The sequence below is a fragment of the Mytilus galloprovincialis genome, chromosome 11 (genome assembly GCF_965363235.1).
Source record: "Mytilus galloprovincialis chromosome 11, xbMytGall1.hap1.1, whole genome shotgun sequence".
Classification (NCBI taxonomy): domain Eukaryota; kingdom Metazoa; phylum Mollusca; class Bivalvia; order Mytilida; family Mytilidae; genus Mytilus; species Mytilus galloprovincialis.
This window is the reverse complement of record NC_134848.1, coordinates 39,359,590-39,431,678: the sequence shown is the minus strand read 5'-3', so window position 1 is coordinate 39,431,678 and position 72,089 is coordinate 39,359,590. Positions and strand designations below refer to the sequence as shown.

General features: G+C 33.4%; 3 long non-coding RNA genes across 3 annotated transcripts; all 3 read left to right on the top strand.

The window, feature by feature from the left end:
- Positions 1–20,647: 20,647 nt before the first annotated feature.
- On the top strand, positions 20,648–32,166 carry LOC143052153 (uncharacterized). Its single transcript, XR_012971011.1, has 2 exons — positions 20,648–21,891; positions 31,850–32,166. It is a non-coding gene; the product is annotated as an uncharacterized LOC143052153 (long non-coding RNA).
- LOC143052154 (uncharacterized) lies at positions 26,897–28,705 on the top strand. Its single transcript, XR_012971012.1, has 2 exons — positions 26,897–27,062; positions 28,464–28,705. It is a non-coding gene; the product is annotated as an uncharacterized LOC143052154 (long non-coding RNA).
- Positions 32,167–36,839: 4,673 nt separating the features above from the next.
- LOC143052152 (uncharacterized) lies at positions 36,840–44,282 on the top strand. The gene is made up of 3 exons (XR_012971010.1): positions 36,840–36,901; positions 43,751–43,822; positions 43,870–44,282. It is a non-coding gene; the product is annotated as an uncharacterized LOC143052152 (long non-coding RNA).
- The last annotated feature ends 27,807 nt before the right edge of the window (positions 44,283–72,089 follow it).

Sequence of the window (72,089 nt, the reverse complement as noted above, 5' to 3'; positions counted from 1 at the left end):
TCACGAGGCATCGGATTTACCGTCTCAATTCTGACCGGAAATAACGTCAAACTTGATACATCCTGCACAGCCAAACGGATTGCCTCACTTCGGCAAGCGTTTTACTGCCGGTCGGGAGAAGACCAAGTGACCTTATTTCGTTTCCCTAATCATCCTTGGGGTGTATTGAGATAAGTAGATTTATACAAATATATTGGACAAAATTTAATTCATTCGTTATACCTAATTTTTTCATTAAAAATATGAATTGATTTTCTCTTCTCTGCATGAGCTCATAAATTCACCGGGCTTAAATTTTCCTGGGTGTTGTAATAATACGCCTTTGGATATCCATGTCCTACGCTGACAATTATTATATCCAACTGCTATCCATTACTTACTTAAGACTCAGCGCAAGCGTGTGCTTTACTCAATGGGCATGTGTCGACTGATTTTAAACATTCCTTTGAAATTTCAATAGGTGCTAATCACGTGATACACAAGAAAGGTCTGCTCGACTATATAGTCCGGTGTCCGCGAAAATAACCCCTAAAATAAAGTATTGTAGCAAGGTACCCCATTTCTTTATTTTTGTTAGCCCCCTCCCCTTTTTCTTATTTTGGTAAACAGTAAAGAGTATTTTATTTGTAGGTGTAATGCTGTTTTATGACGAGAGTAATATACTGTGGTCTAGACAGATGGCCAAAAAATTATTGGCTTTATAAATATCTTATAAATGTTTATATACGAGATTCTGTAATGTTTCTGAAGTTTTCATTGTTGAGATTTTTTATTATATTTTGGACATGTTCAACACTTTCTATTTATAACTTGGGGATCTCGAATATTGCTTCTAAAAATTTCTGAGTATAATAACTGTGTATAGCTATAGTAGTCGGGATATGCTTTTAGAATATGGATGTAGATTTTACCTGAAATGTTTTTCTGACCGTCTATATATTTTAGAGATTTTCCCTCATTGTAAAAGTCGCAGACGACATTCATTCACACGGACTTCTAGTAATAATTGAGCAATGTCAGTTCAAATTACTTACACACACTTTTTCTTGAAGTCGAATTAACTTTCAGAATTCTTATTAGATCCGTGAGAAGTTGTAAATTACGGCTTAATCTGTCGAACCTGGTGTTACTGCAACTTCTGCCATCCTCGCTATCCGCCATTGTTAAGTTAACAAGTACGGTCTGCGATCCGATTGGCTGTGAAAACTGAAATTCTTATTTTAATTCTTTTATTAAAATAAATGTGTACAATATACCATTTTCATGTACATACAAGAATATTTATGACACTTATGACATACGGAAGGACTATTATCATTTTTTTTCCAAAAAAGTAAGACCAGTTATTTTCTATAGAAAATATTTAACGTTAACGTTTATCTCTTGAAGGAAACGTAATTGTATTCCTTATATGAAAAATGCATAAATACAAATGCTTTACAAATTTCAGTAAAATTATTCGATTTGGAAATTATAAAAATGTTTTAATTCAAGTTCACGGCCGTGAAAAACTATTTAAAAAAGTATTTAAAAACTTTTAGAACATAAAACTATAAAAAAAACCTATCATCAGTTATGGAATAGGGAAAAGACATTACATGGATGCACTTGGTCCTTTTGTTTGAAGAACATTGTGAATAAGATATTTAGTTCATGTCTATAAAATAATCAAGACCTCATATTGATTTGACAGCTTTCAGTTAAATGAAAGTCTCTCTGGCCGCTCAGATATTACGTGGAACTGTGGCAAATGCGTTAGAACATTTTTACGATGAAAGTGTTTCTAAAACTATGTTTCATAAGACATTTTAATGGATTTTTTAATTGTCTTAATGTGAGGAGTCTGTTTGAAAGTCGCAACAAACGAAATCCAGATTTGGACCCTTATACAGATGTGAATAACAACCGTTTGGAGTGGCTGACAACAACTTTGCTGGGATACTTTGAGGAGTAGCGACAACATTTTGAAAAAAACCCATTGCTGCAACCGCCAAACAAAGGGGAGTCATGACCTTGAGTAGACAAACATTAGATGGACTAAAACTCAGTGCAAAATCCATTACTGAATGTGTCAAATTTATGATTGGGGCTGGTGCTGAACTTATACTTACTCATCATTTGACAAAGATCCTCTGGAACAGCACTTTGAACATTATAGACATAAATCAGGAGCTAACAATAATCCAACAGTTTATGACGTAAGAAATATGATGAAAACAGTCCGTGCCGTTGGTTCCCAGGCTCCCCAACCAAGAAGAGGTAACATCAGTGTGAACAGGGGAAAACATCCAAATAGACAATAATTAGCAACCAAGAAGAACTGGAGAAAGTATCTTTACTCCTGAACTATTAGTATAAGGGACATGATAGACAACTAGTATAACTTTCCTACTATTATTATAAATTCACATGTACTTTAATACTGAATTCATACATGCATACTATTACAGCTATAAGATACATGTATACTATATAGAAGGTTATGTAAATCTGTCAGTTTTAACTTAATTTTAAAAAGCATCAGAGTCCAAAATTTAATACCGTAATACATTGTAATATTATAATTAAGTATTATTTTTTTTTATATTTGCTACATGTTATATACACACGTAGTTTTAAAACAAACACATGTTTTTTTACTTTTAACAGTGATCTATTTTCCAAATTCTTACCTTTTATTGAAATTTATAAAAAAAAAAAACCATTATTGTTAACGACTTATCTAATCGACTAGGTATTTTCACTGTTATATTTGTTTTCTAATAATCAAGTAACTAAAACAAATAACATATTGTTGACATTCATGAATACAATGAAGTACATGTTCACTGTAGTTATAAATAGATATACATATATATATTGTATTATGTATATGTACATGTATTCATGGTCATCTACATGTACCGTAATGTACATGTCAATCTGTTCATATAAAACCTTGTAAATCCTGTAATTATTAAATGATATAATTAATTTGTGTATACATATATTATTCTATTGTCATTCATACTAACTACATGTTTGTATTTCATACTTGTTTATTAACATGTCTTTCTTTTAATGCCTGTCACAGACTGTTTGAGCGTCTGTTCACAACTTTTTTGTTCTGTATAATGTTATTTCGATGGACACGAGTGAAAGCATTTCCACGAATGGTTAGAAACAATTTGATTATATCCTCCAAAACAAGTATGCATTGAGAAAAGTCTAACTCTGTAAACACCTTTTCGGAATAGTATTTAACCATCTAGGATTCCATTATATTCTCCTGTAATTTTTGACACAAGAACGATGAAGCACATATGTTGGATGAAATATTTGTCTTCACAACCATCTCAAACCCACGGATATGAAGGTTAAAAATGGGATAACACTGCAATTTGACAAGGCAAGACAGCATAGAATTCATGGATGAAATAAGTAACTGGAAAAATAAAGAAATTAAAATCGTCGAAAAGAATGAACCAGATCAACCTTTACCGGCATTGAAGGAAAAAAATGGAGGAAATATTTCTTCCATGAAATCAGGGAATGTGTATTAGCATTCATATTGAAAAAGGTGCCAATGCAAAATATTTCGAATGTGATTGGCAGTATATGAAAAAAATTTAAGGTGATATGGGAGTCTAAAGTAAAAATGATAGAATTTGTTCATACTTTGCCAAAACGTAGTATCTATTGATATATATATAATAAAAATGATAAGTCATCGCGCATTATTTTCTCAAGCTACAGGACCCGACAAAATGACACATTTTGTAAGGATTATACAGGAAAAAACACCTTTTTGTGGTTAGAAACTAAACAAAATGATAGAATTGGAAAAATACTTAAGGAAAAGATAGCTTTCAGACAATGCTTTGAGAATTTCAAAAGAAAATATACGGTCACCGTGAGTTTTTTTCCGGCTAAAAATACAAAATAGGAAAATTCATTGTACAATCCTTCAGAAAATGCACTATTTTAGAGTTACCTCCCCTTAAAATGACAATTTAAAAAAATAAATAAAAAACAAACAAAAATAATCAACATTTGCAAAAATATTAATATTCATAAGTTATATTCTTATAAATCGGTTCTTTTAAATGAAAATTCATATTAAACATCTGTATTCCTGCATCAAATTTTGCTAACTTGATAGAAAATTTGGACCTTTGGCTTTTTACAATCCAAGAAGGAGGAAGACACCCATACCACCTTAATCGACAGGAAATAAACAATTTGTCCAAAGTTGCAATAATTCACAACATTACACGTGAGGCCAAAGCAATAAGCAACTTGAAGAGGTAATTTAAAATTAAAAGTATCTTGCACAGCAATTGAAAATCACACAGTCAAAACCAACCTGCATCTGCCGGTCACGCTTGCTTCTAAAGTTCTACCACGAAAGAAAAACAAACACCAAAAACATCAGTTTGACAATTAGCGGCGGGCCCAAAGATCCTAGCAAGAGACAGCAGACGGCAACTTCGAAACTAAGTAGAAATTTATGAGTTTCTGGTTAAGGTCAGCATATATGCAGCCACATAATTTCGTGATTATGGACCAACCCATAGCGGAAGAGCTGCAGCCAGAAAATCAACCACTTCCACCATCACCTGTTCAGAATCTACCACCATCACCTCCATCTGTTCAGAATCAGCCACCAGTTCAGCTACTACACTTAGTTCAGGCTACAGCTACAGGGCAGGGTAACAATAGATCCGCGCCCACAGGTTTTATTAACTCTAAAACTATGTTAAACCTTAAGCAATATAACACTGGTGCTGTTCAATGGTGGGCAAGTTTTCTTGCCTACACAACACTTCCGAGAAAGGCAGAATGGGAGGCAATTCTTGCTCTACCTTTTTATTTATGTGGCGTTGCAAAACAATGGTTCGATATGATAGATTTTACTACAAAATCCTCTTTAGCAAACATAAAATTGTCATTTCTAAACCGCTTTGAACAGCATAAGCAAGAAGACATTGGTTTAACGTATTTAAGACAACAGGAAAACGTACCGGTTGACCAGTATTTGCACCGGATTTGCATTATAACAAGACAAATAGTGTAACAGAACAATTTTGGTTAAACTACCATTCAGAGGTTTGAACCACAAATTCAGCAAATAGTTGTACTTCAAAACCCGGTGTCAATGTCCAATCACAGTCGAAATGACCGTTAATATGATACAACCGCAACAATCAAATGTCGACAGCTCAATTCTTAGACCTGTTTCTTCTATTGAGGACACAATAATGGACAAAATTTCAGAGATTAATAGACTCAATAGCAGCAATGTTAGCAGAACGACCTGAAACTCCGTACCAGCAACAACGCAGTCGGAGTAAGATGAAGGACAAACGACAAACAGACGGTATGTAAATAGGTTTTTTAAAGTCCGCAATATCCTGACAGGATAGCCGGACGTAAAACATCCACTAAGTACAATTGAAAAAATGGCTGCCAGAACTATCACCAAGGAATATAGCCATTACTTCAAATGGGGTAGCCAAGACCAGATTGAACTACTTGTAGTTCCAAGATCCAAGATCCTAGCCGAAGGCAGAATCAAAATTGGAGACGTCTACAAAACAATTTCTGGGTGACTCATCGGCAGAAGCAAAATTGATTGCCACTGGTGAGTGGTTGGAAATGAGGAAACAACTCAAACAAAGATGCCTTGCCAACAGACATATGCTTCCCCGGAGTCTTCACCATCTTAAATAGCTAAATCAACTGATGATTCATCACCAGATGTACCACCCCTCCTGAAGAAAAAATATAACTGCCAAAATTGAAGCTAGATGCCACAGTTATCCGTTGGTGTGAGGTATAATAGACCCTGCTGCCGTAAAAGACCCTTATCAGTTCAAACCAGCAACACCAGTTCTGCCCATTGAACTTCAACCACCTACGCCACCTTCACCAACACCATCAACCACCAATTGCAGCATCTCTAGACAAACAGCTACCTAGAAACAACGTACTGTTGGCCATAGCAGACATGACGTCCAAGGTGCAAGTCCTGAATGATCAAGATGTGGCCATGAGCAAACTGCAGCAACAAAATGAAAGACTAATTCACCTTGTACAGAGCTTAGTTTATAAGCCAAGTGGAACATCTCAGAGTTTCACTCCGCACAGACCATGAGGCAACCCCAACAAGAGAGCTAAGACAACTCATCCCAACTTCACTGTTTTCTCCTTTACCAAACAGCACACCTGCAGTACTCCTGTACCATCACCTGCTATTAGACTATCAACTTCCACTAGATTAGTTCCATCCAGCAATATGTAATTTCAAAAAGCCCAGTAATTTCAGTTGAAAATTTAGTAAAAATTTACAAATTTTATGAAAATTGTTTAAAATTGACTATAAAGGACAATAACTCCTTAGGGGGTCAATTGACCATTTTGATCATGTTGACTTATTTTTAGGTCTTACTTTCATGTACATTATTGCTGTTTATTGTTTATCTCTATCTATAATAATATTTAAGATAATAACCTAAAACAGCAAAATTTACCTAAAATTACCAATTCAGAGGCAGCAACCCAACAATGGGTTGTCCTATTCATCTGAAACTTTCAGTGCTGATAGATCTTGACCAGATAAACAATTTTACCCCATGTCAGATTTGCTATTAATGCTTTGGATTTTGAGTTATAAGCCAAAAACTGCATTTTACCCCTATGTTCTATTTTTAGCCATGGCGGCCATCTTGGTTGGTTGGCCGGGCCACGCCACACATTTTTTAAACTATAAACCCAAAGGATGATCGTGGCTAAGTTTGAATTAATTTGGTCCAGCAGTTTCAGAGGAGAAGATTTTTGTAAAAGATATATTTGATTTACGAAAAATGGTTAAAAACTGACTTTAAAGGGCAATAACTCCTAAAGGGGTCAACTGACCATTTTGGTTATGTTGACTTATTTGTAAATCTTACTTTGCTGAACATAATTGCTGTTTACGGTTTATCTCTATCAATAATAATATTCAAGATGAATAACCAAAAACAGCAAAATTTCCCTGAAATTACCAATTCAGGGGCAGCAACACAACAACGGGTTGTCCGATTCATCTTAAAATTTCAGGGCAGATAGATCTTGACCTGGTTAACAATTTTACTTCTTGTCAGGTTTGCCTTTTATGCTTTGGTTTTTGAGTTATAAGCCAAAAACTGCATTTTACCCCTATGTTATATTTTTAGCTGTGGCGGCCATCTTGGTTGGTTGGCGGGGTCACGCCACACATTTTTTAAACTAGATACCCCAATGATGATTATGGCCAAGTTTGGTTAAATTTGGCCCAGTAGGTTCAGAGGAGAAGATTTTTGTAAAAGTTAACGACGACGGACGCAAAGTGATGGGAAAAGCTCACCTGGCCCTCCTTCGGGCCAGGTGAGCTAAAAAGATACAAAAGTGATAAAAAAAGAAAAAATCAAAACAAGAAAAAAAATCAAAATCAAAACATACGAACCTGAATAAAATAAATAAAAACAAATACAAAAATAGAAAAAAACCAGTCAAAACATTGAAAAAACAAATGTAAATAAAACAAAGAAAAAAAATCAAACAAAAGAAAAAAAAGCAGAATCAAAACATAAAGAAACAAACAAGTAATATAAATCAACAATAATAGGTAAACATTTCTATTTCAAAAGAATCATTAGTTACCTGTACAGCTAAATTTCAATGACACGCACAAGCTGAAAACTTCAACCCTGATTGATTTCAACAGGTAACATAATTAGAAAAAACATCATCCTATGTTTTATGACCCCAATAAATGGCCAGCATCTCAAGATTGAATACCCCAATAATGATCACCATTTAAAGGTGACCATACAAGAGGGTGGATAAAACTAAGAGGAATTCACAGGCTGTACTGTACTACTAATATAGCACTCTCTTGTTTTAATACTGTACATAATAGCAAAACATGAACACTTGCAATTTATTACACACATATTTTACAACAATACTGTTAATTCTGAAATTATTGCGAGGTTTTTATTATTGCAAAAAATGCGTCAGAGTTGCAAACGCAATAATTTAAACTCGCATTTCAAAAATTTATATGAATCAAACAGGATTTTTCTCAAATTCGTAAAAATTAAAATCGCATTTAAGTCTAAAATGATAAAATCGCAATAATAAATGCACGCAATAATTTCTGAATTTACAGTACATTAATCCTAAAGTTCATAATTATACACACACAGTAATACTTTATATATATTTCTCTAGACCGTAAGTTTAAGAATCTTTTAAAGTGAAGGTGATATCTTTAGACAAATTCAATATACGGAGAATTACAATTTGCCAAGAACGTACGAGCCGCGGTATAAATGTATCAATGTACATGTTTATACCATGTACGGGAATATATCAGACCCCTTCTAGGATTTGCATGTATGGAAAAGTCTGATATATCTATCCAAAAGTATTTGATACTTACAGTTTTCACGTATAAACAGTCAAAACGCCTATTTACCAAATTAGTTAATATTTAAAATCAAAGCAGGCTAGGTTACAAATAACGGAATTGTAAGCTCGCATACATGTTTCTTAAATACAAGATAAATGAGATAATTAACATACACACAAAAGTTAAGGTATAAATATCAAGATAAAATTTAGAGAAAAAACCTAATAGTATACTATTATGTGATTATATATACAGGTTAATTCATATGTTTGGGCTGGTATACGTCGTCAATGGACCACGAGTATTCTGATATTTGAAAACATCATGACATCAGCATTCTACATTAACTCTATACTGGCGACACGCCTAATACCATTTATCAACCGAGTATACCCTGATACTAATCACAACAAGATAATGATCCTAAGCACACTGCAAATGCAATAAAAGACTTTACGAAGCAGCAGAATATAAACTAGCGGGATGTTTGACCCGCAGAAAGTCTCGATTTTAAGCCAATCGAGAAAGTGTGGAGCAGGATGAAGTCCACATTGTTTTAAAAAAAATACAGGACTAAAGAAGATCTATTCAATGATATCACGTCTGTTTGGAGAGAAGATGTAACCCTAAATATTTGTAACAATTTCATCGACCATATCTACAAAGTACTGCCGATACGAGTGATCGGGCTAACCGAAATGTATATCTTACGAGTAATGATTGACAGGTATGGACATTGCTGATTAGATGTAAGAGGATATCAAGGGGGGACGTAATGTCGAATGGAAAATGATAGTTTAATAATTTTGTTTAAAAACTTTAGACATACTACAATCAACAATTGAAACTTTTTTTCTTAATACTAAGATCCGAAATATGTTCTCTACTTTATAAATATTGTAATGACAAAATTATACATATAATCCTCACCAAGGGCATTCTTTGACTCAAGGTCTACAGCTGTGTTTCCAAGGATTCCAACATGACTCGGAACCCATAGAAATATTTATTCTTTCAGAAGAATGATAACACAGAAAACCACCTATTATTTCGTACACATACAATAATCAAAGAGCTGAATAGCTCTGAGGGGAAAGACGGCCCTTGTTTCTATTTCATTTTTTTTTTGGGGGGGGGGTATCTTTTGATAGTCTCCATATAAAGAATGAAAAAAAGAACAGCTAGAACATGTGGAAGGTTGACACTATTGGAATCAATTGTTGTTTAATGTAATTTCGTTTCTTTAGTTTAGGGTTCAATTTAGACCAATGGAAGAGATCTGCATCTTCTAAATCTAAACATTCAATTAAAGTTGATAGTTAATTATCTAAAATTCAACTAGTAGAATTCTGTCATTTAACAACAACTACAATTATTTTTGAAATCTTAATAGTGTACGACTGAATTGCAGGCTAGGGCCATTTTCCATTTTTTGTGACAGTACTCTTAAGATTTAAAATTTTTTTCAAAGAAAGTTAGGACTGAAAAATCTATTCAGTTTTAAATTTCCATTGATAAAGTTCCCAGTTACATCTCTCATCACAGGGATACAGGTACTAATGAAAATAACAATATGATTGATGTAAACTGTGTGAAGCTTGTTTCCAAATCCTACATTTTGAAATATTTGTAAAATTTCATGAATAAATAGGTTTAAACTACAAAATGCAACATTTGTAATTTTTATTGTAACTATTACAATGATTATGTTGGTACACAAAATTTAGTTTTAATGGAAGACTACTTATCATATACTAAATGTCACATTTTAAGTGTTTATTTTAGTGGATAATTAGCTCATAAATTGAGGTGCTCCTGAATTGGAGGAAGATTCTCAAAACAGAGTTTTACAGAAAAAAATGGAAAAGATCGTTTCTCTCCCCGATCTCATGTAGCCCCTCGGACTTCCTGTTTACTTTGAGTTGACCTACAAATTAAAGTATTGCATGTTGATGTTTAAATCATCTACAGCAAACATCATTATGTTTAAATTTAACAAATGTTATTTTTTAATAAGTGCACAATCTTTGAGAATGATTTAAATAACCAGTGATATCCCTGCTTATGCGTAGTGTGGCATTCCAACAATGACGTCACTATAATTTATAATGTAGGTTGGATATATTTAGAATATCTCGTCATACTGATTTTTCCGGATTGTAAAAGAAACGTAAATAGTGTAAAGGAGAGCTCAATATACGATAATTTCGAGAGAAACACAAGGGAAATGTGTAAAAAAGTGTTTAAAGTCAATTTATTCATTTGTGTCTCCCCATCTCTTCATTCTCAGTAAGATTTGTTGGGGGGTTTTCCACACTATAAAAACAAAATGAATGATGTGAGGGAATGTCACTCTGGTCAACCCCATTGGGGATTGACGGCTTGAAGCCGTCTTCCCCAAAAACCAGCAGAACTCTTATTTCTTAAATATTTCGGACATTGTGTAAAAGATTTTGTTTTTTTAAGTACTTTTATCTTTTGAAGCGAATTTCTTCCTACTCTTTTACGTTAAATGAATTTGAACCGCCTGAATTTTAATTCGACGACATGTAACATTTTACTTCTCATCTCATCTTTTTTTATTTTCTTAGACATTAGTCATCATAATTTTAGTATCTTTTGCCATTCCATTTACAGATTGATTGTTGGTTGCTTAACGTCCAGTGGCAAATAGATCATGCATATTCAGGACAAGTTCACAATAAATACAATAGGTAGGTCGATATAATAAAGGTCATCTGGGATGATGGTCGGGGAAATTTGGACTGCCACTGGAAAATGAGGGTATATTGGATAGGGACAGTAATTTTGTCTTGCAACAGGCCACCTACGGACCCCTCAAAGAGTTGTTGCAAGGGTTCTTAACGTGCAAAGAGCGTGGCACTCTCTTCACACGAGGCATCGGATTTAACGTCCCCCTTCTGATCGGACGTGACTGCGAACTTGATACATCCCGCACAGCCAAACGGACGCCCCACTTCGGCAAGCGTTTTACTGCCGGTCGGGAGAAGACCAAGTGACCATATTTCTATTCCCCAGTTACCCTTGGGGGATCCATTTACAGAGTTACTGGTTAAAGTCAGCAGATATGTAGCCCCAGAATGCCGTGATTATGGACAAACCCATAGTGGAAGAAATACATGTACAGCCAGAGAATCAACCACTTCCACCACCACCACCTGTTCAGAATCACTGATGCATAACACTTCAGAGAATGGCCGAATGGGAGGCAATTATTGTCCTACCTTTTTATTTGTGTGGCATTACAGAACAATGGTTCAAGATGATAGATTCTACTACAAAATCCTCTTAAGCAAACATTAGAGTGTCATTTCTAAACCGCTTTAAACAGCATTAGCAAGAAGACATTGGTCTAACGTATTAAAGACAACAGGAAAACGAACCGGTTAACCAATGTCTGCACCGAGCTTTGAATTATATAAAGACAAATAGTGTCAGAACAATATTTGGTTAAACTAGCAATCAGAGGGTTAAAACCACAAATTCAGCAAATAGTTGTACCTCAAAACCAAGTGTCAATGTCTGGTTTACTCAGCCGAAATGACCGTTAATATGATACAACCGCAACAATCAAATGTCGAAAGCTCAATTATTAAAGCTGTTTCTTCTATTGAGGACAAAATAATGGCCAAAAATTCACAATGATTAGACTCAAAGCAGCAGTACCAACAACATCCATATCTCTTAAAGTAATATAAGTGCAAAGATTTTGCAAATAGTTTATTTAAATGGAAATTCAGTACTAGCAAGTGTAAACAACAATTTGGTCAGCTGTTAAGTGGCCAGTGGTGCTTCAGTCAGCTGCTGTTCAGTAAGTTTGTTAGAAAATTTAGGCATAAAGAGTAAAGGTTTTCGAAAACCTTCTTGCAATGAAGCTTTGTGTGTTGGTGGTGAAGTACATAAAATGTTTGGAGTTGTTACCCGTCGTGTCACACTAGGTTATGTAACAAGTAAACAGAAATTTCAAATTTTGAATCACATGCAACAAAAAAAATATATTATGACATGACTTTCTAAATCATAATATAATCCATCCTGGTTTTGATGCAGAAACATAATTAATTACTGAAACAGGAATAAAAAATTACACAGCAGTTGAAATGAATTCAGATTTAGCAAAGAATACTTCTTCCATTACTATTCCATCTCTTTCTCAAGTGGACATTCCCATTAGAGTCTCAAGGGTTCAAGGTAAGGTTGTAATTCTGAAACCTTTGTCAAGTTTGCCTCAGCAGTCTTTAGATGGTGCAAAATGTTGTGATAAAAACACGGACAAGTACACATTGAACTTTCATTTAGACAATTCTGATCTAACAGATCAACAAAAAGCACACGAGGTCTGTTCGATTTTATTGGTTCCATTTCCAAGAGTTTGTTTGAAACGGCTACAATAAAAAATGTCAACCGCTTTGCACGTCACATGAACATTCTTTCCAGAAACAGTCATACATTAGCCAAATCTATGGCTCATGTTGATGAGTTACTATCATTGTATATGTCAAAGCCAAACGCTATGACAATATAGTGTCAGAAATACAAAATAATCATGACTTCATTTAAAATGTTACACAAGAAACTGCCAAATTCATTACTGAATTCGAAAAAGTCGGTGGAAAACTATCATCTCTTTCACTCAAAACGAATGAATGATAGTTCAGAAATTAATAAATATCTAGAAGAAATCATTATTGGAGTTCATGAGCTTATGAAAGGCAAAGTATCACCTTTCCTCGTTCCTCCACATGTTCTGAAACATACCATTTGTCAAATTCAAATTATACTAATTAGAAATTCAAAGGTTTTTTTTTTTTTATCTTACTCATACTAACCCAACTCATTATTATTCTAATGCAAACATATTATATACACGACAACATTCATTGTATTTAAGTCTCAAATTTTCTATAACAATGTGAATGTATGAAACATATTCATATCCAGTTCCAATTAAGAGCACTTAAATTGAGAATGGAAATGGGGAATGTGTCAAAGAGACAACATCCCGACCATAGAACAGACACCAGCAGAAAGTCGCCAACAGGTCTTTAATGCAGCGAGTTATTTCCCGTCAGATATTAAATATAATGAATGGGAAGCAATAATGTGCTTACCATGCTCTTAAGATAGTATTGCTAATCAGTAGTGGCACATTTTATACACTTAAGTTAATAATTCCTTAGGTCATATCAAAACTCTTTTTTTTAACATATAATGAGAGCGTTAAAAGACGATATGGGTTTAACAAATCTTCGGCAGTTAGAACATGAATCTCTCACCGAATATATACATAGGGCATTACATTACGATAAAGATAGAAGTGTTGTAGACTTATCTGATAAAATTAATTTGTAAGGGTATACAAGAAAGAATTCAGAATCTGTATGACCGACTTAGAAAAGCTGTCACCGCCGAAATGACAGTCAACATAAGAAAAAATAACAACACTTCAGCAGTGGAAGGTACAATCCATAAAGCAATATCATCACTGGAGAACACTATGTCAGAAAGATTAGCAAATCACTTTCAATCTGTTGCAGCTATCACTACACCACCACAAAATAAACAAGAAATCACTTATTCATCAAGGGCTTTTAATAAAAAAAAAATGCTTTGACTCCTTTAATTTCACCTCTATAGAACCAGCTCATCTTTTAATAGTTTTCTTTTATTCACCAAAATATTTACCTCATAGGCTTAACAATTATAAAGTTCACTATTAGGGTTTGTTTTTATTGTATCTAAAAATGTTTACGTTTCCTTGCTCTACAAAAACATCAGATCATACATTAAAGTGTCAATGATTGAAAAGACAGCAAAAGTTAAAAAAAAAGAGAATATTAAGATTATTCCTAGGTGAATAGATAATAGATGCAAAGTGGATTTAGTGAGTACATATTGATGAGACTGCATATCGACTAAGTTTATAACATCTTAATTGTTTATGATGCAGAAAGTATTCAGTACTGGTATTTTTAGTTTGTATTGATTTCATTTATTCGATGTAGATGTAAAATTGCTAATGTAGTTTTATTTTTCTAATCAACATATAGGGTGGAACAAAAAAAGTCCTCATCCCAAATTTGATAGAGCCAGCTAAAGAACGCAAAATCAGAGATTTAGATTTAGAACATGTAACCGCATACGAAGAACAATTTAAAAAGAACTTAATTTACATACAGTTCTCATCGGATATATGCTTGCGAAACTTGATTTAGACCAGCTGGAAATTACCGAGAGTGCTGTTGTGTAGGTTCTTGGTGTGCCTTATTGAACATCGGAAAAACTTGAATGCTTTTATCCATGGACTTGTATATGCCTTTGTCAAATGATCAAGCATTGCGCTTAGAGTTAAAGCATAATGATATCCACATACTATCCAGACAAACTATTGAGAGGAGTACTTTTCAGAATTAAAAAGCAGAAACTTCATAATAAGACGAAGGATTTATCTGCAGAAAGGAGATTAAATGTAGCTAGCATTATGAATACACCGGTAAGCATAGATTTTAAATCTTCCAACAGCCAATTATTAATGTTCAACTACTACAGAATATGCATCTGGTTATAAGAAAAGGTACATATTTTAAGGTCTTGTAATTACTATAGCATCATGGTATTGAATAATTCAATTGTAAATATCATCTTGGATCTAGTATGGTTGTTCTTTTATATTTGTAGTCCATTCATGCATATTGGTGTTACCAAAGATTCTTATAATGTTAAAAGTTAGTATTGCAGCAAAAAATAATATTGCAAAACGGTTAATTTACATCATCAGAAGAGTGTTTTTCTCTACAATAGAAATCAAAGATCAACAAATTCCAAACACACTTACATGTTGCGTCCCTTCAAGATCAGGTGTTGGAGAAATTGATGTTGCGTCCCTTCAAGATCAGGTGTTGGAGAAATTGATAGATTTGTTTGAAGCATAGATAAACCAGGAAGTAAAAGATCAACCTTGTCATGATATTAAACAAACCAATCTGATTCCTTTATTTCGTATACACAATTTATTTCGTATATATAATGAGGTTGATAAAATACGACTTCTGGATGAGCAGATACATCTATAAGCTGAAATCTTGAACATCAATTTTTTTTGGGAAATAATGAATATGTCTAATGAACGAATAAGGGGTCTCTGGAAATACTGATGTAACGCACAAATTATGGAGTGATTTTGTAAAAGAAGCAGAATTAATAATGGAAGCGAACACTGCTTTGCTATTTTAAGAACCTTGATAATTTAAACTATTATAAACGACTTATATAAAAAAAATGTTGATCCTGTTTTAATTTTATGAAACAGTTTGTAAATTTGTTTTAATAGAATAAAAAATTTATATAATTTCAGATATTTTGTACAAAGAGCATGTTACTTTAGTCAGTTTTTGTAATTACAAGCTAATATGTCAAATACTTAAAGCTAATAAATGCTTTTATAAAGTAAATAGACAAATCAAAGTATAAAATGATAATTGTGTTTGGGAAGTATTTCAATTTGACGGAACAAATAGAAGTATTTGTCTTCTTTGTTCATATATTAAAAGTTAGATAATCCATAATCTAGGGACGCTAAAAAATAAGACGGACTGATTGACAAAAGCTGAGAAGGTAATTGATGACCAAAGAAATTAATTATGGGAAGTATTACTAGTTGGTATTTGATTGGAGAAAATGGAAGAAGTTCTTAAATCTAAAGGGCATGTGACTAAAATTTTGAATATCCAAAATTATATTTTAACGTCACTTGATCTCCTTTGGAACCAGAAAATAAAACTTCTTTACCTACAGAACTTCTTTCTTTTTAGCAACTTACAATATGAAACAGAATAAAATCCCCACGATCAGCACAAACCACCAGCGTAGACCACATCACGCAGACAGAAGCTAGAGACACCATGGTGGGTACCGACCCCAACAAAGTACAACGGGTAATCAGATGGAGTTGTAATCAATAAGGATATTGTCACTAGTCCTTACAACCCCAATAAGACTTGTGATCGCCTGATTTACTACACATCCACAACAGACAGAGGCAAGCGCAGTAGATCGACTTCAGACCTACTGACCACACCACCACATCCGTCGCCCGTCAACATAGAATCGAAAGAGGCAATGCCAGCAGTGGAACGACCCAATACTCCGTACCAGCCACAGTATCGCAGTTGGAGTAAGATGAAAGTCAAAACGGACCAAAATCTGCAAATAGGTATACCAGTCCGCAATATCCAGACAGGATAGCTGGACGTAAAAAAAACCCAACGCATATCATCAACAATCAGCACAACAGTTTATGGTGGAGGTATAAGGGAAAGTTCCAGTACCTTAAAGAAAGAGACATGTGTGTAAGCCATCGAACTATTTATTAAGGCAGCAACCATTTGATTTTCTGGGGGGGGGGCTATGGTTTTTTTTTTGAAAAAAAAGTTTGTTTCCAGTTTTTGGAGAAAAAAATAATTTGTTTGAATTCTGAAAAAAAAAATTGTTTGTTACACCCTCAGCTGCCACTATATGTAATGCTAACATTGAAAGTAAAAAATTGTTTTCGACTTGTCGCGAAAAAAATAGATTGTTTTTCGCCGCAGGCGAAAAAAAAAGTTTGTACAGAAAAAAAAACCATAGCCCCCCCCAGAAAATCAAATGGTTGCTGCCTAAGATTAGCAGGATTAATTCCAGAAGAAACAGAAGATGAATTACTTGCAGAAAACGTTGGGGCTCTGAACTCTTTTGGAAGCGGTATATAGAACATTTATTATTATATGACGATTGTTAAAGTTTGTAAACTGAAGTGAATTGTATTAACCTGATTATACAAGTGATTATTATGTTTCGCTGAATTTATATTTCAAATCTAATAAAGTCATAGTGCAGTGATATAGTAACTTTCGAAATCAATGCACATGTTTACCGATTCGACTATGTAAATGGTTTCAACTGAGTTTAGAAAAGGTTATGAAGTAAGGGTATGAATTACATAGGTAACTTTGGATCAAAGCTGAAATCTTGAATGTCATATTTTACAGGAAATTTCAAATCATCAATAAGACACAGAAATTTAAAAAAAAAAATATTTAAGTCTATGAAATATTTTTTGATAAAACATAAGTTTTTTTTCCATTTCTTCAGCTTGAATATCTGAAGACCAAGGATGACTGTGTAATAGAAATACGTTCACTATATGATCCGAGCAACATTCTAGCTTTCGGCAAAGTGGGCGTCAGTTTTACTTTGCAGGATGGATAAGTAAAATTATACAATGAAAAATGTGATAGAATTTTATTGCCAAAAGAGAAACTGAATAACATAATCAGCAAATTTTGTATGAAATTGATTGATTGATTGATTGTTGGTTGCTTAACGTCCAGTGGCAAATATTTCATGCATATTCAGGACGAGAACAAGTTAACAATAAATACAATAGGTAGGTTGTTATAATAGAGGATGATGGTCGGGGAAATTTGGACTGCCACTGGAAAATGAGGGTAAATTGGATAGAGACAGAAATTTTGCCAAGAGTTGTTGCAAGGGTTCTTAACGTGCAAAGAGCGTGGCACTCTCTTTACACGAGGCATCGGATTTAATGTCCCCCTTCTGACCGGACGTGACTGCGAACTTGATACATCCCGCACAGCCAAACGGACGCCCCACTTCGGCAAGCGTTTTACTGCCGGTCGGGAGAAGACCAAGTGACCACGTTTCTATACCCCAGTCACCCTTGGATATCGTGTATGAAATTGAAACAACAATTATGATGATTACAATCTGCTCTCAAGGTAAGTATGTTTATTCAAGCTATTTCTGTTGTAATTCAAGTATGCAACTTATACGAGCTATTAAACAGTTTTATTTAATTCTACAAAATGGGTTTTAACCCCAAATTAAGTCCCCTGCCACTTAACACTATATAATCATACACATGTGTTTATTCATAATGCGAACGACCATTTAATTTAAAAAAGGGTGTATGTATTTTTCGCTGAGAAAATATTCTTGCCTAATCTACTTCTAACTTATTTCATAGGTTTATATCGGCATTGACTCGAAAACATTTAAAAATCAGCTAAGAGAACATTGCATTGTTAGTGCTCCCACGAATTTTTCCAGATTTTTAATCAAATTTATAATCAAGTATAAATAAGCAATATCTTTTACAAATTTTATATTCAATTTTTTTTCTAAAAGATACGCACGAAGTATTAATCATATCTGAACTCGTGAGACATTGGAACTCTGTTCTTCTAAAAAAATATCAAGTTTAATGTAGGAAGACGTCCCAGATAGTGACCTTGTCACTTTTACTCTAAGGTACTGTGTTCATGTAATGTAAAATAACACAACGCGAAGCATTTATCCAATATAGATTAGGGATGACTTTATATTTTTGAAAAGATTTACTATTGTTAAGAAATTGTGCTATTATACTATTATTGAATTTATTTACTATTATTATTTTGTCAAATAAAGAAGTTGTTATTGGAATCGTTATTAGTTTAGTTAAGCCATTGAACAAATACAACACGTGTTTTCATAGTGCTAGCCACCTTACGCGCAGAAAGGAAGGTAAGCAATCCGATCTGTTAGATATTTTTTTTAATCTTAAATCGATACGTTTATCTGTTACAATTAATAACTAAGGTTATTTCACAGGTAAATCGTCACCTTTGATGCAAGCTGAAATCTTGAATATCATATTTTTACAGTAATTCCAAATCGATAATTAGTAGCCTTTATACAAATACAAACATCCGCTCTTTAGACTTTTTTTAACGAATATAAAATTACATTACACAATATTAAACACACAACATGCAAGGATAACTATATGATGAGAATATTCCAGTGGCAAAAGGATATGCAGAAAAAGTACTGAAATCAAGAGTTAAAGCAAAATGATGAACACGTGTGGTACATTCCACACCATGGAGTATACTTCCTATAAAACCCAACAGAATTAGGGTCGTATTTGATTGTTTTTCTAGCAGCATGGGCGTTTCTTTAAACAAAGCACTACTACAGGGACCTGATCTTGAGAAAATCTGGAGTACTTTTATGATTAAGATCAGACAATGAGCCCGGATGCTCACAGAGCGCCTCTACTGGGTAGGGGTTTTCAAGGTAGGAAGGAGACGACGTAAGAAAGAAAGAAGAGGAGAAAAAATAGGCAGAAAGAACGCCAGGCCTAGGAAACAGCCAGGTTACAAAGGGCCCTTAGAGATGCCCAAGAGAGGCGGACACACCAGTCCGGAGCATGGGGTAGAGCAGGAGTGTCCGAACAGAACTCATTCCAGGGAGGAAGAAGGAGGGAGACTGGGGTGTCGTGGCAAAGGACATCCCATTGTGACTACACGTCCAAGGGGACAGGGGTGTCAGGACAGACGACACCCCAGAACAATTGCACACAAAGAGAGACTGGGATGTCGGGCCATAAGACACCCCAAGGTTTGAGAGGGCCATAGATGGCCTGTTGCAAGGTGGACTCTAATACTAGACCTATGTATTGCATTTATTGTTAACCTATTCTTGTCCTGAACATGCATGAACTATTTGCCACTGGACGTTGAGCAACCAACAATCAAATAAAAATCATCACAGAGTTAGTCATGTAATGCAAGAATTGCTTACCAAATGAACAGTGGAAAGTTTTTAGATTTTAAAGATAACAAGGATAGTGTTTGAACAGTAAACGCTAATGCGAGGACAGGAGTGTTATAATTGTAGACTTGTTAAGCCTATGTGATATGGAGATATAAATAGTGATCCGGCTATGAACGATTGGACTGTGTAATATATATAGTTAACTACGTTAACATCGTGATGGCTTAGTCCGCATGCTGTATATATGTTACTGTTATAAATTATAAGAACTACGTATACTGATTTTATGAGTGCCCCGTGTGTAAGGGTTAGGGAGCAAATAAGGGTGCAAAGTTGAAGTACGCTATAGAAGCGAAGCTCCTGCTAGAGGAGGAAGATAAAGACTAGGTAACAGGTAGGTAGCTTAATATAGTAAAACTTGAAAAAATCATTACCCTTCATTAACTTTTAAAACTATTTGCATTGACAATTATGTCAACATTTGTACTGAAATAATTTACATCAAACAATTTTCATTTCGTTAGTACATGTTAGATTTGCTGATTAATTCATGCTATCCGCAAACATAAACAATTTGTTGACAATTGTTTGAAATATATGAGAGAAAGATCTTGAATTTTTTTTTTGAAAAATTATTAGAATTTTATCATGCAAAGGAAATATGTCGTGGCGGCAGAATGAAGCCATTTTAATATCAACTCACTTTAACATTTTGTTTTCATATCAATTATTTGATCAGTATTAATATTTATTGAATACATTTTTATTACAAAGTTGCTTCATATATAATAGTTAACAAATAAACAAACAGAAATCTTTTTTAAAATCAGTGTTTTCTTGTTCAAACATAATCATCACATTTGAGTTGCATTCTCTAAACATAGAACTTACGGAACAACACTCGGTGATGTCACAAGTCTGGTCTTCTCATGAGTCATGTAATAGCTTATACAGAAAATAGTGTATGTTATGATGGTATGAAACTGTGCGGACTCCCGGATTGTTTTGCGTATCCGCACTGTTTGGTTTTTTATTAGTCGATATGTATTGATTTTTTATTTCCGCCAAATGTGTTTCTAAAGTTTCACTACAGAAATTCATTTTATTTCCTTTATAATGGTGCTGATACCACAGAGTAAGTTTTTATTACTTGTATTATGAACTTTGCTGATCACCGGATAAGTGATCTTTCTGTAATTTTTGTATTTTTTGTGTGAAGTGGTGAATTGTGTGCATTTTGACCGGTATTTGTTTACATCCTTGTAACTCCCGTTAACTGCTTATTTTGAGTATTCATGTATAAGTTAAGATAATTAAACTATCTGGTCTAACTTTGCCCATTAAATTTTTGATTTTAAATCTGCATTACTCAGTTTGTTTGAAGAAACTATTTCTATGGAACGCCATTTGTGTCATTTAATGAACGTACAGTTTTTTTACATTTTTTACTTCACATTGATTAAAATAGATTTATATCATAAATGTTTGTGTGTATGAAGATATCTTTTGTTTGTAAGGTTTTATAAATGTTTATCTACATGTAGGTAACTGTTGGATCATTCACATGCAGTTTTCTATGGTTTACAAGTTATGGCTATCAGTTAGTGACATAATTGTAATTTTTAGGTAACACTTTGCCATTGTTTTGCAAACATGGTAATTTGTTTTATTTTGTATCTTTTCAGTTTTGTACCCTCCCCGGAGGTTCTGTGTATGAATAAAGACATAATTTACGATATTGGATTTGTCTTTCTTAAGACTGCACAGATACTAAACCCCTCACGGGAAGGATTGTGCCTGATATTCATATGACGAAGACATAATCTTTCAATCAGTTTAATTGAAGTCTGGAGCTGGTATGTCAGTTATCTGATAGTACTCTGATGTTATGTATTTTTGTTTATTTTCTTTGGTTACATCTTCTGACATCAGACTCGGACTTCTCTTGAACTGAATATTCATGTGCGTATTTTTATGCGTTTACTTTTCCGCATAGGCTAGAGGTAAAAAAGGGGGGGGGGGGGCTGAGATATCATAAACATGTTTAACCCCGCCGCAATTTTGCGCCTCACCAAGTCAGGGGCCTCTGGCTTTTGTTCGTCTTGTATTATTTTTAATTTTAGTTTCTTGTGTACAATTTAGAGTTTAGTATGGCGTTCATTATCACTGAACTAGTATATATATATTTGTTTAGGGGCCAGCTGAAGGACGCCTCTGGGTGCGGGAGTTTCTCGCTGCATTGAAGACCTGTTGGTGACCTTCTGCTGTTGTCTACTCTATTATGGTCGGGTTGTTGTCTCTTTGACACATTCCCCAGTTCCATTCTCAATTTTATTAAAACATTTCCCTCCACCAGCGTTAAAATCTATATTTGAATTGATACTTAGGTGTACATGTGTATTTTAAATAATACATCAAGCATTTTTCGTTGAGAGTGTTGTTTAAATGTGTGAGAAATCAATTAAACGATACGACAATGCAGGTTTGTTTTGCTGATAATTTCATGCTAACCGACGTTAGTACCTATAATCTTTACTTCAAGACCATCGCGTATTTTATATTTGTAAAGTTGATATTCAATTAATATTGAATTCTATATTACAAAAATATGATATTCAAGATTTCAGCTTAACAAAACGGGAGTGAACATACCTGTGATTTTACGTAATCTTCACATTTGTGTTGCGTTCTCAAGCATTTATCACTTTGCTTGGACTTGTTATAATGTGTGAGAAATCAATAAAACGCATGTCGTTGCTCATTTGTTTGGGTGATTATTTGATGCTCACCATCGTTAGTACCTATAATCTTTACTTCAAAACCATCTTGTATTTTAAATTTGTAAAGTTGATGTCATTATTCCTCTATACTACAAAAATATGTTAAACGGACAAAAAGTCACAAATAATTTGTTGACATTTGTTTGAATATTTAAGAGAAATATCTTGAAATATTTACTTTCAAATACATATATTCATACTTAAGTTTAAGAAATGTGTCATTATACTCGAAAAATCAAGATTTATTTATTTCTTATAATGCAACAGATATATTTCTTGGCAACATGATCCCATTTAAGTGCCAAACCACTTTGACATTTTGTTTTTTTTTAACATTTATTTGATAATCTTTGAAATATTTTTGATAAATTTTGTTTACAAAGTTGGTTTGTATACAATAGTTACAGAAAAATAAAAAAAATAAAAATTGAAAAAAAAGCGTTTTTATGCTAAGAAAATAATCCAGAAAACATGAATTGCGACTTTTTGTCTGTGACTTTCTCTCCTACATTTTTGAGGATAAATAATGCACCACCTGCCTTCCCATTACAAAATTTAATATTACCTCCACAAAGAGCACAACTTCAACCTCCACGGGCAGTGCAATTACCAACCCTAAGACGTAGTGGGAGAAGAACAACAACCCCAAACCGACTTAATTTGTGATATGTTTTTAATTGTGTATTGTTAAGAATTAATGACTTTTTTTTTGTTTTTTTTATTTTAGGAATTATCAATTTTTAGATTAAAGTTTTACCTTTCTGTCATAATATCCTCCAATAATATTGCTAACTCAATGGCCCACTCTTCTATCCTCTTTAATGTTTTATGGATAGGCTCCATAAAGTTACTGTGCTTATAGATAAGCAAATCATTTTGCATAGTACTGTTAGCATGTAGTCAGGCATGGAATGTTCCCATGGTCTCTATAATAATTTCTGCACTATATATTAGCGGTACACAATATATAAAAGTTTTAAGAATGTCTTTTTTTAGCTGGGCAATCCTCACACTTTTGACAAGGAAACATAATATGGTTGATACTTGCTGCTTTAAAAAATAAATTCATTTTAAAATTGAAAATCTTGATGATAAGGCAAATGAAAGTTCTGAAATTGACAGAATTTTAAATATTTTTTTTTTAGATCGCGTAGAACTGATTATCATCTCCGTAATGAGTTAAGAATTTGGGGTTTAAAGACTAGTTGAACTAATTATGAGGATAAATAATGCAACACCTTACTTCCCTTTACAAAATTTAATACTACCGCCACAAAGAGCACAACTTCAACCTCCACAGGCAGTGCAATTACCAACCCTAAGACGTAATGGGAGAAGAACAACAACCCCAAACCGACTTAATTTGTGACATGTTTTTAATTGTGTATTGTTAAGAATTATTGACTTTTTTTTTTGGTTTTTAGCTCACCTGGCCCATAGGGCCATGTGAGCTTATGCCATCACTTGGCGTCCGTCGTCGTCGTCTGTCGTCGTAAACTATTTAAAGAATCTTCTCCTCTGAAACTACTAGGCCAAATACTTCCAAACTTTAACTGAATGTTCCTTAGGGTATCTAGTTTATAAATTGTATCCGAAGTTTTGATCTATCAACAAACATGGTCGCCATTGCTAAAAATAGAACATAGGGGTCAAATGCAGTTTTTGGCTTATATCTTAAAAACGAAAGCATTTAGAGCAAATCTGACATGGGGTAAAAATGTTCATTAGGTCAAGATCTATCAGCCGTGATATTGTCAGATGAATCAAACAACCCATTGTTGGGTTGCTGCCACTTAATTGGTAATGTTAAGGAAATTTTGCAGTTTTTGGTCATTATCTTGAATATTATTATAGATAAAGATAAACTGTAAACAGCAAAAATGATCAGCAAAGTAAGATCTACAAATAAGTTAATATGACCAAAATTGTCAATTGACCCCTTAAGGGGTAATTGTCCTTTAATGACAATTTTTCACAATTTGTTCATCATATTTGCTAACTTTAAAAAATCTTCTCCTCTAAAACTACTCAACCAAATTCAACCAAACTTCAACTGAATGATCAGTATGGTGTATAAAATAAAGTTTGTGTTTTATTTTCTATTTCGTTAAAAACATGGCCGTCATGGCTAAATATAGAACACGGGGTAAAATGCAGCTTTTGGCTTATATCTCAAAAACTCCAGCATTTACAGCAAATAAGACAGAAGGTAAAGTATTTATTAGGTCAAGGTCTACCTGTCCTGAAATTTTCAGCCGAATTGGGTAACTGGTTTTTCAGGTATAATGCCCCTGAATTGATGAATTTAAAGAAATTTTGCAGTTTTTGGTTATTATCTTGAATATTATTATAGATACAGATAAACTGTTAATAGCAAAAATGTTAAGCAAAGTAAGATCTACAAATAAGTCAATTTGACCAAAATTGTCAATTGACCCCTTAAGGAGTTATTGCCCTTTAAAGACTTTTTTCACAATTAGTTCATCATGTTGACTTACTTTAAAAAATCTTCTCCTTTGAAACTGCTGTATCAATTTCAGCCAAACTTAGGCTAAATGAGTTTCAGAGTATCTAGTATAAATTTTATATTTTATTTCCTTGTATATCAAGAAACATAGCTCCTATGGCTAAAATAGAACATAGGAGAAAATGATTTTTTTTTGCTTTTGAAGAAAATAGAACGATTCAAAGAACATTTAAATAAATTGAAAAGCCAAAATAATCATTGATGAGAGATTTAACCAAAAAAATTAAGGTGGGCGATTCAGGCTCTTGAGAGCCTCTTGTTTATTTTAGGAATTATCAATTTACAGATTAAAATTTTACCTTTCTGTCATAATATCCTCCATTAATGTTGCTAACTTAATGGCCCACTCTTCTTCTATCCTCTTTAATGGTTTATGGATAGGCTCCATAAAGTTACTGTGCTTATAGATAAGCAAATCCTTTTGCATAGTACTGTTAGCATGTAGTCAGGCATGGAATGTTCCCATGGTCTCTATAATAATTTCTGCACTATATATTAGCGGTACACAATATATAAAAGTTTTAAGAATATCCTCTTTAGCTGGGCAATCCTTACACTTTTGACAAGGAAACATAATATGGTTGATACTTGCTGCTTTAAAAAATAAATCCATTTTAAAATTGAAAATCTTGATGATAAGGCAAATGAAAGTTCTGAAAATGACAGAATTTTAAATATTTTTTTTAGATCGCGTAGAACTGATTATCATCTCCGTAATGAGTTAAGAATTTGGGGTTTAAAGTCTAGTTGAACTAATTATGAGGATAAATAATGCACCACCTTACTTCCCTTTACAAAATTTAATACTACCGCCACAAAGAGCACAACTTCAACCTCCACAGGCAGTGCAATTACCAACCCTAAGACGTAATGGGAGAAGAACAACAACCCCAAACCGACTTAATTTGTGATATGTTTTTAATTGTGTATTGTTAAGAATTAATGACTTTTTTTTTTGGTTTTTTATTTTAGGAATTATCAATTTTTAGATTAAAGTTTTACCTTTCTGTTATAATATCCTCCAATAATATTGCTAACTCAATGGCCCACTCTTCTTCTATCCTCTTTAATGTTTTATGGATAGGCTCCATAAAGTAACAGTGCTTATAGATAAGCAAATCATTTTGCATAGTACTGTTAGCATGGATTAAGGTATGGAATGTTCCCATTGTTTCTATAATGATTTCTGCACTATATATTAGCGGTACACAATATATAAAAGTTTTAAGAATGTCTTTTTCAGCTGGGCAATCCTCACACATTTCACAAGGAAACATAATATGGTTGATACTTGCTGCTTTAAAAAATAAATCCATTTTAAAATTGAAAATCTTGATGATAAGGCAAATGAAAGTTCTGAAAATGACAGAATTTTAAATATTTTTTTTTAGATCGCGTAGAACTGATTATCATCTCCGCAATGAGTTAAGAATTTGGGCTTTACAGACTAGTTAAACTAATTATGAGGATAAATAATGCAACACCTTACTTCCCTTTACAAAATTTAATACTACCGCCACAAAAATATTTTTTTAAGATCGTGTAGAACTGATCAGTCCGGAATGCGGTTCGATAAAATTGCTCCCCTTGTTTATTTCGCTCTCCTGTCAAATCATGTAATTTCGCTACCTCCAATGATAGACGCTACAACGATGGGTGTCGTCAAGAAAGGTACGATTAAAGGAATCAGCTAGGAGTTAGACGATCACCATTGGTATAGGTGAGTTGATTAATGGTTGTTGCTTTGGGATAAATGCATGTTTTGGATTTATTCATTATCAGGAATAGCTGGAAAGGAAAGAAACGTGTTGCTACGTGAACCCGGAAAGGCCGGGACGAATTTTAAAGAAAAATATAGAGACGATCGTTCTGAGTGTGCCACCTACACATTCAAACGTGAACACAAGCACAGTATTCCCTATCTATGTTATGTGTTTTCATAATTATGTGATATAGGGCAAAAAAAGGTAGCAGTTTTTTGTGTCTTGTTGTTAGGCATTTCCAGGGGAGATAATGTTATTGTTCACGGTGTGTTTGATATGTTTGTTACATTGCAACATTATATAATACACACTCATAAAGTGGATTAAAATAGCCTCCCACACTCAATTAACTGAATTTTAATTATTCTATTTACCGTAGTGCTATTATGTAAGGCGTCGGAGGTTCATATCACTTATATTCAACGTTTTTATATCCGATTTTATTTTTACTATTGATGTTGAACGGTTCAAAGTTAAAAAAAAAAATCCGATAAAACCGTTGAATGTAAATGATATGAACCTCAGAAGTCTTATATATTGTCCTTTAATATAAAACCGGAGGTTCATATCATTTGCAATCAAAAAATTTTATCGAATTTTTGTTTACTATCAATGTTGAACGGTTCAACGGTTCAACATTGGCAGTTAAAAAAAATCCGATAAAAATTAACGTTTCAACATTGATAGTAAAAAAAAAATCGGTAAACATGTTGAATGTAAATGATATGAAACTCTAAAGCCTTACATTATAGGACTATCGTTTATTAGTTCTTTATCCTAACTAAATGGTTTTTTTTGTGGTGAATATTACAAAAAAAAAGAGGGGGGGGGGGGGGGTCTTTTAAAAACACCAAAATACCTTAACAATCCTACAATAACTGTTTACAGAATGAGAGAGATATTTCGTATTCTAAAACTAATCTTTCTCACATGTTTGTTAGATATGTTGAAAATACAGAAACATGTTTAGTGCGTATATCCATCCGCTCTTTTTCAATTCATTAGTTCAAGATACAGCTCTGAAGCATATGCAATAACCTAACATTGATAATTTAGCTAACAATAACTTCAGTACATTTTTCTAACAAGTGAAGACCAATGAAAACATTTGATATGATTTGAAAACATGGCCAATTAAGTAGGATCTTGTGGTTTCGTAGACATAAATGATAATTCAACATTTTTGATTTATATTTTCTTTATTTCATATTCTAGTATATTTAATAACATGTTTATATTTTGTGATGTATAAATCCAGTGGCAGATCTGGGAAAGAGCTCTTAGTTCCGATCCGTTTTTACGGGAAACATGTGGTTGCAACCCCCTCTTTAATTGCCTGTTCGATTTTTTGTTTGCAGTGTCAAAGAGGGAGATAGACAGCAGTTTTATCAAGAAGTTATGTGAAAGTTCTGCTATACAGCTGACAGTCAGGAATTATTCTGAAGTACACATTTCGACCAGAGGCATGGAACAGAGAGGAGAGGTTTTATAGTACCAGATGCTTATCTGAGATTCCAATTTGAACTAAAGAAAGCAATATATGAAGATATGTAGGAGAAATAATCTATATGAATAAAGTTATGCCACAAAAGGAACTTATTTGTTTTTATATTCAGAATTTGACAATCGTATCCATAACAGAAGAGATGTGAACGCATCCTTAGTCTTGTAATACTGATGGTAATAATTTATATAATTGAGATGATATAGCAGTGCCATTGGTTTCCCCTTTCTCCTGCTTCAAAGAACTTGATCATCTGAACTTTTTTTTTTAAATTGGAGCCCTGTACGAGAACAGTTAAAAGAGCATATGCTTAATTCTCGTTATCTTTTAGAATCATCATTTTTTTTTTAAAATAAAACAGGTTGTACATTCTACATAAAATATGCCAGTCAACCGTAAATGTTAACACCCAAAAAAGGTCTTTAATATATTCATTTTTCAACTTACAAAATATGTCAAAGGTTTAAGCAACCCACACATTACCATGTGACTTAAGTTTTTGATTTGTCAATATCAAGCAAACTCGATATTTTCCATAACATCATAATAGTTCCGTTTAAAACAACAAAGGACTAACTCTTGTACAAAACTGTAACAGATTATAAAAGACTGTCTAGTAAGTACAATTTTAACCCAAGCCTCTGCTCTTTTAAGCACCGTCTTAGCAACGGCTTGGTTGATTGTAAGTGTTCGGTGCAGACTGAAGACTTGAGACTATACCTTGGAGGTAAGTATGTATAAGAACAATGTTTTCAAGAATATAGACGGATTCGGGGGAGCGGGGCCTTCGTCGGAAAAAATGTTTGATTTAACATAGGGAATCACTGTAGCATGACTGGAGCGAGCTCCCCTTAGTTCAGTCAGCCCCCCCCCCCTAATGTAAAATTCTGGAACCGCCACTAATTGTTTGAACAGTGCGATGGAAGTCTTCAAATGTATATTATAAATAAAAGATAACGAAAGTCTTTGTGCTGGTTATTCACATACGGGAACGATATTTTAACTTCAAACTGTGAAAAAGAGTGAGGGGTAAGATTCATTAAAAAAATGTCTGATCCAAAATTCGTTCGAAAAAATATTGTTGTCCGGCAAAATTTAAACCCCAAAAAATATTTTTGAATTATGATCTTCTAAAACCTTAGTGTTAAGTTCTGAAAGAAAAAAAATATTTGATTGATGGAGGCCGACAATTATTGTCCGCGATCAGACAAGAAAACCATACCCCCTTTGAAGTTAAATTATTAACTTACTTCTTGTTGATGGATTGTTTCCTGGCTTGCTTTGATAGAGTATTGTTGCATGTTTCACACTCGAGTAATATATATATACGCATGTGTAGTACATGAAATATGAAGACACCGGTGTACTACTATAGTACTTGGCTTGTAATAGTGAGCATGTATGAGAAAAATAGAGTGAGCCACCGTATATGGTAAAAATTTATATAAGGGAACTTTGATATTCTTGGATCTATTTCTGAGTTGTGAAGAACTAACATACAACTAACAGTAGGACGGTTATTCAAGTAAAGTACTATAATACTATCGAGTCTTTATGTGATAAACTATAATAAAATTGAGTCTAATGTAAAACCGTTAAATAAGTTAAGACTCTTAATGTCTTGCAAATTTTCGACTGTAGGTAAACCATTAAGAACAGACAAAGATATAAATAGTAAATTCAACTCGTATGAATCGTATGGATAATATTGGCGAACAAAAAAGTATCGCATTATGTCGTCGGACAATTGTAAGATGCTATAAGATAGACTAAAAATGTATCTAAAATTTAGTACAAAAGAAATCATGAAATAACTCCGTGCAATCCCAATTTAAGATGCAAACACATCAAAAGAAAAACACAATCACACCATATCTCCACATGACACAAAACAAAAACCAACTGCAATGATCAACAAATAAGACACAAAGAGTCACAAGAAATAAAAAAAAATCCATTCGCTGGCAACTACCGACTTATTATACTGTATAATCGAACACAAACATAGCCAAAATATGACACCAAAGAAAAAAGACGCAAACTAAATTACAAGAAATTGCAAGATCAATAAATGATGTATAAAAAATAATTCCGAACGACAATTGGTTAACACAAACAAAAAGGAATACAACGGTATAAATCTATGCTACCCCAAAAACTCAACTTCACATTTGGTCAACCCATCCGGGTTACTGTATAACTAAAGGTGTAACAAAATGTGTAACAAAACTTTTTAAAATAATACAGAAATTATGACTGTCGGTGTAATTGTAATTGTTTAAGAAAAAACATGCCAAACATGCAAATATTATGTTAAAAAACATAGTTTGAATCACTTAAAAGTCATGTGATGTTACATATAGAGGACAGGTGTGTTCGATGCGTAAATTAATTAACAAAACCCCGTCATATAACATCCAACTTTGAAATTGCGTCCAAATGTCAAATTTAGGTGTGCCACTTTGGGAATGGTCTTAAACGATCGACAATTCATTTCTCAATTTTTGTAATTTTTCTCAGATTTTTTCTATGTCGGGCAAAAAAAAGTAGCAGTTTATAAGGAGACCCCCTAAATGACGTAACAGCTTGACTTATGGTCGTTTTAAAAACGATTGTTTGCAAGTTGCATTGTTAACAATTATACAATATGACAATTAAACAACGTGAATGCAAAAATCTGTAATGACTTTACGGAAAGTAACTTTTGTGACATCTTGACAACCGAATAAAAAGTTCATTTCACTTTTCTACCTTCTAAACACAAGAGGTCGAATTCTTTTGTTCTATTTAAACCGCATATCGGACTGTGATTATCATTTCCGTAATGAGTTTAGTATTTGGGGTTTACAGACTAGTTGAACTCGTTCTATTTTACTCCACCCGTATTTACTTATACTCGTTCGAATTTCTCTAGGTTTAACAAGTATTTCATTTAAATGAAATGTGTTAGTTATTATATATTATTCTAGATTAAAGACATAGTTTATTACATAATCAAATTGTTCAGTGATAAATATGCTGATTTGAAATTAATTATTGCTTCCTTTCTTTAAACATTTTTTTTTCGCGTTTATCAATTGTTAATCGCTACTTTGTAAGTTCCACTAATCTATAGAGATCATGCAGTTGTTTCCTAGCCCTGATTTATGTAAATTATATATACCTTTCGTATTTTTAAGATGAGAGATCACTTTAACTACCGTAATTATTCTAATAGTCAAATAAATTATATACTTTCAGGCGTTCACATCAAAGAATTTGTAGGTTTACGTCCCAAAATGTACAGTTTAAAATATGATACGACTGAAAAATGTGAAGATGGACGGATAAATAAATATCAGGTGGAGAAAAAAGTGGCTAAAGGGATTGCTAGATGTGAAATTAAAAATACACTCAGACATGAAAATTATAAAAAGTGCTTGTTTAATGAAAAAGTAAAAACACAAAAATACTAAACTGTCACTTTAAATTCGATGAATTTGATTAGGGGTAGAAACCATCAGCTTTTCATAGACACAATTGTGACAAAGGGACTTTGCAGTTTCGATGATAAACGTTACTGGAAAAATCCAATAGAGAGTTATGCGTTTGGACATTATAAAATTGGAGAAATGTGATTTGTTTGCCTTAAATTATGTAAATATATATGATGTTTGTTTCCAATAAAAAATAAATCATTTGTGTTGTATTTATCTAGAAAATATATATAGTCTGGATGATACTTTTCAGAGTCAAATATAAGACTTTATGCCAATCGTGCATTTCGAATATATATACAAGACTCATCAGTGACACTTGAATCAAAATAATAGCAAAATCAAACTAGGTAAAAAGTTAAGGAGCATTGAGAATATTTAGGCATTGAAATTTATTTCAATTCATTTGATGAAAGAGGATTAAATCATCCAGAACATTTTCCGGCATTGAAGTGTTAGCCTCCTCAGCGTATGGCGCGGTTGCCTGAAAGCATTCAGGCTAGGGTGTATAAAAGCTGCTGATTGTTTATAAGCAACTGCTTGAGGATGAAGTGGTGCTGGTGGAAAAGGGTAGGCAAATGTACTTGTAGGCTGATAAGTTGTCACCCTACTGGATTCTTCTGCTGCTGAATCCTATGTGAAGACTCATAATTAAAAAAAACACAATAAAAGCGAAAGGTTCTTTACAGATTAAAAAGGGTCGTAAAGTTTCAATTAAACGGAGAAAAGTTCAGAAGTTAAACAAATTAATAACTTACATCGGCTTCTGTTCCTGCCGGGAAGACACTGCTCAGGGAATCAAGATATCTTCGGATTGATAAAATGAAATCTAGTTCATCAAGTCCTAGACATATCCCATATCCCATTAAAACGGGCCTTCCCGAACTTATTATCGTATAGATCTAAATAGTAAAACTGTTCATGTTTCCTAAAAACTAAGGATTTATTCCGGCCAAATTACACTCGGAATTCTGTTTCCCCACTTTTGTTTACGGTCTGCTGGAAAACTACGTTGCTTGCCATTTTAATGATGACGATGAAGAAAATTATAAGTTTTCGACTTTTAAAGTACTGATTCCCGCCGAAATCGGACGGTCACCTCCCTTTCCCCCCTTTTAGCTTATGTCTGCGCATGTTTCTTTCATTTAGGCCGTGGAGGGGGGGAGTCAAACCCCACTATCAAACAAAACACAAATACAACCCTCACATAAATAAAACAACACGGGATTTAAAATAGAGCTTTTCATTGGAAGTCTCCAAAAGACAGTAACTTTCCACCTTTTGAGTGATTCTAACAAAAATTAATAAAAAAAATCGTAATTATTTTATTAAAACTCGTTTGTATTGCATTGAAAATATAAATTGACAGTGATAGGTCACTCCTCGCTTAAATATTCAAGATTGCACTCTCTACATAGAACTCTTTGCAAAATAATTTTCAGACTCTGCTGAAACTCGTCTAAAACATTATTCAACAGTCCAATTTGTTGATTAATACAGTTATGAAAGTGATTTTTTTTCAATTCGTCTAGAGCGAATAAGTGTATCTGCTCGTTTTCATTTCATTAAGTTGGTAATGGCACGGATCAACATGTTGGTTTAAAAAATTTCCACACATATAGATAATGTTCACCATTTGAGGGAGAACTACTTCATTTTCTAAAATCCTTGCCGTGGCAAAAATTTTACCTCTTATTTCATGAATGATGGATTTAAACTTCCGAACATTTCTGTTATAAAACTTGGTAATTCTTTTAGCTTCATCTGGTAGTGAATCTGGACAGTAGCTACATGAAGTTATCACACATTTTTGTATGTCTAAATGGGTTCTAAACATATCTATGTTCGTTTTCACTTGATCTGTTACATCAATAGTTAGTTCAATACTTGTGGAAAGGTCTGATATTACATCCATATTTTAAATAGTTACTTAATAATTTATATCTTGAAAGTCAATTAAAGATTTTAAAAAATTAGCTTTTATTTCGAGCTCTGTTTTTTTCCCTCCGTTTAAATACAGTTTTCTAATTCGCTTTTATAGCGGAATATTACATGTTGAGTTAAAGGGGTGGCAGAGTTGATCTTAAGTTTTGTAAATAAACATGTTTAAATACAATTTTCTCGTATTTAATCCAAAGTAGAATAATAGAAAAAAACGAAAAAATAAACTGAAGAAGACTTAAAGAGTTATCCTCCCATTGTTTCATTCTCAGAAGCATCGTTCGTCCATTTCCGCTACTTTATATAATTAGCAAATGTAATTTATTTTTTATTTTAACATTGCAGAGAGAAACTTGCTATACTTTCATTATATTAGAATATTAGTAAAATATAAAAATAATATGTAATAAATAAGTTAACAACGTAAAAGTTATATAATATTCTGAAAAAATGGCCTCCTTCACGTCCCTTGTTGTGCTGTTCTGTGTTATGATAATGAGTGTTATTTATGTAGATGCAACAGTGAACATGTTGAATGGCAAAACATGTGCTGTTAGGGAAGACCCTATTACTTATATTCCAAATGAATATGAATGCAAATTCCAAGCTACCGGACTATATATTTTTGAGGAAAGGAGCCCAAGTACAGTGAAGAAATTATCAATGGACCGCCTAACAGACTTATCCGTTTTGAACATCCATCAGGGGACAGGTCTGGAGATGATTTATTTAGCAGAAGGGTCTTGTGAACAAATAAAGGCTCCTGTGGATGTGGAGATATGGGTAGCCGGTAAACCTTGTGTTAGTATTTTATTAGAAATAAGACTATATCAATATGACACCCAAATATTACATCATAATATAGACACCCCTAAAAAATCCTCCCCTTACAGATCAAAGTTGTTGAAATAAACCTGAAATATCTAACAGGTCCTGTATTCTAAAGATGTTGTGAAATAAACCTGAAATGTCCTATTATATGTTGATAATGAATCAAAATAATTTTTTTTAAAATAATTTTTGATGTATTGTATACAAGTGTATAATTTCTTGTCTTTCTGCTAAATTAGGTGGAAGCTACCTCAACGCACCAAAGATTGTAGTCCACCCTCTTCCCTCTCCAGCTGGCAGTTCAGGGACAATCCCAAATTTAAACAATTTTGTACCAGTGGTGAAGATTACAACTGATGATCATGAGGAGATCACTAAACCTATGCATGTGGATCAGACAACTGTTGATGAGATCAGCAAACCATCCAGTGAGAAAACTACCATGAAGACTTCTATTAGCTCTCAACAGTACGGTAGCACTAGTACGCAACATAATGTCAGCTCAGAGCCCACAGGAATAGATAGTGAAAATGTACGTATATATATGTGTATATATCCTAGGATCACTTGTTTTATTTTAGATGGGTTGTTGTCTCTAACTTTTTTCCCTTTTAATGAGGATGTATAATGGAAGGGAAAATGTTTAACCTTTAGATAATTTATAATGTAGATTCTTAATAATTGTACCTTGCTTTATGTTTTGATAAATATATTCTGTGCATTGATTATATTTCTTCTTTATTTTCATTTCAGGATGTTGATACTACTCCCTGAATTATCTCGACAAAAACTGTTATAGCAGGTACAACTTACACTCTCCGACTAGTTTTTTTTTAAAAACATTTCAACAGTTATTGCGATTACAATTACATTTATGACTTCGATAATAGTTTAACTAAGTGTTTGTTTACTTTATAAACTTCGCAATTGCTTTAGGAATAAGACAAATTTTGAAGGCTTATACACTTTATTAAAAACAAAGACACCCCAAGGGTGACTGGGGTGTAGAAATATGGTCACTTGGTCTTCTCCCGACCGGCAGTAAAACGCTTGCCGAAGTGGGGCGTCCGTTTGGCTGTGCGGGATGTATCAAGTTCGCAGTTACGTCCGGTCAGAAGGTGGACGTTAAATCCGATGCCTCGTGTAAAGAGAGTGCCACGCTCTTTGCACGTTGACAACCCTTGCAACAACTCTAGAAGGGGTCCGTAGGTGGCCTGTTGCAAGGCAAAATTTCTGTCCCTATCCAATATTCCCTCATTTTCCAGTGGCAGTCCAAATTTCCCCGACTATCATCCCAGATGGCCTCCATTGTATCAACCTACCTATTGTATTTATTGTGAACTTGTTCTCGTCCTGAATATGCATGAAATATTTGCCACTGGACGTTAAGCAACCAACAATCAATCAATCAATTAAAAACAAAGATAGTTCAAAAGGTATACAGGATATAGAAATGAAAGAAATAGAAAACAATTGATTTTTTTTCCAGTTTTAATTGGATTTATTGGATATTTCTTTAGAAGATGGTGTTTAAGTTGTTGTAGAATGCGTGGTGGTATTGATATTGAGGGAGGGGCGAAGCTATGCCAATGAGGAGAACATTTTATGGGTTTCATGATTAACGTTCATAATAGTTTTTTTTTATTTGCTTTGCAGTTGTGGTAACATTTATCATTATCATCATTCTAATTTGGAGAAAAAAAAGGACCTCTATTAATTTTGATGCTGGCTCGGAAGAAATTATTTTTGAACAAACAAGAAAAAAATCTATGGAAAAAATGACTGAAATATAAATATCTGAACAATAACAAGCTATGTTTTTGTAGGAAATATTGAGGTGGTATTAGCATCAGTAATGACAATTTTATATGGAATTTACCAGATCATCATTTTTATTCATCAATTGTATAATCGTCCACTCAATGAAGCCTTACCACCACCTCACGGTCATCTTATACCACAACTGAAGCTGCATATATACCATTTATACTTGAAAGAGTGTTTCTCCTTGAGGGAATAAACTAGGCGGATGTAATTAAAATTTGTTTTAAGGGAGTTATGTGCCCTTGATGTGCCAAGTCCAGGTTTTCAGAGCTCTGAGTAAAAAATTGAATTTCCATTAATTTACTCATCTTGTGGCAGATATTTGTGGTTTATAATAGTGGTAATGACTTTGTCTCTAGAATCCATAGATCTATTTGCTGGAACCTTATAACTTGAGAAGATATATTGTGTTTTTGTGAGTAACCCGTGAGTTGTTTACATGTTTTCATAATGGCGGTAGACGCTCATAAAGCTCAAATCAAACGACACTTATCTATTCACTTCGGTATTAGTTTCACCAAGGGTATTACACATACTGATGTATTAAATGAACTAAAAACTCTGGTAGACCAAAACGAAATACAAACCATACAAATTACGGAGAAAGAATGTATAGTTACAGTACACGATCAGAACACAAAACATACATTACTCACTCGAGGGATAAACTTGAAAAACCGTTACATCAGAATGGTAGACGTAGAACAGCAAGTTACTAATGTGACTATAAAAGATGCTCCGTGTGAAATGAGTGACGTAACAATATGTGGCCATCTTTCAAAATTTGGTGATGTGGTGCAGGGGTCCCTCCGCAGAGGTCTAATTAAAGATACAAATATCGAGACCGGCACACGCTATGTGCAATTAACAAACTGTATCCCAATTATTCCAACCGCAACCAAATTCGGGAGATTTAGTGTCAGGATGTTCGCAGACAATAACAGGACAGAGTGTCCGTACTGTACGAGAACAGATCATCCTTCTTATCGATGTACAAACAAACCCTCCCGTCAAAATCAAGCGGCACGCAAATGCTATAGATGTAATAGTACCACACACACAATAAAAGATTGTCCCCACTCCGAAAAACTATGTTATCGGTGCGGGAAAGAAGGTCATATACAAAGGGATTGTCAGACTGATGACCAAGAAATGTATGGCGACTATGTACATGACATTCAGGAAGGCAGAGACGCCAATAAAAACGACTCGTTTACCGAGGATAACAACTCAGGAGAATTAATTGTTGAATTAAACAAAACAACTGAAACTGTGTTTGAACAAACAAACGCTACCCTCCCAACCTCTGAAACAGTAATATTTGGTGCATCAAATTGCAGTCGCATTAGAATTGAGGACCCAAGTATTAATAATATAGCGGTATCAGGCACCACCCTTGATCAAATCGATAAACTTGTTTGTCAATCTGACAATATAGTAAATTCTGACTATGTTGCTAATGTGATTTTATCATTAGGGACAAATGACATCAGTAAGCACAGAAGTGACACCGAGCAAATAACAGCAAACCTTACGACATGCATAGATACACTAAAAACCAAATACCCAAATGCACGCATTGGTATATGTAGCATTCTACCCAGACGAGGTAAGGGCAGCTCTATACAAGCATTAAATACAGCAGCGAGGTCTGTCAATAGCTTTACACAAAAACTTTGTGTAAAAAGTCAAGTGCTAAAATATATTGATCTATGGGACGAATTTGCTCCAAACAAAACACCGTTCCGTGCACTGTTTGACTTGAATGACCCAAGTGGGGTTCATATCAGCAAATCCGGTATAGAATTGATGGAAAATATTTGTGAGGACTTTATAAATTCAAAGTGTGAAGGTGAATATGAAACCCCGAGTAAAAAACGTAATCGAAGTTCAAGTTCCACTCCAGGCTCAAGCGAGAAGCAAGTTACCAAGATGCCAAAATCATGTTAACTACCTATTCACAATATATATAGTACATGATTTTTTTTTATTGTAGCCAAAAATCTAAATTGCTATAATGCATCTGTATAATTCACGTTTGTCAACAATTTTCAAATCAATGCTATTTTTAAACAGTTTGTAAAATTCCTATGTTTATCTTTAATTACATGGACACACGTGGGCTATGTCATGTACTACGACCCTATAATGTAAAATTGATTAATATTTCAATGAATTGTTGTAACTTGTGTATGTTCACTAACGTTACTTACACGATGAAACTGCAAATGTGTTGTCAAAAACATGAAAAAGTAAAGTATACAACATGTTTACTTTCAGTTTTGATCGAAGAAAACAAAATTTCCATGATTATTTTTAGTAACCCATGTGGGTTTCGGCCTAGTTCACAAGTTGGAAAAATGAATAAAGTGGTTTACTTAATTATAGTTGAAATAACGGTTACGGGTGTATGCTCACCCCAGTCAACTGTGACGGTGTCATATCTAAGAAAAGAATATTACGATTGTAAATTTGTTGAGACTTTCTATTCATATATTTGTGTATAAATATTTTTTTTTTATATATATATTATATAGCACGTAAAATGAATGAACAAAAGAAAGCATTATTTCACTATATAACTTTGTATTATGTCTATATCTATTGTTAGTTTAAATGTCAATGGTATGGTAGACAATAAAATGCCGTTTTTTATTGGTGTAAAAAGAAAAACATTGATGTAATATGCTTACAAGAAACACATAGCTCTAGCGATGTCGAAACGAAATGGAAAAATGAATGGAAGGGGGAGAGTTTTTGGAATCATGGATCAAGTAATTCAAAAGGGGTAGCTATTCTTTTTTCTGAAAAATTTAAATTTGAAATTACTGAAACCGGACGGGATAGTATTGGTAGAACAATTTCGGTGCATGTTAAAACCCCAGGTAATAACGGGATTTTTATTTACAATATTTATGCTCCTAATCTGGCGGGTGACAGAAAATCATTTTTTGAAAAAGACATACTTATTGATAACAATAATAGAAATATCGTTCTTGGAGATTTTAATTGTGCTCTTATTAAAAATTTAGATCGAAAACCAGTGCCTTTACGAGACGACATAGGATCACATGAATTAAAAACTTTTGTTGAACATAATGAGTTAATAGACGTGTGGAGAAAGCGATACCCTAAAGAAAAACAATATACTTTTTGCCGGGGTAATTCAAGGTCACGAATTGATTATATATTTATAAGTAGTGAGCTTCAATATAAATCACAACAGGTAAAATTAGTTTATTTTCCGTTCAGTGACCATGACGGTGTGTTCATGAAATTAAAAACGAATGAACCAGAACGCGGTCCCGGAACGTGGAAAATGAACTCATCAGTTATTCAATCGGACTTATTTAGAAATACGTTCGAAAGCTTTTGGGGGAACTGGAAATTAAAAAAAAATCATTTCGAAAATAATCTAGAATGGTGGGAGGAAACTAAGATAAAGATAAAAAGTATAACTATAGAAGTTGCAAAGCAATTAAACATAACAGAAAAACAAATAAGGGAGTGGGAAAAAAGGTTAGATAATATTACGGGAACCCATCCTATCAATAATGAAAACGAATTAAATAATTTGAAAGTAAAAATTAAAGATTATTATGCCCAAAAAGCCGAGGCAGTCAGAATTAGGTCTAAGGTTAACTGGTACGAGAAAGGCGAAAAATCAACAGGGTACTTCTTTAAACTCGAAAAAAAGAGGGGTGCTGAAAAATTATGGACTAGAATAAAAGGTTCAGACGGAAGGTATAAGGACGATATAGAATCTATTTTAGAAGAACAAGTGTCTTTTTACAAACAATTATTTACATCCGAGGGTTGGGATAGGGATGCTGCAGAAAATCTATTACAAAATATAGATCATAAACTAAGTGAGGAAAATAAAAAAATATGTGAAATGGAAATATCTTTAGATGAAATAAGTAAGGCCGTTAAAATTTTGAAACTTGATAAATCTCCTGGGGAAGACGGAATTGTGAATGAATTTTACAAAACGTATTGGTATTTGATAAGTGACGACTTCGGGGCGGTTATTAAGGAAATTTTTGACAACAATTTGCTCTGTGAATCTCAATACAGAGGTATGATAACGCTTATGTTTAAGTCTGGGGAGATGTTTAAGTCTGGGGAGAGAGAAGACATAAAAAATTGGCGTCCTATAACGCTCTTGAACACGGACTATAAAATTATTTCCAAAGTACTCGCGGAAAGGTTAAAAAATGTATTACCGCAAATAATTGATTTCGATCAAAAAGGGTTTGTCAAAGGGCGCAACATTTTTCAAGGCAATAGATTATTGCAAGATGTTATAGATTTTTGTGAATTAGAAGATGAGGAGGGTGCGATATTATTTTTAGATCAACAAAAAGCATTTGATAGGGCGGAATGGGAATGGATCGATTTTTGCTTATTAAAATTTGGGTTTGGGGAAAAATTCAGGAGTTGGGTAAAAATGCTTTTCATTAACGCTAAAACGTGCATTCATACGAATGGGTTTACTTCTAGATTCGTAGGCATAACCCGTTCAATTCGTCAAGGATGCCCAATAGCCCCGATGTTATATATCCTGCAAGCAGAACCACTTGCAGCATCAATTAGAAACAATCCTAATATAAAAGGAATAAAACTTCCTACTAGAACTGGGGACTTTATTGAAACAAAGCTAAATATGTTTGCTGACGATACTCAACTCTTTAATAAAAGCGAGGAGTCTATCGAAGAAACATTTAAAACTTTAAAACTGTACGAAAATGCTTCGGGGGCTAAAATGAATATGGATAAGACTGTTGGCATGTATTTAGGCAAGTGGCGAAATAAAAAACCAAAATTTAACAAAATTAAATGGTCTAAGCGTCCTGTGAAAGCATTGGGGGTACTACATGGATACGGGGTGGACTTAGATCAAATTTGGTTAGAAAAAATAAATAAAATAAAAAGCTGTATGGAAGTTTGGAAATCAAGAGATCTCACATTTACGGGAAAAGTCTCAATTATTAAATCCTTTGTACTGTCCGTCATTGGATACGAAATTGAAATGAGAGGTATCCCGGATATATACGAAAAACAAATAAATAATGTTATATGGTCCTTTATATGGGATGGGAAAACAAACCAAGTCGCTAGAACAGTGTGCTGTTTACCGAAAGAAAAAGGGGGGATAGGAATGATAAACTTAAGGGACTTTATTAAATCAAAACAAGTGAAAAGTATGTACAGTATTGTCAACTCAAAAACACAAAAATGGAATGCAATAGGAAAATACTGGTTAACGTCACTAGACGAAAAATATGATACAGACTTTTTTATATGTTCTTGTTCGGACACTACATGTTTTAAGCAAATACAAATGTCCAAATATTATAAAGAACTTTTAATTTCCTGGACTGACTTACAGAAAATACAAAAATCGGTCACGAAAGAGGACCTTTTAGAAGAAAATATTTTCGGCAATTGTAAATTGAAGTTCAAGGGACATGCATTATATTATGCAAATTTTGCCTCCAGTGGAATAAAAAAAATTAAAGATATATGGGACTTGAACAATAAATCCTTTAAAACATCCCTTGATATTTTTAACAGTCTTAAAGATAAAAGGAATTGGATTGCACAATATAGCCGCATTAAATCTTCGTTAACACCTCAACAAATTGACGTTTTAAAAACAGACTCTAGTATACATAGTCATTCTGATGGACCTATAAAAATAATAAATTCTTGTCAATTTATAAAAAATGGAGTTGTCGTTGATGCCAAAAAATTATGCCTTAAAGATATTAGATACTTTTATGAGAATAAAACAGCTCCAAATAGTCAGTTGAAGTGGAATTTACATTTTGGGAATGAACTACCATGGGATTACATTTGGGAAACTTTGAATAAGAATTTAGCTAACAGGAAAATTAAACAATTTCAATGGAAGTTACTACATAATATAATTTACACTGAAGAAAAGTTACAAAAAATGAATCGCTCAAACGGGAAGTGTCACTTTTGCAATGAAAAAGAATCACTGTTTCATCTTTTTATTTATTGTAAACTGGTGGAAGACGTTTGGCGGGAAATTTTTGAGAAAATAAGGGAATTTTGTTCAAAATTAAATATCCAAAAATTACAAAAATCGGAAACAAGTATAATTTTTGGGGTCATTAATGCAGATGCATCTTATACCCAAATTTTAGATACGGTGCTTTTAATCACGAAATGGGTTATCTGGAAAACTAGAAATATCGCAAAATATCAAAAGAAAGGGATAAGTAAATTGGTGATTTTAAATATGATAAAACATGAAATGCAATTTATGCTCAAATATTTTAAACCGAATACGAAAATCGAAGCCTTTTCTACTATGTGTGACATTTTTTGTATATAAATATATATTTTGCATGGTCAGGTCAGTTCAATGACCTCTTTGATACTGATTGAATAATAATATGTACACTGCTCGCAACTCCCTACATGTAATTTCTGTTGTGTATATATTCATGTATATCATCTAATTGTAATAAGACATGTTGTATCAACAGGTTCATATTATAAACAAATATTTACTCACCATATCTTTGATATTAATCCTTATTGGGAATCAAAATCATTAATCCATTTTTTTATGAATGAACTACACATCCCTTTAACAAATCGCACGTGGTAAATGATCACTCGACCAGAAATTTAATGTAATCGAAATTAACATAACAAAAGACTTGATGTACGATAATATTGAAACTGCTTAATAAATACAGGTAGCCTTTGTGAGAAATAAATGAAGATAAAAAACAAAATTTATTCAAATAATTATATATGGTGAGATGTATAGATATATAGATCGATATTGATTGCAGGTCCATGTACATTTGTACAAGGATAGATAATATTTGTAAAGGTTGATGTTAATAATTTATAGTGGGAGTTTTTTTCTCATTTGCTTTTCCCCGACAAATGAGACTGTAAAAATTGGGGCCCCCTTAGTTGCTTCCCTGGGCAACTGAGGGTTGATGTAACAGGTGATTGTTAATAAAATATGTTTAATATTAAAAAAAAAAAAAAAAAAAAAAAAAAAAAAAATTGTTTTAAGAAAAAGAATTAAAGCTTATTCTTATTTCATAAGGAGGAGGCGAAAGTGTAACAAAAATTGAGATTTCAATATGTTTGATGATAAATAGATGTTAAGATTAAAATCTTCTCCCCCTTCAGCTTTCTTATTTTAAGGTGTACCATAAAACAAAGTGTTTATAAGGGATAATCCAACCCGAGGTAAAGATAAGTGTTGGCAAAACAACTTTTATATTATGACTCGTCACTTTATTATTTTAAAACATTATATTAGATGGTTTAATTTTATTAAAGTACACATTCCTACTAAAATATTTTGATAGGTCTTTAAATTTGGAAAAAAGTTAATACATCCATTTCTTCAAATCAAATCCTAGTGTTATTTTATTAAATTGGTAAACTAATTGTGTTGTGTGTAGTGCTATATGTATTTATTTTTTATTTTTTACATAGTTTAGAGATGAAGATTAATATACTTTTTGGATGCGTTTCAATAATTAGGTGATTGAAATCTAATATACATGTATACTACTGTATTGTTTGCTTCTGTGATGAAAGTATTTTATTCATGTGGATGAGAAATGAAGGTTAATATATTGTCTCAATGCTTTTATTAAAAAGGAGATGTAAAATATATATTGAAATCTACTATGCAATGTATGTTACCCTTTCTTTTTTTATGTGATTGTTTTGTGATACCACTATTTAAAATAATCATTTGATTGTGATATTTTTACACATGCTACCTGATTATTTTATTGTCTCATGGAGATATTTGATCAACACATTCCAATTATCATTTATCTTACTTAAACTTTGATATTTTGACAACAACGATAAATGTAATGTTTTAATACCCTTCTAATGTTTTATTTTCAAAGTTAATTTTAATCATGTCAACCTCATTTTCACTATGCAACTGTTTCATAAAAATTTTGACAACCTATTGAATTAAAAACTTTTTATTGTTGAAGTGCAATATATATTTTATTTAAAATCTGAAACAAAACTGGTGCTTGTTTTATATATATGTATATAAGTAGATCATAATGTTTCATGCCTTTTATTTTTCATTTACAAATTGAATTCAAATCATGCCAACCTCATTTTCTTTCTCTTAATATCATTTCATAATGTTGAAAACTCAGGGATTCAAAATTAGAACTATTTATTTTTAAAGTGCAATATATATTTTATTTAAAAACTAAAACAAATATGATGCTTGTTTTATATATAATGTATGATATGTTAATAAAATTTATTGAACAGTTAAATAATTGTCATCATTTATGTTACTAGTAGAATCAAGGTAATTCAGTTGGAAGCTAGAGTTATCTTTCTTGTCGTATGAAAATAGCTAGCTACTAGAATACACTAATGTTTCAGAATTTCCTTTTCCATGTCTACAGTGAATATGTTTGAAAATAACCAGGTTTGCTTATCTCAAGCAAAGATTTAAATAACCATCATAAAAAAGCTACCACTATTAACCACTCTGAAAGATGCGCTCATCCCAAGCGCTGGTATATATAACCACCCTTAAACAAATAAAACCACTCTTAACCACTCTAACACCTGCGCTTATCCTTATTACTACACTACTAAAAAATATTCAACAAATAACTTAAATGAGCTTCAGTTTATTGCTAACGGATGTACTATTTAAACATGTATCGCCCAACGCTTGGCACTTCGGTGTTGCGGCAAATTAAAATATTAGAAACTTCATTTCTATCATTCACAGGTTAGTTGAATTATTTTATTCAAGTTTTAAGCAGTAAACTGAGTACTTATATTATTATTTATTCAAAAGCAAAGTTAATTCAAATCATTAAATTACTTGGTTTAAATGTTTATGCAAAGTTGTGTCAATATCAGATAAACAATTTATGCAATATTTAATTAAATAAACTAGAACAAAAATTTTCTTTCTATTACCAAGTTTAAATGGACACCTTATTTACATGATTTAAGATGTTAACCTCATAAGGTCAACCGCTTATTTATGTACATATTGTAACGGATTTCGGCCTCGTTGTTCAACAGTTTGAGTCCCCTCCCCCTTTTCACTTTTTATCAGATTAAATCTCTGTTTAACCGTATTGGATACTTATAAATTTTTAAATATGTTTCTTTTTATTAGAATAAGTTATCTTGGATATTTATTATGAACAGTAACTTGAGCAAAGATAAAAATAACGTCAAGTCCTCCCTGAAACTGAGTCGCCTTTCTATTTATTTTTGTACAGTGTAAATACAGAATTTCCTTATGCTGGACCTACCTTTATATATTTGTTGATGATTGTATTATGTTGTTTTAATCTCTATATATATTTATATTGAGTGAATTAGTTAACCTGGTCAAGTTTCTAGAGACTCAGAGTCTCTCTTTTTCCTTGTAATGTCCGCCATGTTTACTTGAGTCGCTTTACCGTAAACCGTCAAAGTGCACTGTCGTGAACGGCAATATTACGTTGAAATAGAGTCTTTCGAGTCGCTTTTGACGTCAATATGAAGTCTTTCAAGTCTTTTTTTGTTGTATATATACTGCACTACCATTGAACGCGTTAGTCGTGATCGGACTACCGTGGCAAAAGGTTGCTTACAATCACAAGCCTAATAATAAATCCTTTCTGCACTGTAACTTACAATTTGAGTCTTGCACTTTAAAAGGTTAGGAAATATTTTGTCAGAGTTTTACTTTATGTAAAACATAGCTTTATAAATTTATATTATAAGGGACTCTAGAGATTAGAGATCATTAGACGTACAAAAAGTTATATACTGAAAAGTACAGAAAAGTCAGAAAATATAAAATATTCCATATTTTATACAGAGACTCACCGACGCAGTCTCGAGTCTTAAGGTCGCTTTTAATAAGACGTCAATAGAGTTTTTCTTCAGAGAAAGTAACAGTTAAAGTTATTCTTGTATTATTTACTCGATATACCAACAGTATAGAAACTGTAATTATTAACGATTCTTTACATATATATTACGAATTCGAATATTCACAAAAAGTACAGTAAAACCCGGAGTCGCAACTTATACATTTGAGAAGTCGGCATCACTTATATAATTATAGAGATTTCTATAATTACTTGTTAATAAGATTGTTTATTTAATACATGTGTATATAGAACTTGACCAGAGTACTCACTAGCTTGCATACTATTTAAGTGTTATTTATTGTGTTGATCTAATGTAAAAAGATATACAATATTGAAATTGTTTGAATGACATATATATATAACTGATCATAGTAACACTTCATTAAATCATTAACTTGAAACGAATTATTTATTTCTGTCTTCTGAAACAACGCATCTTTAAATATACCTATTGGATTACAGGGTTGAGTTAACCCAAGGGAGCAGTCATTTGAAACAGTATTTATTGTGGAGAATTAGTTTGTCTGGCTAATTGTCTAGTTTTGTCAGTGGGTCAGAGTTTCACTTCAGGGTAACGAAAACGCTATAGCAACACCGAGCGAAAACGTTACATTTGGTGGCCAATGTGCGGAGTCCCAAATTCTAAGGGGCTCTCTGAACTAAGCTGCTAAAGTGAAATTCATATAAATATTTAAATAAATATATTTAATTCCGTTTTATAAATAAATATGTCAAAAACAAATGTCAGACAACCCAGTTTTGTTGTTATAGAAGAAGATGAAAATAGTGCAAGTCCGTTTGGGGTTCGATCACGGCTCCCCGCAATGTCCGTGAACCTGGACTCAGATATGAACAGGAGTCTTATTGATTTGACACCATCAGGGGAGGTTCAAATGCGGGTAAATAGGGAAAAGCATGATGAATTCACTAGTCCACAAGCTCAAGCGGGAGCTACTGAAAAGTCTATGCAGACTTCAACAGAAAATATAGATCTACCTAAACTTAAACAAGAGTTAAATGAAATAAGGGAGAGGGAAAGCATGTTAATGGGTTTATTGGAGAGTCATTCAGGCGACGAGTGTCGCAAATCACGGGAATCCTATGGAGGGGGAGATAGTTTTTGTAATAAGGTTTTCCCTGGTCTCCTAAATGACAGGAGGCGGCAACAGGCAGATCTCCGCGGTCTAAGTAGTGACCAGTGCTATGGGCCCAGCACTAACTCTCTATGGCAGGCACCTCACAACATAAATGATGAGGGGTGCAGTACTGTCCGAGTGGACAGAAACGGGTGTGTAGACACCATGACTCCTCCTGTAAGAAGGGCTACTAATGCAGTAGCAGGGAATGGAAATTATAGTGAGAACTATCCAACTTTTAATATAAATGATAACACAGTCAATAATTGTGTACCTCAAATAAATGAACCTTCAGTTCATTTCAAAAATAAGAAAACAATTACGTTTGACGGAACAGGTAGTTGGCAAGACTTTTTAGTTCAATTTGAACTAATATCTACTGTGAATAAGTGGGATAACGGCATGAAAGCTTATGAACTTGCAACTAGTTTACGTGGAGTTGCACAAGGAATAGTGACTGATATTGAGCCTGCTAAAAGGTTAAATTATGACTATCTTGTATCTGCTTTGACATCTCGTTTTGAGCCTGCAAATCAAGTAAATATGTACAAAGTACAAATGAATTCTATTTATAGAAAGCCTAGTCAAACTTTGCCAGAAATGGCACAAGAAATTCGTAGGGTAACTAGACAAGCTTACCCGACTGCACCTATTGAAATAAGGAATCAACTAGCCAAAGATTGTTTTGTTCGTGCAATAAATGATCCAAAAATACAATTATCAATATTTCAAAGAGAACCAAAAACAATTGATGATTGTGTAAGGTTTGGTCTTGAATATGAAGCTTTCACTGTTGATCAAAAGAGATTAAATAATGCAAAACCGGCAACACGCATGTTGTCCGAAAATGATGATTCTGCCGAATACGATGTAGTTACTCGCTTGGCCAAGATAAGTGAACAAATGGAGAAATTGACAAATAAAGAAAGTCAAAACTTTAGTAGGATGACGTGTTTTTATTGTGGGAATAAGGGTCACATTAAGAAAGAATGCAGAAAATTTGAATGGGACAAAAGACACAATTGTGTCAAAAGTAACAAATTTGTTCCAAATTATAATAATCAAAATTCACAGTCTAACAGTACAAATAACAGTTTTCAAAGACAGGGAAACTGGTAAATGCTGGGGATAAGGACCGTTCACCAGCAGTTGAAGAAAGGGACTCGAGGTCCATTAGTTTAATTAAGTCAAATAAACAAGACAGTTTGTTTGTTAAATGTTTTATTGTTGATGTTGTTGTTAATTGTTTAATTGATACAGGGTCCACAATTTGTGTAATACACCCTAGAAAGTTTGAAAAACTTTCAAATGAGTTTAAACCGGAAATTCAAAGAAATAACCAGCGGCTTTGTTTGGCCGATGGTAGTTTTGTAAATACAATGGGTCATGTAGATTTACCTATTACAATAGGAAATTATACCATTATTCAAAAATTTACTGTTGCAGAGATTGATGTGCCAGCAGTAATTGGTTACGATTTTTTACATAAAAATAACTGTACCATAGACATGGGCAAAGGGGTACTTTTATTGAAGGACTCAAAAATAGATTGTATAAAAGAGAGTCAAATGAGTTCAACTTTTAAAATAAAACTTAGTGACAAACTTACTATTCCACCAAATACAGAAGTTATCATATCAGGAATTGTTGAAGGTGATTCAAGTAGTATAATGAATGCTATAGTTGAACCATTACCATCAAAACATACTGAGACTTTACTAGTTGCTAAAGCACTAGTGGACCCTAGTTGTGGTCAAGTACCTATACGAATGGTTAACTTAAGTAAATATGAACAAATAATGCAGCCTTTCACACATGTTGCCACATGTGAACTTATTGACACAGGTTCAGTCTCAAATGAACCAAGGTCAGAAAAACTCAGGCGGTTGAGTTCATCATCATGTGACGAAGTAAATGAATTACCGAGTCTTTTGCAAGATTTGAAATTAAGGAGTAGTGAACTTTTGAGTGAGGGTCAAATTGATCAGTTAGAGTCTCTTTTAAAAAGACACAATCAAACATTTTCTAAAAATAAAGATGATTTAGGAAGGGCTACTGCCATTAAACATAAAATTGACACTGGTAATGCCAAACCAGTAAAGCAACCCCCTAGGCGTTTACCTCTAACAAAAAGGGATGAAGTCGATAAAGAAATTCAACGTCTTTTGGACGGTAAAATAATTGAGCCTTCAAAAAGTCCCTGGGCATCTTGTATAGTGCCTGTGACTAAGAAAGATGGCTCCACGAGAATTTGTATAGATTTTAGACCCATAAATAGCCTTACAATTAAGGACTCATATCCATTATGCCGCATTGACGACTCTCTGGATGCTCTGAGAGGCTCTAAATGGCTGAGTGTACTTGATCTTTCAAGTGGATATTGGCAAGTTGAGATGGACGAAAATGATAAGGAGAAAACAGCTTTTACGAGTACAAAAGGGCTATTTCATTTTAACGTAATGCCTATGGGTCTGTGTAATGGGGTTGCCACTTTTCAACGCCTAATGGAGTATACTTTGGCTGGCCTTAATTGGCAGACATGTCTCATTTATATTGATGACATAATAGTGTTTTCAGATTCATTTGAATCTCATTTATCCAGACTAAGTGATGTATTAGATAGAATAGCACTACAAGGACTAAAAGTCTCACCTAAAAAATGTAGTTTGTTTCAGAAACAGGTTTCTTTCCTTGGACATATTGTCTCAAGTGAGGGTATAGCAACAGACCCTGATAAAATTGCTAGTGTAAAAACATGGCCATTGCCAAAATCAATGACAGATGTTCGAAGTTTTCTAGGAACATGTTCATATTACCGCAAATTTATTAAAAATTTTGCTGAAATTGCAAGACCACTTCATAAATTAACAGAGAAAAATTGTACTTTTAATTGGACCAATGAATGTAATGAAGCTTTTGAGAAACTTCAAATGACTTTAATGTCTGCACCAATTTTAGGCTACCCTGATATGACAAAACAATTCATACTAGATACAGATGCTAGTGGTTTCGGAATTGGTGCAGTCCTTTCTCAAATTCATGAAGGCAAAGAGGTTGTAGTAGCATATTACAGTAAATCCCTCAGTAAAGCGCAAAGACAATACTGTGTAACAAGACGAGAACTTTTGGCTGTAATATTAAGCATTAAACATTTTCATCACTATCTCTATGGTACACATTTTAAAGTACGAACAGATCATGGAGCTTTAACTTGGCTTCTCAGGTTTAAAAATCCTGAAGGTCAAATGGCCAGATGGCTTGAGACTTTAAACACATATAATTTTGAAATTCGTCACCGCCCTGGTAAACAACATGGTAATGCAGACGGTTTGTCTCGCAGACAATGTTTTCCATGTAGTCATTGTTCAAAACAGGATCAAAAAGAAATTGATAATTCCGATGAAACTTTTGAAACGGTTGACTTTTTAAGAATGGCTAAAGTACAGGACTCTCAAGAGGCCTCTTGTTCAAATAAAACAGACTCAGCTATGTGGTATGAGCATAAAACAAATGAAGAAATGTTTGAAGCTCAAAAGAGCGACAATGTGTTGTTCAATTTATTCTGTCTCAAGTCTGATAATGATAACAGACCTGAATGGGCCGATGTGGCTTTACACGATGTAAAACTTAAGAAATACTGGTCTCAGTGGGATCGCATTGTACTAATAAACAATGTGTTGTACCGAAAGTGGATAAACAGTACCACTGAAGAAAGTAATTTACAATTCGTAGTCCCTGAAATCTGGAAAGAAAATATTATGAAAATGTTACATGATGACATACAAGTTGGCCATTTTGGCATACACAAAACTGTGGCACGAGCACAGAATAGATTTTATTGGGTTAATCATAAAGATGAAATAACCAAATGGGTGCAAAACTGTATTGTTTGCAATTCACGCAAACAGCCCCCCAGAAAAGCTAAAAGCAAAATGAAACAATACAATGTGGGTGCTCCCATGGAAAGAGTTGCCTTGGATATAATAGGACCCTTACCGATTTCATATAAAAATAACAAATATGCTTTGATTGTAACAGATTATTTTACTAAATGGGTAGAAGGTTTTCCCATGCCAAATATGGAAACTACTACCATAGTTGATAACTTAGTTAACCATTTCTTCTGTAGATTTGGAATACCTTGTCAAATGCACTCAGATCAAGGGAGACAATTTGAGTCTGGTTTATTTAAGGAACTGTGTGCTAAGTTAAAAATTGACAAAACAAGGACTACATCATTTAGGCCACAAAGCAATGGTCTTGTGGAGCGTTACAATAGAACTCTTGAAAATACCATTAGTAAATACATCAGCAAAAATCAAAGGGATTGGGATGAGCAACTTCCCTGGGCTTTAATGGCTTACAACTCATCAGAACATGAAACGACTAAGTTTAGTCCTAGTATGCTTATGCTAGGCAGAGAACTACAATTGCCAGTTGATTTAATATATGGTCCCCACCCCCAAGAAATTGAATATCCCGACGAAACAGTATCACACAATGATTATGTTAAAAGTATGCAGGAAAGCATATGGAAAGTGTCTGCTAAAGCACGACAAAATATTTCTAAAAATAGTGATAAACAAAAACGTCAGTATGATGTTAAGGCACATGAGAACACATGCAAGACAGGCGATGTAGTATGGCTTTATACTTTTAATCGAAAGCCAAAACTGAGTCCAAAGTTACAAAGGAATTGGGATGGGCCGTACTTTGTTATAGAAGTTATATCGGATTTGATATATAAAATTAAAAAGACAGCAACGTCTAAAATGCAAATTGTGCATCATGATAGGCTTAAACCATTCTTTGGTGATGTTCAAAACTGGGTCAACGAACAAGAAAATCAAAGAACTGACAATAATGTTAACACTGTGGTTGCCTCTGGAATCTGAAAAATAAATAAAATGTGTTTCAAATTCGTATTTGAAATTTGAAAGCTAGTAAATGTGTTTGAATAAATGAAGAATGCATTTTGTGTGTTCATATATATTAATCATAGCGAGGTTTATTGCTGTGTGTTAATAAAAAGTAATGTGTTTCATTTTTTTTAATAAAATGAAAAACAGAAATTTAAGTATAAATACTTACCAAAGTATGCAAGCAAAATTATGGGTACTGGTCAACTGTGCTGTATGTTGAAATTGAATATATTCTCAAAACAGTATTTTTATACTTCAGATGGTTTTCTTTTGCTTTCACTGTGGTGCTCAGTACAACCTAAGAAGCCAATTAACAAGACATGTAAGGGACAAACATCCTAAGAAGATGCTTCAGTGCAGATTTTGCACTTACATGGTACCAACAAGTAAGAGGTTCCGCCTGAATGAGCATGAAAAGAATGTCCATAGACATATTCTGAATCCAAGAACCAACAACAGAGAACTTATTATCCCAGAAACTCCAACAAAAAAACCAGTGACAACCTCTAATTTTAACACAAGACAAAGTTGCACAGTCACTAGACCAAGAGAAGTAACACCACCAACAACACCTATATTAACAAGGTCTATTAAACCCATTTCTCCATTGTCAGAAATATCTCCTTGTAGCATTTCCTTGGGAATTGAGGATTACAGCTCTGTGTCACCTGTCAAGAAGAACTTAGTAGATCTTTTTGACTCTCCTACAAGACAGGCTGTGGAAGAGCCCAGAGAAGAAACATTTGAGAAACCAACACCAGAACCCTCCATAGTTACTACTTTGAGGGATAGTAGGCATTTGGCTTTGCCGGCTATTGGAGATGAAGTCTGTCCTGAAGACAGATTTCAGGCTCCACCCTCCCGCTTCCAGTGTTCATATGAAGCTTCAAAGTGCATGCTAGTGGCCGAGAAGGCAAAGAAGACAGGGAAATATACAGGCAGTGTATTGCCAGTAGGTTATGGATGTGTGAAGAAGGAAGAAATATGTATTCTGCCAGATGGGACAGTTTACAAACTGTTTGCAACATGGGTACCAGATCCATCTTTCCAAATATTAAGGTCGAAGGACATACAGACAGACGAGCGTCAAGTGCAACAAACCAGTACACAAACAGAGGATAAGCGGGTTGTGCTTACAACAACAGCCACCCAGACGAGGAGAGTTATTAAGAAAGAGAGAGAAGTCCAAACAGAAGATTGTAGAGTGGTAATGGAAAAAGACACAGAAGAACTAGAGCTGGACATAGAGGAAGAATACATGGATTTTGACTTTTATCATTAGAACAGTTTTAAATTTGGACAATTATAGGCTTTTAGAAATTAGTTATTATGTAGAAATTTATATTTAAGGTAGAGTAATTAGGAAAATTTTTGGGTTGGGTAAAATTTTTGACAGTTTGGGAAGGGATTGGTTATTACGAACATATATATTTATGAAACTTAGATGTTTCATTCCAGTTTAGAGTGTTGTGTGTTGAGAATATGCATAGTTGTATATAAAATGCATTTATTTATTGTATTTATTGAATCAATTTTGAAGAAATGTGTATTATAAAGGTATTATATTTATTAATGCTAAAAAAATATTTTAGTAAATCAACTTGTCCGTGGTCGGACAATTTTTTAAAGAAGGGGGCAATGTAACGGATTTCGGCCTCGTTGTTCAACAGTTTGAGTCCCCTCCCCCTTTTCACTTTTTATCAGATTAAATCTCTGTTTAACCGTATTGGATACTTATAAATTTTTAAATATGTTTCTTTTTATTAGAATAAGTTATCTTGGATATTTATTATGAACAGTAACTTGAGCAAAGATAAAAATAACGTCAAGTCCTCCCTGAAACTGAGTCGCCTTTCTATTTATTTTTGTACAGTGTAAATACAGAATTTCCTTATGCTGGACCTACCTTTATATATTTGTTGATGATTGTATTATGTTGTTTTAATCTCTATATATATTTATATTGAGTGAATTAGTTAACCTGGTCAAGTTTCTAGAGACTCAGAGTCTCTCTTTTTCCTTGTAATGTCCGCCATGTTTACTTGAGTCGCTTTACCGTAAACCGTCAAAGTGCACTGTCGTGAACGGCAATATTACGTTGAAATAGAGTCTTTCGAGTCGCTTTTGACGTCAATATGAAGTCTTTCAAGTCTTTTTTGTTGTATATATACTGCACTACCATTGAACGCGTTAGTCGTGATCGGACTACCGTGGCAAAAGGTTGCTTACAATCACAAGCCTAATAATAAATCCTTTCTGCACTGTAACTTACAATTTGAGTCTTGCACTTTAAAAGGTTAGGAAATATTTTGTCAGAGTTTTACTTTATGTAAAACATAGCTTTATAAATTTATATTATAAGGGACTCTAGAGATTAGAGATCATTAGACGTACAAAAAGTTATATACTGAAAAGTACAGAAAAGTCAGAAAATATAAAATATTCCATATTTTATACAGAGACTCACCGACGCAGTCTCGAGTCTTAAGGTCGCTTTTAATAAGACGTCAATAGAGTTTTTCTTCAGAGAAAGTAACAGTTAAAGTTATTCTTGTATTATTTACTCGATATACCAACAGTATAGAAACTGCAATTATTAACGATTCTTTACATATATATTACGAATTCGAATATTCACAAAAAGTACAGTAAAACCCGGAGTCGCAACTTATACATTTGAGAAGTCGGCATCACTTATATAATTATAGAGATTTCTATAATTACTTGTTAATAAGATTGTTTATTTAATACATGTGTATATAGAACTTGACCAGAGTACTCACTAGCTTGCATACTATTTAAGTGTTATTTATTGTGTTGATCTAATGTAAAAAGATATACAATATTGAAATTGTTTGAATGACATATATATATAACTGATCATAGTAACACTTCATTAAATCATTAACTTGAAACGAATTATTTATTTCTGTCTTCTGAAACAACGCATCTTTAAATATACCTATTGGATTACAGGGTTGAGTTAACCCAAGGGAGCAGTCATTTGAAACAGTATTTATTGTGGAGAATTAGTTTGTCTGGCTAATTGTCTAGTTTTGTCAGTGGGTCAGAGTTTCACTTCAGGGTAACGAAAACGCTATAGCAACACCGAGCGAAAACGTTACAATATTATGGAAACTTCTTCAATTATTCTTTATCTATATTTGTATATATATTATTATGTATTGTTAATTGTAATACATGACTTCAGTGCTGCGGCATATTAAAATATTAGAAATTGCATTTTTAATATTCACAGCCAAAACAGTCCCACCCAAAGCCAAACTACGGCAAAGTTACAGGTCCGTCTAAACAACTTACGAGACAAATAAAAGTCCTGATAATTTTGGTGGAGGCCCAAAAGTCCCGAAAAAGCATGTCAACTCCTGTCAAATATAGAAACAGTGACACTATGAATGATTATCTCCTTCGGAGCAAGAAAACCGTAACTGATTTATCGAAAATCCATGTAACACCGGTGAAATCCACAATACCACCGGAGTTCAGCAACATATTGCCAACCAACCATAGTCCGTTATCGGAGGCAAAATCCACAGTGAAAAATGACGCGTCAGGAGGGACTACACCCGACAAAGGCACGTCCCTGATTGATCGAATCAGTCGATTGATGGAAAGTTTAATGCAGCCGTTGGCACAGCCGCAAAGCAATTCCACGCCTGACCCAAGTACCTATGCGGCAGCAACACCCGTCACAAGAAGACCCAGAAAAGCAGCAGTTACAGTTGCATGTGCAAAACTTAGAACGGTAGCTTCAACTGCAAATGCAGCTAAACCAATTACAGCCCCAAGTGCCACAGGCGTCCCAACCTGAATCACGGGGACCAAAGCACATGGGTAACGTGACCCTGCAGAGGTTTGAGGGAAGAGGCGAAAATCCTATCAAGTTTTGGAGTCTCTTCATCCAGTATTGCACCTTGTTTAGGTACACGGATAGCGACACAGGCTGATGCAACAATAAATAAACAGTGTGCCCTAAAAATAACCAAACTAATAAAGTTTCATCAAAGTCAACATTTCACAAACTTTAATCCCAATTGCATGGGCCCCTGCACCTTTAACTATAGGAAAATCACTGAATAGGTAAGGGCGGTCAACAATGAGCAAAAGATTTACTGAATAGTCAGATATAAATGGCCCTGATATACCAACAATTTCCATATTCTGCATCATACTTATATTTTAAAAATTTATCAAACTAGAGGCTCTAAAGAGCCTGTGCCGCTCACCTTGGTATATGTGAATATTAAACAAAAGAAGCAGATGGAATCATGACAAAATTGTGTTTCGGTGATTGTGATGTGGTTGTACATCTGACTTTATTGAACATTCTTGCTGCTTAGGGACGACATCAAAATTAAAGATCGATGTAGGATAAAAAAAACTTAAATCAAATAGTTTGGAGGGGGGGGGGGGGGTCAACATTGCTGCAAGTTTTGTTAATCTAAAATCGATTTTACAAATATCCCTATTGGTCAATCAATTTTTCCAAATTAAGTTAGGAGGGGTGTGGGGGGTCAGTGAAAAAACTATGTGAATTAAGTTTTGTATCCTTCATTGAACTTTTGATGTCGTCCCTTACAATTATCTCTATATATATTGAACTTGGCCCAGTAGTTTTAGTGGAAAATGTTAGTAAAAATTTCCAAATTTTATGAAAATTGTTAAAAATTGACTATAAAGGGCAATAACTCCAAAAGGGGTCAACTGACCATTTTGGTCATGTTGACTTATTTGTAAATCTTACTTTGCTGAACATTATTGCTGTTAACAGTTTAACTCTATCTATAATACTATTCAAGATAATAACCAAAAACAGCAAAATTTCCTTAAAATTACCAATTCAGGGGCAGCAACCAAACAACGGATTGTCCGATTCATCTGAAAATTTCAGGGCAGATAGATCTTGACCTGATAAACAATTTTACCCCTTGTCAGATTTGCTCTAAATGCTTTGGTTTTTGAGTTATAAGCCAAAAACTGCATTTTACCCCTATGTTCTATCTTTTGCCGTTGCGGGTACTTGGTTGGATGACCGGGTCACTGAACACATTTTTTTAAAACTAGATACCCCAATGATGATTGTGGCCAAGTTTGGATTGATTTAGCCCAGTAGTTTCAGAGGAGAAGATTTTTGTAAAAGATATCCAAGATTTACGAAAATGGTTAAAAATTGGCTATAAAGAGCAATAACTGCTAAAGAGGTCAACTGACCAATTTGGTCATGTTGATTTATTTGTAAATCTTACTTTGCTGAACATTATTGCTGTTAACAGTTTATCTCTATCTATAATACTATTCAAGATAATAACCAAAAACAGCAAAATTTCCTTAAAACTACTAATTCAGGGGCAGCAACCCAACAACGGGTTGTCCGATTCATCTGAAAATTTCAGGGCAGATAGTTCTTGACCTGATTAACAATTAAACCCCATGTCAGATTTGCTCTAAATGCTTTGGTTTTTTTTTAGTTATAAGCCAAAAACTACATTTTACCCCTATGTTCTATGTTTAGCCATGGCGGCCATCTTGGTTGGTTGGCCGGGTAATTTTTTAAACAAGATACCCTAATGATGACTGTGGACAAGTTTGGTATAATTTGGCCCTGTAGTTTCAGAGGAGAAGATTTTTGTAAAAGTTGACGACGCCAGACGACGGACGCAAAGTGATGGGAAAAGCTCACTTGGCACTGTGGGCCAGGTGAGCTAAAAATTGTTTTTCCAAATGGGAAAACTTTAAAGGAAAATCCACGGGATAAAGTATAACCGTTTTGTAAGAGATTTTCCCGTATATTCGACTTTTGAACAGTTTATGGCAGCATATTTCCCAAACTTTTGCACTAATTTTTAAACAACTATTAATTTAAATTTCTTTAAATTACAGGACATGAAGACATTATTTCTTGTCACCCTTTGCTTTTGTTTGGGTGAACAAGCATTTATTTCAGAAAATGTAGTTTTTGACAAAATAAATTCAATTACGACCACTAGATCGAATTGGTTAGGTACATTTGTCACAGACTTAAAACCTTTTGATAATTTTATAAAGAAACTTTGAAATGACATTGTTCAAACAGACGCGCTTGCTCAAGAGATAACGAGACGATATGATAAACCGGAAAAGGAAGGATTTAAAAATACCTTTTCTAATTTAAGGAATAAATTTCGATTATTAACCACCCCAAGGGTGACTGGGGTATAGAAATATGGTCACTTGGTCTTCTCCCGACCGGCAGTAAAACGCTTGCCGAAGTGGGGCGTCCGTTTGGCTGTGCGGGATGTATTAAGTTCGCAGTCACGTCCGGTCAGAAGGGGGACGTTAAATACGATGCCTCGTGTAAAGAAAGTGCCACGCTCTTTGTCCGTTAAGAACCCTTGCAACAACTCTTTGAGGGGTCCGTGGGTGGCCTGTTGCAAGGCAAAATTGCTTGCCCTATCCAATTTACCCTAATTTTCCAGTGGAAGTCCAAATCCATCATCCCAGATGGCCTTAACTGTATCAACCTACCTATAGTATTTATTGAGAACATGAAATATTTGCCACTGGACGTAAAGCAACCAACAATCAATCAATCAATCGATTATTAGCCGATACCCATACTTCGATATTAACAATGTTTAATGATTATAAGGCTTTACATAGGAATAAACGTAGTGTTTTACCAATTATCGGTAAAGCCATGCATTTTTTGTTTGGAACTTTAACGGATTCAGATGTAAGTGCAATAAAAGGTAACATAAGAGTTCTTGCAGATAATCAAAATAAACTTTCTCATGTTTTATCAGAAAATCTTTCAATTTTAAATGTTACAAGGATTGAGGTTTCCGAAAATAGGCATGCAATAAATTCATTGATAGGGGACTTGCGTTAAATAGATTCGAAACTCGAAAATGAAACAGAAGAATTTGATTGATTGATTGATTGTTGGTTGCTAAACGTTCAGTGGCAAATATTTCATGCATTTTCAGGACGAGAACAAGTTCACAATAAATACAATAGGTAGGTTGTTGTAACAGAAAAATTGTTGTTGGAAAATGAGAAGAATTTGAAAAACAAATAATTGATATAGAAAATTATATACAAAAGTATGTTCAACTAGATTTAATAACCGGTGAATTAAAATTATTAGTGCAGAAAGCAATGTTTTATTTAGAACATTTAGGTTCACATTTAAATACGTTATCATTAGGTCATCTTTCACCTAGTACTATAACTCCAACAAATTTAAAACGACTTTTAAACGAAATTAAAAACAAATTAACTAGATACTTAAGAGTTATCATAGGATCCTAATTCAAATTTGTGGTTCTTTTATAGATTTTTACAAGCGTTTTACTGCCTTGAAAGGAGGGTATATCTTTAAAAAGAAATGTAACGAATAACTACAACAACTGCTAGAAATATTTTGTTTTTACCAAATCAGGGTCGGAATATTTTTTGAAAAATATCCCAGCCAGTTTTCACTCTATATGTTATGTCACCAATTGAAGGTATTTATAAAGACATATTATGTTGATCAGTGCAATGCATCCACCAATACATGTGTTTAGATATGATGAAACGTTTGGGTCAGGATGGGGAAAAAAAGGCAAATGTTGCAATGAAAGACCATGTTGCAAATTTAAGTAGACGTCATGTAATTCAAACGATCAAATTGAAGGAAATGCATAGACATAAACAATTATTTTTGGAGAGAACAAGCACGACACAGTTTGTGCTCAACATCGACGATGATGGCGATTTATACATCCAACAAAGAAAACCAATTAAACTATATATTTTTGAAGATGAATATGTCTGAGCAAAGAGTTGAACTCATGTCCTAAAATGTACACAGCTATTTTGTCTAATGATAACAATGACATTATCATGTTCGTTTATCTGACTTTGATAATCACTGTCTTGATTAAATCAAAGCGCTGTAAGCACTGTAGGCAGTTAACCAAAAACCAAGGCAAACATAATTATGAAAACTGTGGCAATGTTGCTTCAACTTTTTTTTAAAGATTTAAAAGAACAAACATTAAACATTCATATATAATTGTGCATTAATGTTCATTTAATGAATTTAACATTAAGGCAAATAATTCATATTTTATCAAGGTTTTCAATAGCAACGCACATGACCACGAATGAGCGTAATTGTTCGTATTAGTTGACTGTTAGTAGTTCAAGTTGACTTTAGTACGAGCTTGTAAAAGTATGAATGGACTTGCTTCCCTGGAAAGAAAACTGAGTTTGTGTTTTACAGTACAAAAGTTATGAGACACAAATCAGAAAAATGTTTACTACTACAGGGATCAATGGACCTTGTATGTCATTGAATCTTTTTGAAATGAAAAACAGGAATGAATATGGTTTAGGCGTTGGTATCTAAATCTTTTACAAGTTCTCAAAACACACACGAGGGTGTGAGGTGACCCTAGGGACTACCCCTATTTTTCATTTGATTTTTTATATTGTCCCATACATGAATATATATGGTTTATGGGTGGGGATCTCGACCGTTATCAAGTTTTCAAACAGGAGGGGTGGGGGACCCCAGTGACTTCCCCTATATTTCATTTGATTTGTTATATTGTCCAATACATGAATATATATGGTTGAGGGGTGGGGATCTCATATGTTTCTAAGTATCAAACAGGAGTGGGTAGGGTGACCCTAAGGACTCTCCCTATATTTCATTTGATTAGTTCTCATACATGAATATATATGGTTTAATTTAAAGGTGGTGATCTCAACTGTTTCCAATTTCTCAATCAGATAACTGCAGGGACTCCCCCTATATTTCATTTAATTTAGAGTTGGGGATCCCAACTGTTTCAAAGTTCTTAAACATGAGGGGTAGGGTGACCACAGGGACTTCCCCTATATTTCATTTGATTTGTTATATAGTCTTATACATGAGTATATATGGTTAGGAGGTGATGATCTCGAATTTTTCCAAGTTCTCAAACATGAAGGTGTACAAGTGACCATAGGGACCCCCTTATAATTTATTTGATTTGTAATATTGTCCCATACATAAATATATATTGTTTAAGATTGTGGATCTCGACCGTTATAAATTCTCAAACAGAAAGGGGAAGAGTGGCCCCACGAACTCCACATTTATTTCATATGATTTGTTATATTGTCCCATACATGAATATATATTGTTTAGGGTAGGGATCTTGACCGTTACCAAGTTTTGGTCATTTTGGTTTCTTGTGGATAGTTGTCTCATTGGCAATTATACCACATCTTTTTTTTTATGTAAGAAACTTCCAGCTATTTTAACTGACCTATCAAAATTGAGAAGAAAAAATACCCCTTGAAATTGCAGTAATATGTTTAACTTGAAAAGCATTTAACATGCATTACCAACATTTATCACTGATAAAAAAAATTATACTGTTACCAGGAACATATATATTGTTAGATAAACTGTTCCCAGCTGTCACTTGTATTGGATTTTGACATTAAAATTGGTGTACACAATATTTTCTGTTTTTTCTTTCTTTTAAACAAATTTGGTTTTCAATTCTAGTGTTTATATTTATTTACCATGCATAGCTGTATTTTGTCACCTGTCTGGATTTTTTTAGTTGATAGCCCCAAAACCCGGGATTACCCTTATCCGCTTTCGGAATCGGATCCGATATTGTAATCTCGCGGGAGCCATTTTGTTTACAATGTTGTTTTTGACAGAAAGTGAGATACGATTTTACTCGGATTTACACATTATTTATCGGCGATTTTCTGTATAAAGCTAGCGGTTGAACAAATTGAACATCGCTGTCATGAATAGTAATGATGAAAATAAGTTTGAGATCGTTTTTTAGGAAACTTTGGTAAAAATGTTTGCAAAGTTATTTTTTTTATTTTCTTTCAAGGTCCGTCGGGCGTAGCTAATAATTAAGTAGAAAGTCCGACTACAACAGTGGAAGTTCACAGACCTCGGACCACCGCTAATTTGAAACCCCTGCGTCCAAATTAAAAAGATACGAAAATTTCGTCTTCTAATTCAAAAATGCCGCCAACAGCGTGATCAGTTGAACTTATATACGTAGTTGACTACGTATTGACGACAAACAATATTCCTACGAGTTTTGCAATTTGGGAAATCTTAACAACTTGTCTTTACAGATTTTCGGCGATTAAATATTTCATACATTTGTTCTTTGACATCTTAGCCAAAAGCTCAGGGGATAATAAACTACATAAGGATTCCTAATGTGCTCTACTTCCTATGTGCAACTTCAAAACTTTCGGGAAAATCGACAATCATTTAAGGTTTATCTGGTCATATTTTTTGTAATCCAGAATGAAAAGTATGAAAAAACTGTCCAATAAGTTATAAATAATATAGTAGCCGGCTAGATACTAACAATGGCACGTATTTCAACATTTATTGGGTAGCACACAAATCCAGGGTGCTCGCATAAGGCAGCTTAACTGCCTAAAAATATTAACAAAGTGTCGTTTTCCGAAAATGAAAAGAAACCATATGCTCCGCAGTGCGAAGCTATATACGACCGCAGAGATCGAACCCTTAACAGTTGAGGCATGTATGGACAAAACGTGCAAGCCTGATACAGCTCTGAATTTGGATTGTGATCAAATTTTCGACATATTATGGGTATTTCACAAAACTAATGTTTTCAAAAAACTAATGTCAAGATCTTACAAATCTATTGAACAATTTTGTTCAATTAGAGATTTATTCTTCAAACTTTAAAAAAATGTGGGAAAAAAAGCTATCACCACAACCTTTTTTTTGCAATTAGTCCAAAACCTGATATTCCTTAATACATTATTTACAAGTAGTGTAATGAGGGGCATATATGAACATACCCAACATTGTATGATAAATGTTTTTGAGTTACCTTCCTTACACTGCTTTTAAATTGTCTTACAGAAAAAAAAACAGTTTTCATCCTTTTTGCATTGCATACATTCACATTGCGATAAGACGTGTCACGGTACTTGTCTATCCCAAAATCATGTATTTTGTTTTGATGTTATATTTGTTATTATCATGGGATTTGTCTGATGTTTGGTTCGTTTCTGTGTGTGTTACGTTTCGGTTTTGTGTCGTTGTTCTCTTATATTTAATGCGTTTCCCTCGGTTTTAGTTTGTTACCCCGATTTTGTTTTTTGTCCATGGATTTATGAGTTTTGAACAGCGGTATACTACTGTTGCCTTTATTTGCCCAGTATTTGAAAATATTTTGAGACATAATCCGTCAAGGTCAGTACTAACTATCCTTTCATAGTTTGAAAACTTGTGGTATAATTTCAGAAAAATTCATACACTCAAAACACAAGTTTTTTGGCCCTAATTCCTAAACTATTGGGACCATAACCCTTAAAATCAATACTTACTATTCCTTCATGGTATGAAAACTTGTGGTATAATTTCAAAGAGATTCATAAACTTAAACAAGTTGTTGCTTGAAAACTACAAAAATGCTTATTTTGTGCCCCTTATTCAAAAACTATTGAGACCATACCCCGAAAATCAATGCCAAGCTTCCTTTAGAACCTTTAGAAGTAATGAACCGTCGGGTAAAAATTTATCAAGATCCGTTCACTGAAACTAAATGAGTCTTCGGACGACGACGACATGATAGCATTATACGACGCAATTTTTTTTGCGGTCGTTAAAAAACATCAGTTATTTCCCATTCTTATGACATGTACAGTTATCCTGCATTGTGGACATCGTCACCATGTAATGTCTAACTGACAATTAAATTAATGCACTTTTTAAAATTATTGCAACGAGACAGAATAAATACTACAACATCAAGGGTACTGACGTCCTCTTTGGTAAGTATGAAGTTTATATGTTTGTATTGCATTGAATTTCATAATCACCCAGATAACAAATACTCTATATTGTTATACATTTACATATTGTTGTTATAGTATGGTATTTAGTTTAGGTCTACATCTACTTCACATTTCTTCAGGGGCCTCGATGACCGACTGTTCTAAGTAGTTACTACTGTAATAACTAGCCATTCAACATTGAAGTTGTGAGTTCGAACCCCACTCGTGCGGGTGCACTATACTCCAATCCTTCTTGACTTTGATTGTCAGTTTCCCTATCGAAGGTCGGTTGTTTTCTCTGGAGACTCCAGTAAAAAAAACTGGCCGCAACAAAATAGTCTAGATGCGGTGCTTAAAAGTGGCATATAAACACCAAAACTCAAATCCTTCGGTACGGTGACCTAAAATTGTATATATACTATTCAAATATATTTTCCAGTGCCGCCTTCATTCGGTGGAACGAAAAGAGGCATAATAAAGTTTGACGACGTCAAATTAAGCGTTGGAATCAATAGTCTGTCAGCGTATAAAAGTGTCGGGACACTTGTGGTGAAGAAGGAGGCACTTAACATATCAATTTCAATCTGACAATGGTTATGGAAAGATAATTTGAATTATTTGGTAGATCGTGTCATAATAGAGCCCATTTGAAACCTATTATTAGAATCCATGATAAGCTTTGACACTTCAGTAACAGACCCAAAGTTATTAGTAACAGAGATGTCAAACACCTTGTTAACATCAACCCCAATTAGAAACTCGTCTGTGTATAGTACTTTTCGTAATCTACAAAATCTAGATAATTACAACCTAGATTTGCAACAAGAAGTAATTGATTTAAAACAAATGGTTGAATCAATTATCAAAACAATCCATTCAAACAAGCAGGATCAAAGTCTCCCTCTTTCACAAACTGTTAATTCGTCAACACAAACTGTTAGTACTCAGACAGAAGAACAAGAAAAGACACTTAAGACCCGGCATACTTTGATGAACATTGAATATAGAACTGTTTCCACACAGATCTACAAACCCATTGGATCTGAAGATAAACGTTTTGTCCCTCCTCCACATAATGTAGTAGACTATCAACCAAAACCCAAACCTCAAAAGCCTGAATCAAGTAAAACAGAATTTGGACCAACTGATTACTCATATGACAATACAGTACCCATTCCCAATCGTATCACTGGTGAAAACAACAAAACCACATTTATTATTGGGAGTTCCATTTTAAAGGGTATTCAACCCCGTGGACTACAAAACACTAAGGTGTGTACCAACAGAGGGGCCAACATAGATAGATTGATAGATGTACTACAAAAGAAGGATGTCAACATACAGAACAATTATCATCCATTTTGGTGGAAATGACTTAGATAATGGTGACAATCTCCAAAGCATAAGGAATAATTACGAAGCTCTTCTATATTTACTGAATATCAAATGTCACCCACATTGTAAATTTGTAGTTTCCGGAATTCTGCCCAGAAAAGGACTTAACATGCACAACCCAAATGAAATGCTGAAAGACCTATGTGAACAGTACAACATACAATTTATTGATCATACCAATATATTTTATGATAAGAATTACAATCTTTCTTATTCTTTTTTTCATCATGATGGGATTCATTTGTCAAAAAAAGGGACATCAGCGTTCCTTAGATCAGTCAACTTGCAAGTTAGTATATTAAAGCATACAGATCAATCAGATAGGTATTGTGGTGAACCAAATCATAATTCAAAATCATGTAGGCATGGTAAAAAGGTTCTATGTCACTCTTGTAACAATTTTGGTCACAACGAAAAATTCTGTGAATTTTATAATTAGGATGATGGCAAGATGACAGCCCTACAAAATCAAATTTTGAAATTTTTTTTTGAAATTTAAACCACATATATCAAGAATGTAGTAATATTTCCTGCACATGTCTCTATTGTATTAAGGATTTAGTTAATCAGAAATTTGAATCCAGCTGTTCAAAATCTATAAACACCACAATACTGTTATATTTCTTAATGGCAAAACTCCCCAGGGTGCAATATCTTTTTGACAAAAGGATGTGGAGGTAGTGTTTCCGATAAGCATGTAACTGAGATCTTTGGGTTGCTCACCAAATTATTTGCCAGGTGACATTGTGTAAGCGGAGAAGGGATTTAATATTGAAGAAAGTGTTAAGTTTCATAGTGCAGAGTTAAAATTTCAGCATTCACTAAGGGAAAAGCAATTGTTCCCACTTGAAATTGCACAGGCCAGGAAAATTGCACACACAAGAATCCATGTCGAGCGTATGATTGGGTCTTGTATGTAATAAGTATACAATACTTCAGAGTACCATTCCGATAGACTATCTCCATTGCAATCCGGACAGTGCACCAACATTGGACATAATTGCGACTGTATGTTGTTCTTTGACCAATGTGCGAGTGATTAGTTTCCACCATCTTGAAATTGTGAAATAAAATTGAAAATGATGAATGCATTAGTAAAAGGAATATGTGTTGTTGTTGGGGTTTTAACTAAGATTATATCCATTTCAAACATTTGTGAAAGTCAAGATGGCATAATCAGATGTTCTTATAGTGGTGAGGAGCAGTATATCTCCCTTCAACAACTTAGCATTGACCGGAAGATTTACTTTGAAAGGTTTTTTTCACCCATCTACGTTATTTGTTATTTCTAAAATATTTCTTTTTTTTTTAAAATTTCACAACAAAAAGACCAAAGGTTATTGAAATAACGGTCTGGAAATCGGATTTCAAATGAGAATTATATATAGACATTAGAGGAAATACCATATGTGAACAATTGTGTTGTAAATATATATAAACATTAAGAGAAAATACCATATGTGAACATTTTGTTGTAAATCAAATATAATTTTGTAATTGATATTCGAAACTTGAATAATTAGTTGATATTTTTCTTGTATTCTTATTTTAATAATCTGATCTTATTATTTTTTGTTATTTATTTTTTTCTTTATTTATACACTATCAATAATCTAGCAATGACAATGCAACAATCACTTTTTCAATTGTCCATGGAAACACTTTGTCGGATAAGTAGAACATGTCAATCCACAGAAGTCTTTAGAGACATTTCCAACTTTGATTTTAAAGCAATCTGTAGATTATTGCTATGAACAATTTATACAAAGTTCTAACTTCTACGATTAAGATATTTTTTAAGTTGGAGAATAGTTGATTGATCAGCGTCGATTTTAACAACATAAATACTTCAGATGATGTATGTCTATTACATACTAGTATTGTAAAACATTACGGGTATTTACGAGGACAGGAGATTTTATCGTACTTACATCACTTAGATGTATTCGTTTTAAGAGATTTTAGGAGGAGCAGTATATCTCCCTTCAACAACTTAGCAATGACCGGAAGATTTACTTTGAAAGGTTTTTCACGCATCTACGTTATTTGTGGAGAATGCTGAACAATTGCAGCGAATAACCATACGGTCTGGATCTGTTCGGTGTCAGGATATTTCTACTGACAATTCTAAAGCTGTAATAACAATAGCATGCATCCTCTGCAGACAGAAACATCTTCATAGGAAGCTAATAACCAAAAGAGTCTAAATCGAAAAAAAAATCAAGTTCAACTAAGGATAAAGCTTTGTATGGAGGCAACTTCTTGGTTTTATAATTTCTAAAAGATTCTTTTTTCTTTAATTTCAGGGGCAAGCCTTCACCACAAAAAGACCAAAGGTAATTTTTAATAACGGACTATGATTTCGAAAAAGAATTATATATAGACATTGAAGGAAATACCATATGTGAACAATTGTGTTGTATATATATATATATATATATATATATACACATTTTGTTGTAAATCAAATATAATTTTGTAATTGATATTCGAAACTTGAATATTTAGTTGATATTTTTTTGGTATTCTATATTGATACACTATCAATAATCTAGCAATGACAATGCAACAATCACTTTTTCAATTGTCCATGGAAACATTTTATCGGATGAGTAGAACATGACAATCCTCAGAAGTCAGAGATTTCTTGGTGACATTTCCAACTTTGATTTGAATGCAATTTGTAGATTATTGCTATGAAAAATGTATACAAAGTTCTAACTTCTACGATTTAGATATGTATTAAGTTGGAGAAGAGTTGATTGATCAGCGTAACATCGATTTTAACAACATAAATTCTTCATATAATATATGTCTATTACATATTGTAAAACATTGCGGGTATTTACGAGGACAAGAGATTTAATCGTACTTACATCATTTAGATGTATTCGTTTTAAGAGATATTAGGGGATGCAATCAGAGAGATATGTGGCATTTTATTAAATGCAAAGCTGTACTGAGAACATGTAGAAACTAACTTATCTTCATATATGAAAATATTTAGCAATTGTAAAGTATTCAAACAAACAAAAATCAACATTAAATTTGCAGATAAGATATCGGATGTTTCTGGTATTTTATGTTCACATCATCCAAGAATATGTTATTTTATCTAATAAAAATGTTAATATACATATAATTGTTTTGTTTCCTTTAAAAAGTAATACGCATTACATTTTCAATCAGTTTATTTGTTTGATTGCATACGAATGAAGATGTCGTGGTGGGAGATCATAAGTCTTGTACCTTTTGAATGTCCAACTTCCATGCTTGTTGTCGGATCTACAGGTTGTGGCAAAACATCCTTTGTTCAACGACTTCTTAAAATTGATGTTATAAGTAGCTATCCACCATTTTTGACAGCGTTCATTTAAGGAGATAATAAAAAAAAATAGATAGTGGAAGTTGCATATCAGTTAGCATACCAAGAATATAATTTAATAGTTCACTTTCACACACATTGTCATTTACTGTTTCCAATTATGTTCTTATTAATTATATGTTTGTTTCTTGAATGCGTTTTCGAATAGAATCGGCATAAATCAGTCCAACCATTTTCTCAAATTGACACACACACATTTACATTTCGACTTCGTCCATCGTGATATGACACTGATCCCGAATGACATGACAAGACCTTCTTATTGTTAACTTGTTCTCGTCCTGAACATGCATGAAATATCTGCCATTGGACTTAAAGCAAACAACAAACAATATCCCTCCTTTTTTTGTTGTTTTATCGGTTCATTACTTTTGGATCAGTTTGTACAATACGTAACCTGGATGACTCACTGTTGACCTATATTTCTAGCCTATATAAACAAACTTTGTTTACTTAAAAGCTGATAATTGCCGCTTTGTAAATATACTATAGTTTAGATGCTAACAGTTATATGGCTCTATGCATTTCAACAGATTCCCTTATAGACACAAATTTTATAAAGAGAGCAGTGCACTACATTTATACTAGTTTTAGTGGTATGTATTCTTACATTGATAAAATAAGCATTTGCGGTTGTTAATCAAACCACGTTACCTTCATAAATTTTATTTATGTTATTTACTTTATCTGTAGCAACATTCAACACACTCAATTTTTGCTTCATGTTTTCATTTTAACATCGATGGGTTATATTTGTATTTTAATACATTATTTATTCAATAATAACTAATAATGATCAGTTGAGGGTTCTAAAAAAACACCTGTCAGTGACTTGGTAACTAAATGGTTTCGTTTGGCAAGAAATATATCGATAGCCTGACTTTTAGATTAAACATATTTTCATTTATCAAAGCTCGTGAACAATTACCTAAACTAAGAAAGAAAAAAATGTTAAAATAATATTTTTTTTAATAGTTCAAGTTTTGCCTTTAAAATGTAAACAATTGACAACACATCATTAGAGACTGAATGTCTTAAGAATTTCCGTCCATTGCCGTCGTTAAACCGCTCCTGATTTCTACAGTACTACGCAGATAACGAAATTAGTCCTTAGAATGCGTCATACAGGTGGCTGTTTAAAAATGTACTTAGGTGAGGTTAGGTAAAAATTAAGAAATTAAAATTGATACTATAAGCTGGTAGAGCATCAATTAAGGATAAAGATAAGCTAAAAATATTGATAGGTCATGGACCTCCTTTTCGAGATATTTGAGATTTAAAATATGGCGGGTAAAGACGGACTCGGACTTTTACCTTATATTTGCATTGGTATTATTTGGGTCTCAAAAGAAAAGAAAGAAAATCAAGAATCTTCTAAAATTTTGGTAAATGACCTTTCATGAGCTATTAAGTCTTATTTGAAAAAATAAATGGGTGTTTATGGGGCAAAATATTTTACATTGTATTTTATGGAAAAACACCAAGGAGTCCGAACATTTGACACAAATTCCAAAACCTCACCTAAGTACATCCTTAAGTCCTAAGAATTTCAGTCCATTACCGTCGTAAATGGTTTACTACAGTCCTTAGCAGATAACAAAAACATTTCTTTATCATACAGGTGACAGGTAAATAATTTCGTTATTGCTAGTACTTGGATTTTATACATTAAAAAGTCATTCTCACAATTGTATACTCTGTCATTAGTGTATTATCGGAAACGTCAATGAGAAACACATTCGCTGTTGACAATTTAAAAATTATATCACTTTGACGTATTACAACAAATTGAAGTTTTTAAACAGCCATCGCAAAGTTGGCTTGAAGCATTAATAGATATTATCTCATACAAGTATTTTAGTATTGAAAATGATTTTGACGTTATTTGTACAAGAGAAACCGGTAAATTTTCGCCATTAAATTCTACCTGGATAGAACAGTAATTGAAAGAACAAAATTGTTATCTGCCTTACTGCTGTATAAATTTCTGTCATTGAACAATTAGAGTTCGTCTTAAATATAATAAAGCATTATGAACCTTTGTTCAGGTTAGGGTGTATTTCTGTGTACACTGGGTCAACAGGATTTTTATAAAGATCACACAGGTGACAGAAATAATATTGTCAACAAATGGAAGTCTTAAACGACCTTATCTGGCTATATAGCCCTTGCACGGTCGGCCAAATAATATTGTCTTAGCTAGTACCTCGCTTTTAAACTATATGTAGCATTACTAACAATTGTAAACTCTGCATTTAGATTATCTTGAAAAATCTATTAGTAGATCAGTGTTAAGGTATTTCCCCTTATAAAATTAACTATTTCTATTGTTGTAAATTACAGGTAAACAAAAATGATTTTGTCGCTGTTAGTATTTAAATGGGAAAACGGAAAAAACTTAGGTAGAGAAAAGTCAAATTATATGTTCGAGCTAAATAATTATTAGAAGTAATTTAAAATGCACATGAAAAATCATTATGTAAATGCGTGTGTTAACTTTAGTTATTATTGATATGTTCATTATTTGAAATTAACTGTTAATTTTTTCAGAATTTTCAAATAAGTGAGGCTTTCCTACCTCAGGAATATATGGATGGGTAAACGGACAGAAAGTCACAGGACAAAAAGTCACAGGACATAAAGTCACAAATTTGGTAGGACAAAAAGTCACAGGACAAAAAGTCACAAATAATTTGTTGACAATTGTTTGAATATATAAGAGAAATATCTTGAAATATTTACTTTTTAATACATATATTCATATTAAAGTTTAGGAAATGTGTCATTATACTTGAAA